The sequence below is a fragment of the Vidua macroura genome, chromosome 1 (assembly GCF_024509145.1).
Source record: "Vidua macroura isolate BioBank_ID:100142 chromosome 1, ASM2450914v1, whole genome shotgun sequence".
Taxonomy (NCBI): domain Eukaryota; kingdom Metazoa; phylum Chordata; class Aves; order Passeriformes; family Viduidae; genus Vidua; species Vidua macroura.
This window is the reverse complement of record NC_071571.1, coordinates 25315624-25387712: the sequence shown is the minus strand read 5'-3', so window position 1 is coordinate 25387712 and position 72089 is coordinate 25315624. Positions and strand designations below refer to the sequence as shown.

At 39.0% G+C, this 72089-nt stretch overlaps 1 protein-coding gene across 2 annotated transcripts; it reads right to left on the bottom strand.

The window, feature by feature from the left end:
* Positions 1-17352: 17352 nt before the first annotated feature.
* SDHAF3 (succinate dehydrogenase complex assembly factor 3) lies at positions 17353-46732 on the bottom strand. 2 transcript variants are annotated; one of them, XM_053983045.1, is made up of 2 exons: positions 46471-46732; positions 17353-18142 (listed from the first exon to the last, which is right to left on the bottom strand). In XM_053983045.1, the coding sequence occupies exons 1-2, from the start codon at positions 46711-46713 to the stop codon at positions 17939-17941; spliced, it is 447 nt and encodes a 148-aa protein (XP_053839020.1). In that variant the 5' UTR covers positions 46714-46732; the 3' UTR covers positions 17353-17938. The 2 variants fall into 2 exon arrangements, with proteins under 2 accessions (XP_053839020.1, XP_053839029.1); XM_053983054.1 differs by having other exon boundaries at positions 46552-46732.
* Positions 46733-72089: the final 25357 nt, after the last annotated feature.

Below are 72089 nucleotides of genomic sequence, written 5' to 3'. Positions count from 1 at the left end.
TTCTCTGTGCAAGCTAATCTTCAAGGCTGAGTTTGCACAGGTTAATTTAATGAAGAAAGAATAGAGGAGAGGATGACAGGACAGATATTTCAGCTTTTTTTTCCAAATTCTTTGTGCATTTACAGCTGGTTTAGAGAGAACATATGCTGATGGATATTGAAGAACTATAGTAACCACAAATATGACACCTACTTAACCAACAGATTTCCAGAATTTCTGAGGCATAGGTTGAAATTCTTAGTGTTATGACAGCCAGCATCCTTCAGAGCTGCTCTTGAACCAAGCATGAGACAACACAGTGGTTTCAGCCATGAAAAACTGGAATATTTATAAGAAACTGATTAACAAAACACAACATGTACAGTCATCTGTCTGAGCAATTCATGTGAAATTTGGGGAGGAAATTAATCAATAATTCCACATTTTTATACATCTCAGTATCCTACCGACACCAGGTTCCCCATGGAGCAAGTCAGTGCATGCAAGCTGACAGATACAGGTGCACAGTGGCCTAGAGCAGAAGTGAGAACACTTCCCAAAAGAAATGAAATTGCAATGAATCACTATGATGAATAGCCTGGGGCAACAGCTCATCCTGTGAAGGACCATTTAAAAAATGTTCTTCTTTTCTGTCAATGAAATATTGTCCTACCAGAAAGCACCGATAAATGAGTTGTGCTGGACCCATCTCTGTAGCAAGATGAATCTGTCTATTCCCAGGGAATGCAACGTGAGGCTTAGCGAGCTCATCCATGAACCAGGACACTTCTGAAGCACGTCAGTGCAGACAAGGATGCAAACCAGCAGCTTCTGGTTGGCACAGCTTAAGAAGAGCTGAGCCAGCAGGTCCCTGTGCAGTGTGCTCCAAGAGCCATCAGGTGCAACAAAAACTTGCTCATATATGAAAAAACAAGGGGAGCTTGGGGCTGTAAAAGAAAGCAAAGGGCTGTAAACCTGTTTCTAAGTGAGCCAATCATTGTAAAATCAGGATCATGTTTTTCAAGAGCATAACAAGGTTTCACAATGGAAATTAGGTCAAATCTGTGTCCCTCATCTTAAACAGAGGTTACCGGGGACCTCTTCAGACCATATGTGCCATTGTCATATATTTCACAAGTAAAGCAGATTTGCAAAATGAGATTGAAATAGGGAAAACACCATGCTTTTAAAGACTGGGGAATGTTTCATAAAGATCATGTGCCATTAAATTCACATCAAGAAAATCAGGATGAAATATAACCCACTCATGCCTGCACCTATGGAGAACCTCTTCTAGCTAATTTGAGCCAGACTGGATCCTCTAAATCTATAGTAGTTTGAGACAATCATTCTTATCTCTCTGAGAAACTCAGGTTTCAAAACAAATCAGAGGAAACTGGTAAGAAATAGGAAAGGATGGGGTCTGTTTCTGTCTCAGGACAAGAATATTGGTCAAGTCCTTGCCACTAACACCTGCACCCCATCTAACTCTGCAATTAACAGTCAGACACTACTGACTTTGGGTACAATTTCACAGCACAAGGTCCTCTTCTGCTTCTATTGTGACTTAACAAAATGTCAGCACTTCATGAATTTCAACTGCATTTCCCAGCAGACTTCTAATATTCATTCACTTCTCATGACAGCCCACATTTGGGTTTTTCTGGGTGTCTTGGCCAGGATCCCCGAGCTAAGAAGTAAATAGTGTTTTCCATGTCTGGAAAGACTGATATTTGGAGAACTTATCATCCTTGTCACTGGAGCTTTGGCAGAGGAGAAGGAGGTAAGACACCTGTCCACTCTCAGTGCTCCAGCCCAGCTTCTGGGGAAGCTGTGCCAACAACAAGGAGCTTGAAAATGAGTGTTGGCAAGGGGAGAGGCATTTGCAACATCTGTGAGATTAATGCAAGCCATGCTTAAAAAATACATAGCAAACCTTGACCTGCATTAATCACATTAAGAAGGGGAATTATTTTGCCTGTCACTGTGATTAGGCTGTATTAGATAGAAACTTTTCCATATTGGCAGTTACTAATATTTACTGAAATGCTTTAAGGCATTATTTAACTCATTTCACTCTGAATAAGGCCTTCTCTCTTGCTCTTTTCACCCAGTTGCCTTCATCATGCTGGTAAGGGGGTTTTGTACCCATTTGTTGCAGGGCTTGGGGGTTTTTTGTGGGTTTTTTTTTGTTTTTTTAGTAGTTATGGATTTTTTAGTGACTTTTTGTTTAAACTGAATACTGAACCTTCTAGTTTCTGAATTGTTTCACTTTGCTGTAGAAACAGGAGGTAACAATAGTAAAAAAAGGAATTTTTCCTAAAAATAGGAATTTTTCACATTTTCTGTGTTTCTCCTGCCTACTTGGGAGGACTACAGGGCTATCCAGGATATAAGAATTCTCTTTCATTTAGACAAAAAAAAATCACATAAGATCTGATTCCATGCAGAAATGACAAGATCTTTTCTGGAAACAGAAAAGTTAAAAAAAACAAACAAAAAAAAAAAAACAAAAAAAAAAAACAAAAAAACAAAAAAACAAAAAAAAAAAACAAAACAAAACAAAAAAAACAAAAAAACCAATACCACCAACAAAAAAACCCCCACATTAGATAGTCTTTAGACAAGCCAGTTAAGATTAACATTTGCAGCATCAGCAGGAGTGTTTGAATCTGGGTCTGCTGCATTTCCATGTTCAGCCCACTCCCTCCCTCTCTCTGACTTACCACAATTACAGCAAAAGATTCCATCTCAAGGGATGTCCTTCTGTAGGGATCTTCATCTTCAGCCAATCTACATTTTGTGATGGAAAAATATTTCATACATCATACCTTCAGTTAATTGTAGTATTTCCAGGAAACAATTTTTTTTTAAATCCAAAACTACTGTGGATGATGGAGACTTTGCATCCAAAGATTCTCTTTAATTTCTTTTTTTAAATTTCAGCACTGATCCATTAACTTATCAGGGATAATGGAGAGCATGTTGCTTCTTGTGTAATAGTGCTAATGGATTGCATTTATCAGATTTGGTAATTTTCTGTTTACAGGAAGCCAACATTTACCAGTCATTAGTCTTTATTCTTTTCATCCTTTGCAGCAAGGAGTGATCTGTATTTTCTCCAGTGGAGCCACTGAGATTTGTAAGCCATATAGCCTTGAATCTGATATTATTCACAATGGGAGCACTCTCTCAAATTAACTTATTGCAGAGAAATGTAAATCAATTATGTTTACAGTTCTCAACAAACAGAATTAAAATGTTCCACCAGTCTGTTTCGAATTCCTAATCATTTTTGTGATTAACCCAGTGTATGGGATTTGCAAGAGAGTAGGAGATGAATTTGTTTCTCTTCATTATCTGACACAGTTCAGTTATTCCTGAGGTGTCCTGAAAAAACAAGCAGCCAAGCAAATTCCCCTTAAATAGTTATCCATCAAGAAATGGTTAACACCCACTGCCATTCCTCAACACCACTGTGTAACATATATGCAAGTCAGAAGGTCAAGCTCTTAAGATGGCAAATGAAGCAAATTCAATCCCAGGCACAAGAATGAGCACACAGCCATCCTGGCAAGGCCAGCCTGTTCATGAACTGTGACTGAAGGCAAGAGAATTGGGTGTATGATATACAGAAATGCAACTTTTGAAAATAATGAGCAACATCCAAAAATGTGAGGCGCAAAGCAGCACTCATCTCCCCACCACAACATTTTAACACTGCTCTCTGCAGCAGCCATCTCCCATTGGTTCCATTTCATTTGGACCAGTACGATAAGAAGGTTTTGATGATCCCTGGGATCTGTCTGCTTTTGCAATTGCATAAAAAGCTAATCCCTAAGTGTATGTTCGTTTGTCTCCTGGCTCTGGAGAGCCTTTTGAGGCAGGAGAGGTCTGCCTTACACCACCCTAAAGATCCTGCTCCTCCTGGCAGCCATCGGGGGTTGCATCCAGGCTCCCCACCCCTCTCCTGGGGAGAGCAGGGATGTCCTTGGCGACACCTTGTCACTCTCTACAACTACTTGAAAGGAGGTTGTAGCGAGGTGGAGGTCAATCTTTTCTCTCAAGTAACAAGCAACAGGATGAGAGGAAATGACCTCAGGTTCCGTCAAGGGAGGTTTAGATGAGATATTATGAAAAATTTCTTCATGGAAAGTGTTAAGCACCAGAACAGCCTGACCAGAGAAGGGGTGGAGTCACCATCCCTGTGGGTCTTTAAGGTCTTTTCCAACCTAAACTATTCTATGATTCTATGATTCCGTTTCTGAAGGATGGGTGTCTTTCAGATATGCCAAAAAAAAAAAAAAAATACCAGGGCTGGAACATTTTACCTTTTTGTACAGTAAGACACCACCATTTTTAACATTATAATTACTTTTGTCTTCCCAGCACACATGTGAAGCAGAAGCTGCCCCATCAGACAGATAGAAGACTCTGGCAGTCTCAGCATGTGATGGCTCCCTAGGTAACCTTCCATAGAAGTGCATTAATTCAGGAGAATCCAGTGTGCTCATACTGCCCAAGAGCCCAGACAACTTTTCTGAGATGCAATGACTGGGTCAGCCCTGCACAAGACACCAGCCTGAGCTGCCAGGCAGATTGTGCTCACTCCACCTTATGAAGAATTTGGCCAGCTGGCTGGGAAAGGAGCAGCCTCCACCCAGAGAAGAGACGAGCCTCCACAGCTGCAGGAGCCCAGCTCCTCCTGTGCTCCAGATGTGCAGGCACTGCAAGCCTGCACCAAAGCACAGTTGCACGCAGCAGGAACACTGCTCTTACAAAGAGCTTGCTATGCTCAGCAGGCTTCAGCCATCTCTGAATTTCAGCAGCCCAGATCCTTCACATCCTTATGTAAATCTCTGCTCAGTCTAGACTGACTTGCGCAAAAGCCTGCACCGATTTCTACAAATCCAGCATTTAGTAGCTTGACATACTGCTGAAATATCACATTTTTTATTCCAACCTTATAATCAGAAAGTCAGAACTACGGCAAATGGAATCTTTCCTATACTCTGTTTTAAAAGGTCTAATTATTTTATTATTCAGTGTATGTACACGCAGATAAGTAATAATTATTCAGAGTATTATCCTGCATAATAGACCCAGTTAATGCTCAGAGATAATAGCACAGAGACAGCTCATTATACCAATTTGTACAAAAATAACATCATTATTTTCTTCTTCTGAACAAACTTGTTCTGGTGTGATAAGTGCAAGTTTCAATCACTTCTTTATTTGCCGAAAGATTAAATGCTATGCAGCCAGTAAAGTGATTACTATTTTAATGATGGATCATCATGTGCAACGAGGAATTAGCCATCCAAAGGATTTGAAGACAAATTCATATAAGGCTACATCAAAATAAGGATGCTCCTGAAATTATTGCAAGTTTGTTTCTAAATATCCTTCTTACCAGAAATATCACTTAGGAGTTCATCCTGCTAACAGCTGAGAAAACTCAGATGAGCATGGAGAGGCAGAAATGGTGATGTTTCCCAGTCTGCAAGTTTGAGATGCAGAAAACCAGTTCAGCTACTGAGTGTTTGGTTTCACCAAGGCTGAACTTACACTCCGAAGCAGAACAATAGCAACACAGAAGGTGGCTTTCCTGCAAAAAGACAGCTTTGCTCCCTGATAACCCAATGGCCTGGAGTATCATGGTCTCTGGTGGATCTAGCAGCCTCCTGTCCTCAAAGTGGGTGTGGAAGTCCTGTGACAAAGTATGTGTTTCATTTTTCCAGTCCTTTTTTCCTTCATTGCCACTGATCCAAGCCCTCTTCATTCAGTACTTCTTTATCTAATCCATTACTCCACTTTTACCCTGAAATAGAAAATCTCAGGGAAAAAAAGCAGAAAATATAAAACAAATTTAACCAATGCTTGCCACTCTTGGCTCCTGTCTCTCTTACTCCAGTACGTCCTCCAAAGTCAGCTGTGCCCCAGAACTGTGTCCTGGGAGCAGGGCATGGCAGGGCTGAGCAGCAGGAAGGAGACTGACCTGCCACCACCTCCTTTTCTCGTGGGATGGGGCTGCCAGGGCCAGAGACTCTGGTGGGACAAGTTACTTTCAAGAAGGAAAATAAGGGAGGACAAAGGAAGAACTAGAATAAAATCTCCATGGAAAAGGAAGACTTTAATTTCAAGCTTTTCTGTCTTGGATCCCTTGGAGTCTGTCCTGCAGTGGAAAAAGAAAATCACCACTATATTGAACACAATTTCATAACTCACTTCTGCTTTTGATGAAAACTCATTCATGGTGGGTTTTATTCTGCACCAACATTTATGCATGTGTTCAGGGAATGGGAAGGTTCCCCTTAACCAAATGAGAAACTGTTCTTGCCTCTAGACAGACATAATGGATCATTGCAATTTCTATCTCCCAGCAGAGGACCTGAGACTGTGAATTCATCTGCAGCTGTGAGGGTGAGCAATGATCAATGAGCAGTGCTGTTCCTCAATCACAACCTGTGCTGCTCTGACTGGAAACTCAGGCTGGTTCTCAGGCCAAGATGCTGACAAATCTCCTTCTCTAACACAAGCAGCAGGAGCCTGGCTCCATGGACCCAGGTGAACCTTGCCACCTTCTCCCCTGTATCTGGGGCTTACTGGAGGAATGGTGCTTGTCCTTGTTCTGGAATTCCAGCTAGTCAGTGACACTGCCAGTTGTAAATCTTATTCCTACAGTGCTGATGGATTTATTTTCTGTGGATTAGAAAGGGCATTTTTATAATCTGAATTGCATGGGCCAGCAATAAAATTCACTGGAATATAGTGCCTCTATAAATAGTTCATGGAAATATGCCAAGTACTATAAATTGTTTCATACCCTGTTCCCAAGCACCATGGAAGCACAGTGCACACCAAAGGCCTAGGAAACCCTGTGGTTCAAAGCCTAGGAGGAGGAGCCTGTCCCATCTGTTGGGTAGAAAATACACTAAAAATCTTGCTTGGACAAGGTGTTCACCAGCATGTCAAGCCTCCATGACAGCTCTGGATTTTCACAGCATGCAATTTGGGCAGAATGTCAGAAAGAGTAGAAAAAACTCTTCATATTTATGACAGAGACTGACTCTAGCAACCAGCTGCATTCCTGGGACTTGAGAAGCCTTCTTCTCCATGCTGAATGAGGCTGACCAGGGACGGCACAGGGCAGGGCAGTGGTATGTGCAGCGCAAGGCTCAGAGAGCAGCTGTACCAAGAGCTTCTTCACACCCTCCAGAGCCTCTTACATCTGCTTATCCCCACCCCTCACCCTGCCCTCCAAAAGTGACCTCTGTGGCTGACCCCTCTCCCCCTGCTGAGCAGATGTGCTTTTTATGCAGCAGATGTTTGTTGCTGCATACTTGGTACTTGGCATAGGAAGTGAGAATAATTTCTAAAAAAAAAATAAAACATGCAGCCTATTTTGGGGCTTATTACAAATGTTTATTTAAAAGTTCATTTTTTATTTAAAGACATGGAATTTTAAGGCCATGCTTTTTAAAATGTTGATTTTCCAGGCGCTATGCAGTGACCTGAGGCTAAAAAACACATCTAAGCAGCCTGTCCACACCAAAGCATCTGAGTAATTTCTAGAAAGGCTCACTTGCAGTCCATAATAGACAGTACAAAGATTCCCTCCTAATTCTGTCTGTGGTATGTTAAAATTAATTCACAAAATCCACACAGGTCTTTGGAATGACAACAGAAGCCCCAGCTCATTTGCACAGAGGAGACCTCTATTGCAGAGGCCAGTGCAGTGGGTCCTGAGCTCCCCAAAGCTTCTGATGTTTCAGTAAAATAGCATCCATTTCAATAACTGTCGCAGTGCGCTGTATGGTGCTGGGCAGAGACAGCAGGGGCGCAACCTTCCCCCCGTGAGCTCTGCTATTCCCAGTTATCGCTTGGTTCGGCGCAGGAACAGAGAACGACAACACGGGACTTGGGGTAAAACTGGATGGATTTATTATGTCCACGACCTGGGACCCCAAGACAAAGCCCAGGGCGTCTGCAGAGGTTTTTACAGGGGGAGTGGTATAGGGCAACCAACCAATGAGGGCATGGCAGGGGAGGAATCTAGGGCAGGACTAACATTCTATAAACCTATCAGAGAGAGCAGGGGAGGGGGATAATACAAAGCAACAAATGGGGTATCGAATACTACAAGATAGACAAGGAACACTCTGGAAAAAGGGGTAGGGATAGGGAGGAGTGACAACTTGGGAGGGAGGAAGTTAGGGAAGGGCTTGGAGAGATTGGCAACTCGGGAGGGGAGGAGATTAAGGAGGAGAATAGTGGGCAAACACAAATTTAAAACAAAAACCACACTACAGCAAATAATCTTAGCCAAGTTTGCAAACCTCGAGCAGATTTTTTTACCTGCAAAAGGGAAGAGATAATAAATCTTTTTTCCAAGCCAGGCTTTCCATTTCTCAGCTGAAAAGTTCTGGTCAAGAAATGCCTCCTCAGGACTGGAAAAAACACAGTAAGAACAAACACAGCTGGGACCAGATTTCATTTGATGCAATTTTTGGTTTCTTCCATTATGTTTCCCCACAAGGGAAGAAGTGTGGACTTTGCAGTCCAAAACTCAGCCTGCTGAGAGCAATGGGCAACATAATGTCAGGATTTCCCTCAGGGGCTTGCTGAGCTGTGTCAGAAGAGCCCATCCTCACCATGCAGAGGATGGAGGTGGCAGCCCTGAGTCCCCTGAAGCTGGTCACAGTGCCTGGGGAGGAGGCAGGGACCATGGGGAATGGGTCCCCCTTTCCGTAGGAGGACATTCCCTGGCTCCCACTAGCACAAATACTCCTTTGCATCCCAGAGGATGTGGCACCCAGTGTTTACCTGATTAGAGGGTAGCCAAATGAAAGACAGAGAGTGGTTTGACTTAATCATTGCTGTATATCATGCCTCACATTTCTGAAACATCCATGCTACAGCAACAAGTTGTTAAGGACTGCTGCTATTGGAAAACAGCAATTTAATCCCACATTGATATTTCATGTTTATTGCTTTTCCCCAGCTACCTTTGTGCAGGGAACAAACTTTTGCTCTTATAAATGACTATCCTATCACTAATTACACAGTGATCAGTTATTTGTAATAGAAGGGGGTTTGTGATAAAGATGAGACCCAGAAGTAATTATAAATCATACATAAGGTTTATGTAATATGAAGAGCTTCACAAGTATCTCATTATATATATTTTGTTCAAGAGTAATTAATAACATTATTAATTTCTAAGCCTTTTTCATTGTTTTGTGGAGTATAGCCCAGGCATTTTCAAATTTCTCAAGTCTTAGTTACTTATAGGAACTTTTTATACAGCTGTTAAGAACCCTTGCTATCAGTTTTTGCATTTATTCCTGAACTTGAAAAGAAATAGCTCCAAATTTTAACTCATAAAGTAGTTCTTATGGTAATAAGAATCATACTTTGGCCTGTAAACTTGCTGAAAATTTGTTTCAAAATAACTATACACGTTGTAGGATGTCAGTATCATTGGAATAGCTTTTACAGGGTTGCCTCTAGCTCCAAGTACCCCTGATGCCTTAAGTTTTAGTTTTCATATTATCCAGATTCTGTACTCCATTAGTATATAACTCTGAACTTCATATAATATGTTAGCAAGTTCTCTTCACAGTTTAGAAAAAACAATCCTTTTCCAGCCTGAGAACCAAGGACATTGTTGCAGCTTCAGGCCCAAAAAGTATAAACAACAGCAAATTGAGGAGAGCAATCCAGGAGGATGGGACTTCATAACCTGAAGCTGTAATTGGACAACCCCAATATGCAAATGGACCAAAACTTATAAAAGTGTGAAAACGTGTGATCCATCATCCATCCTGGGTGTAGCCTCACTTGGGCTCTTGTCATGCCCAAGGTGTATTCTTTAAAGACCTTTTTAATAAATACCTACTTTAACACTACCTAGCCTCTGTTCTAGGTAGCCTCTCAAGGCATTATCCCCTTGTCATTCAGGTCAATATTCCTTGCTCTTTTAGACTTATCTAGATTTTGGTGAGCTTTTGGTTTGATATCCCATAAAATTCCTACAACAGTTCAACATAAGGGATCAAACTAGTAAATTCCTGCAACATGTCCCCTGTCATCTCATTTCTGGGAGTTTTCTTAACACTGAAAGCCATTATCCAGTCTTTCAATGACTGTCAGTCAGCACAGACATCTGTACACCCTCTGCCTGGCTGCTCTTAATTAGAGATGTTTAGGAACAGCTAGGACAAACATTTCTTGCTCTGGGAGCCAGATGCAGCTTTGCAGAGCTGAACAGTGAAAAAGAAGAGAAAATGGAGAAGCTAATTCCACCTAATTTACTTGTCCTACAGCATTCCCACTTGTTGGGCTGCTGTTTCAGGACTGACACATGCATCACTGTGGAAAAGCACAAGGATTCAGTTATGTCCCCAGTCATGACAACCAGAAGAGGCTGCTGATGGATCTGAGTGGCCAGGGATGGGGCCATATGGACACCTTCTTTGCTCCTTCAGCACAGGAGTTCAATGCTCATAAACCAAAAAGGGTATTTCTCCACAATGCTCTGAAACCTGTTTGATCACAATGTCGGGGATGAGTTTTGTCTCCACTCCAGGGCTTAAATCCTACAACATCAAAATACCTTTAGTCTGGCAGAGTCCTACTTTTTTGTTCGGATATGTTGGGGGTTTTTTAAGGGCAATCTATTATGCTTAGGATGTGTCATTTTTTGAAACTTCAGAGCTGTTTTAAAATACTGGAAATAATTTATTTACTGCAGCAATGTGATCAGACACACTTCATGCTTTGATCTGCAATAGAGCCTGGTACAGACTTCATGTACTGTCATCATACCCTTTCTGATCATGTGCTCATAAGGAACAGGTATATGTTTGTTTCTTGCTATGCTGCCATACAGTTCCTACAGCAGATATTCCTTCAGGTGATGGATTAGTAAGGGAAGAACACATCCATAGCCATTTAGGAGGAGGTAAAGTCCCAGATCCCTGTTGTAGAAAGATGCATATTACAGATAAAATGTGGGTAGGTCTTACTGTTAAAAGTGTTATGTTGTCCTCTTATCATCTCACCATGACCAGGCTGCATGACCTGCAGGGCTGGAGCAGTGGCTCTGGATAGGGAACACTGGATCCTCCAAAGAATCTGCAAACAGTGGTTGCTTTTATGTTCACTGTGGTCCTGGCTGTCTTGACACCCAAAGACCTTTTTCTTCTTATTCCTGTCATCTTTGTTTTTCTTTGCAATACTGCTGAGAGGTCATTCAAATTGTAATCTCATGTCCCAGAGGTTTGTCTGTGATATTTTCATATTCCTTTTCTCTCTCTCTCTCTCTTTTTTTTTTTTTTTTTTTTTTTTTTTTTTTTTTTTTTTTTTCCTAAGATAAAGGAGAGAGAAAACAGAACAAGTCATTGCTGCATAAACTCCAGTCTCCATAGCAACAATGAAAAATGTTTCCCTTCCTCAGTTTTACAATTCCAATTCCATAGTCTCACCTGAGGCTTGGGAGAGTGGCAAGAGAATATTTTCCAACTTACTTGTTCATTGCAGTTTTGAAAGCAGGCTACTGGGGTGAGTAGCATAGGCCAAATTAGACCCAAAAGCTTTCCTGAGATCTGGGGTGTGAGGCAGAGGCTTGGGAAGGGCAGGTAGGAAGTACTGGATTTACCTCTGTAGGACTTGTATGCAGTAAATCACACTGCTGTAACACAAACTGCCTATGGCAAAGAAAGCAATGGAGAAAGGAAAATGTTAACACTGAGCAGTCTGACTATTCCACCACTGTGGGATCAGGAAGGCAACACTGTACTAAATCCCTAGAAAATATGGGGTTGCATTGCTATATTTGCACCAAAATCAAAGTCGTTGTCCCAGCCAGGTTACTGCCATGAACCTGCCACAGCTATGCAGAGTGAACAAGGCACACAGGCAATGCTGCACTCCTGAGCACAGGGCAGCTGACAGACATCCGTGACCGCTCTCTCCTGCCATGCACAAACTGAATTTTATGGGACAAACTGGGGAATTTTGAGCCTGAGGAAGACTGGACTCCACAGTCTGAGTCAGTGTCTGGCACCAAGACCTTGGCTGTGGCTTTGGAGTTCTGTGTGAGGGATCAGCGCTCAGCAGTGGCTCTCCAGAGGAAAGTACCTTAAAGTAACAAGAGATGCTTGGAAGACTTAGGTTTTAGTAAAGCCAGTTCTTCCTAAACCCTTTCTTCCCTGGCTGCCAGTGTCCCGGGCAAGGGCTGCCAGTGAGCAGCAGACAGGGGCTGCAGATGTGCAGCTGTGTGTGTGCCACACTCCTGTCCACACCACAGCAACGTGTCTGTCACACATCATTAGGCATCCGAGTTGTTTGTGGAAAAGGTGTTGATTTCCCCTCTCAGAGTCTGAGCTAAGTTCCCCCATGTGAAATCAGCAACTAACAGCATGACTGGTGCTGTGCTGGCCAGTCTCTCTGGTGACCAGTGAGAGAACCTAAAGGATTGGCATGAAACTGTGCCAGGGAGATTTAGTTTGGGTATTAGAAAAAGGTTCTTCACCCAGAGAGTGGCTGGGCACTGGAACAGGGTCCCCAGGGCAGTGATCACAGCACCAACCTGACAGAGTTCAAGAAGCATTTGGACACCACTCTTGGACACATGGTGTAATTTTTGGGGATGTCCTGTAAGGAGCCAGGAGCTGGACTTGATAATCCTTGTGAGTCACTTCCAGCTGAGGTGATTCTGTGACTAGAAGGACAAAAGCAGGCTGAAATACAGATGCATCTAAACAAACCTTATAGCACATAAAAATGCCCTTAATTTCTTCTCCAAGGTCATCTTTTAATTTGGAATAGCTGAACTGAACAGTAATGGTGTAATTTAACACAGAAGGAAAAACAAAGAGTAGTTCAGTTTCATCATTTGTAAAGAAAAGTCCCAAATGAGTTTTCCTTCTTACTGTATGTGAGGGTACATTCTGGGAGCACTGTACAATACTATCTTAAGCTGATACTTAGGACAGGTCCATTTTCCCACTACCCAGTAGTATGTGCTCACATTATAAATTGAATAGGATGGAGTTCTCAAATCAGGTTTAACTCAGTATTTGATTAACTAGAGATTTTTTTCAGCTTTGAGAAGTTCTTTTAATTTACTGGATTATAATCAAAGGTGACTTCACTGATAACAGCATGATATCTTTAATATGTACTCAAGTAGTCTGCTCTGGCCGACTTTCCGTGCTACAGATTCTGTACATTATTCTACCACAGTAAAGCTAAGTGAAATCCTGCCTTTGATACAACAGGGAACTTCCATCTTAGATTCCTCTGTATGTTTTATTGATTTTGCTGTTTATCTCACAGGAGAAACATGTATCAGTGTTTCAGATTCGGTACGTATGTTTTCTCCAGTTAAAACCAGAAATAGGAACCTTTGGGGGAAAAACTGGTAAATGTGTTCATTTGTTTAACACAAATTTCATTTCAACCCTCAAGGAACACAACTGGCATAAACCAGAAGGCTCATCAGTGACAGAAGTTCTGTTGCAAGTAGTGGTGCTTCAACAAAGTACTTATTAGGGGCTTTACAGCGTAATAAGCACTTATAACAAGTTGATAAATACTCAATAACTAAACTTCATTTTATTAAAAAAAGAGGATTCTTCCTTGTTTATACTTCAAATACTAGCTTTGAAATGGTTACAGAGATTAAACACTGAACTCCCCAGACACACATATCAGTTGTGCAGCATCACATATCCTGTAAATGAGGTTGTTGAAACACCTGATATTTCTTCAAAACACACTAATCCAAGTAGCAAAACGATGCACTGAGTTTATGCACTCATAGCTCTCATCTTCAATGAACAAAGAATACTTTGTATATACATATGTAAAGGTTGTATCTAAATAAAATTTGGTTCTGTGATTTACATGTACCCTATCTGGTAAACAGAGTGCTGGAAATGCTGGAAGGACTCAGCATTGTCAAGGCTGTTCCCAGAGCAGAGCAGTGGCCACTGAAACTGCTGAAAATGTTCCTACCAAAGCCAGTAGTTTTGCAGCAGATGCATAACCCCTGTGAACAAGAACAGATCATTTACAAGTACAAATGTTATCACTTCTAACACCTTTTAATTTGCATCAGTCTTTGCAGCCAACTTCCTGATGTGGCTCCACAGGGAAGACTCCTCCATACCCCATTGTCTTAGACTACAATGTAAGATGCAACCAAAAGTATGCATTCTACTATCATCTTCATAAGCTGTTAAAATAGGTGGGGCAGTGGTTTTTTATCTTTCCCATGACTCATCCCTGGTAACTCCCTCTGGGGGGCTATCTCTGCTAATGGGACATCAAGGTCTCCCAGCATGACTCATAAAATTACATCATCCCACTGTGAGATGCCCCACCCAGAGGGAGGAACCAAGCATTCCTACCTGGATACAATCTGAGTCTGGGAACACCACAGGGGCACTACCACTGGATTCCCAGAGAACAAAAGCTCAATACCCACTACTGGATCTTGAAAGACCAGATTGTTCTGCAGGATCACTGTTTTGACAGAACCACATACATCACTCCAACAGGACTGTAGCTACGGTTTAACCAGACTGTTACCACCACCCTGACCGACAGGGTGTCAGGTTGTATTTTGACTGTCAGTTTAAGCCAGTGTTTCTGTACTATTGCCTTTATTTTTCCTATTAAATTGTAGTTCTGCCTTGGAATCTCCCACTGGTTTGTTTTCAAACTTGTACAACCACTGCTCCCTGTGAGGCAGGCACACCAAGCCTGGTCCAGCACCAGGACAGCAGTAGGAGAGGGGTCAGGCACTCCTGTTTATCAAACAAGCCCAGCAACACCTGTGCTGCTGCACCTATACCCTCCTGCAGCTACACTATCTAACAGGAGGGATTTAATCTGAAACTCTTTCCAAGAGGTCTGAAAATCAACAGTTAAGCAGGATAGCACATAGAGACTTATTTTGCCCTAGAATGTGAGTTGTGTTTCACAGTGATTCAGCTTTCACACTACATCAAAGGTACATATATCCTCCATGGTCCCACTTGGGTAAATCAGTCTGCTGGAAAATTCAGCCTTCCCTCTGCTACTAGATTAGCTATAGAAAGTAGAAGATAAAATAGATTATGACAGGCAGGGAAAGGCATGTTTCCTTCATTAATTGCCCAATATTTTTACCTAGAAGCCAATGAATATTTGGCCACTGACTCATCCATGCATTGTCAGTGCCTCACAGATATGTACTCAAGAAGAAGAAGTAGAATGTCCACTAATAATTCAAAAATAGCTAAGGAATAAAAATTCTTCATAAATCCTACCTTCAAGATGTTAAATTATTAATTTACTTTTAAGGAATAAATATGTCCTAATAGCTCTTGCCAGGCAGTCAGTTAAAAACAGCATAAACCCACATCATAGGCACAACAAAACATGAAAGAAGGACATTTCATTTGTTCTTTTTAAGATGCATAACTTTGCATATCAAAACTCGTCATTTTTAATGATAGAGATTTCTGAGAATTCTTTACTTGTTGATAAGACTTCAGCTTGTGCCTTTTCCAGCTTCTTAAAAATTCAGCATCCTCCAGCTCATTGTTTACCTCAATTTAACTGTCATTAACCACACTTGTAAATCAAAGAATTTTATTAATGCATGGCAGTGTTGGCATCACGAAGCTTCTGTGGGGCCCCACCACTCGTATAAGCCCTGCTCAGACCAGGGCACACCCTGCTATTAGCACTGCCTGTCTTAAAGCCAAAAATCTTGAAAGATGCTTCATTACTGTAATGGAATTTTGGCTTTTGTGAGAGTTGTTTAAAACAAGAACATAAATATTGTACCAAATACAAACTACTGTTGGGAATGAAAGAAGAAAATTGTTGGATTTACTAGACAAGGGGTTGTGGATGTAAAGATGTTTGCCCTCACCTCCAACTCCCTTTAGGTCTCATTACAAGCTGAAGTTTTTCATACCATATAGCAATTTTTCATTATTAATTAATTTAGCCTCTAAAAATACAGGTGAACACGTGAGTAGACAGATGCAAAACAAGTATTTTAACTAGTTTCATTGAACTAACGAGTTCCATTGCTAAAAGTAACGGTGCTTTAAATTGCAGTATTTGAAATAAATTGGAAGTAACTTGGATATTGACTGGAAAGCAGGCACAGGTCTACTACCAATCAAGGACTGGAAACAAACTCTGTTGTCAACACCCAAAACCTACTTTTAGTATGAAAACCAAATAGATTTAGTGATGGAATTACTGATTACTCTACATCTGATGGAAGTGCAACAGAATAAATCTTTACGCCCTAAACTCCAGAGTTGGATTAGATTTTTACAGCCTTTAAACTGTAAAAAGAACAAGACTTTAGGAATGTGCGAACGGCAGTATCAGAGACAGTTTTCAAGCTCCCTATGTGCACACGCCATTTGCTTCCCACTTTGATGCTGGGGCATCCAAGGTATGGAGCAGGCCAGGAAAGAGCTGCCATTGTCTTCAACCATGCCCCTGAAGCACCAGAATCAGGACCTGTGAACAGCCCTGCAGCCTGGATGTCATCTCTGCCCTTCCACCCTGTTTGAACTGGGTGCCTGAGGCTACACCACGTTCCTACTGCACACACAAAAAAGGCAGTGGGTGCCAGAGGAAGATGCAGCAAAGCAACCACACCACGTTCCTCACACAGCAATCCTGCAAGTGAACTTTTAATAGAAGTGAGCAACCTGCAGCCTACAATCCCATCAAAGAACAGGGATAAGAAAGAGTCTGCTCCCCAGATTGCTCCCCACTCCGTTAGGATCCTGGAGCACAGCTTTGGCAAACAGTATGTTGTTACAAACTGAGACAGATGGAAATGTGCTTCCTTGTCAAAGCTGTTATACCCCAAGAGCAAAGAAATTTTGTTGTCTTAAACATACTCTGAGTAACAGACAGAGAAAGCTCCAGAAATATAACAAAACTAATAACATAAAACTAGGTTTGGAAGATGAAATTAAAACTGTCTTTTGCACAGAAAGGCAAAAGGTTTTATCTGTTTTTCTTAATAGATAAAACCCTCTTTTTTTTTTACTTCCAACAGTATGTGTTACAACAAGCACACACTGCCTTACTGAAGACTTAACCTGTTAGAAATAAATTACTAATGTTCGTCATACAGTATTATCAACAGGATCATTTCTGTGATCGAGTCATTTACAAATTCTGGTCTGTACAAAATATTGCATAATATGGGATCCCAAGTTTTTAAAGAACCTTTGAATTCAAACTACAACACAACCCACTCATGAGAAGTTTTTTTAAAATTTTAGATACTAACAATAATCTGAATTTAGCTTTGAAAAAACCACAGAATTTTCTGCATAAGAGTGGTTCAAGGTTAATTTAATAATCAGCTACATCTTTTATTTTAAAGTCCATTTCACAATAAAGCTCAAGAAGAAAACAAACTTCCAATTTCACCACCAGTATGATCTTCTAATACTGCTCATTTCTTTCCATGCAAACAAACCCACCCTAGTACCATTCCTTTTCCTACTGAATCCTCACCAGAAAATAAATGCTAATAGCATATTTTCCATTAAGGAAGAGGATGATACACAAACAGAAAAATGTTCTGCCCTATAGGTGCCAAGATTACAAAACAACCCCAAAACTAACAACTCCATATTTTAAAAATGTCAATTTACTTTTCCCAAATTCTTTCAGTCTTCAACATCCATTAGGAGGCAAAAAAAAAAGAGAAAAAAAATGCAATTAACATAAAAGTGTTGTGATTATTCCTATTCCATTTTTCCATTTATTATTGCACAGAAAGCCAAACATATCCATTTCAGAGAAATTATAGCATCAGCAGCGTCCATTATCTCACAGAAACCAAATTCAAGTACAACTGGAAAAAGCAGTTTCAAAATGCTTCCATGTGCATTAAAATAAAAATTTTACTCTTTTAGGTTTTGTATTCTGAGTCTTTAGAAATGGTGATTTTTTTATTAGGTTTGGTAGCCTCATCCATCAGTTCCTTCAGCTGCCCAATCTGTTCATCACGGAAGTCATTAAGTTTTTCTTCTGTGAGTTGAAGTCCATATACAGCCTTTTCTCTCAAGTTTTGTTTGTCCTCATTAATTTGTTGATGGATCAGTGCTGCATAGTTCTAATGAGAATGAGAAAGAAATACAAAGGTCACAAAACTGACAAAAGCAAGATTCAGGTCAACTTTTTTTACTAGCATTATATTGTAATAACATACTCTTACACAATCTCGTATAACAGTCTATTAATTGACAACAAATGACTAAAAGAATTTACACTTTTTATAAAAAAGAAAACCTATTCAAGCATTTCTAGTATCTACAGTCATTTTATGTAGCTAGTTTAAAATGCGTATATGTATAGATTAATGCCCTGTCATATACTACTACTGAAAACAAAACAAAATTTAATTACAGATCTAATATATGTATTAAAATAATCTTTCCTATATAGTAGGATATCAATAGGATACACTTCGTAAACTGATACATCCAGAAAAGCATTCTTCCCCATTTTCAGCTAAAAGAAACCTCAGCATTGCTTACTGAATTGTTAATCCAATTACCAGCAAAGTAACTAAAGCCACTACTTCAACTGTATGTCTAATAATTCCAGAGAAGTGGGCAAGAAGAAAGAGATATTCAGAAGCCTGTGATAAATTTCAAAATGACACAATTTACTAACATAAATACATTAGATTGTTACTGGACAATGTCAAGCCTCACTGAAGTCAGGAGGATCTTACCAGCCCTGTTGCAAAGCTTAATTCATGGCTATTTAAAGAAAACAGACAGCTAAAACAAACTGAGGCAAACAAAAGTAAATTTTTATTTGTACAGACTCTGATTCTTCAAGGTTCTTCCCAACATCACCTCTCCTGCTTTTAAATTAAATAGGCATTCAGAAACAGTTAATTCCTGTGGTAAACCTATACCTCAGTGGTATTACCTCACAGTAGAGCTGCTGTAGGGTTTAAAATAAAGGAAATAGGCTTTTTCCCAATGATTGAACAATCACATGGTAATAATACGATAAACAATTGTAATGGGTTAACTCTTCAACTTTGCAATTTACAGAATTTCTTATCAAGGCAGATGGACAAATGTGATCTCTGAAGCTACCCAGCAGACCAGTAACACACTGACAGTTACACACCAACCATTCCACCTCATTCTACTTTATCTTCACATTTCTGCACAGAACAATCCAGTCAGTAATGACTCTGGACTACTTAAAAAAAAAAAAACAAACCCCACACCAAGAAAAACTGACAAACCCGCATTAAAAAATACCAAAACAACAACCAAAAAACCCACACAAAAAACCAAACAAACCCCACACTACTTTCATTACACCAAACAACAACATTCACAGCGTATAATTCAGAAACAATACTGAAAGGAAGCAATGGAAAATTCTTCACATCTTATCAAGAGATCTGATTGAACATACAAACCTCAAGAACCCCTCCATGCAGTGTGCCACCAGTGCAGGTTCCACAGCAGGAGGAAAGTCCTCCCCACTGCTAATAAACAACCACCTGCAAGCAGCCTGCAGCTATTGCTGCAGACATGAGCTCTGGTACCTAGAAATAACTCAAGTCCAAATAAGAAACAGTTAAAATTTTACGAACTGTTGACTGTTTTCCAAAAATATCAAATCAATTACTGGCAAATAGTCTGCAATTGTTTTTAATCTAACACCAGAGCATCTCATCTCACAGTGCATCAGCATTACAGAATCCAGATCTCGGAAGTGGTGGTCCTCAACAAAGATGCAATGCCCACTCTCACAGGTGCCCTGCACCCAGACACATGGTCATGGACTGTACATGCCCTATTCCTTACACCAGGTGTTCTGCTTCACAGCACTACAGTGGGCTCCCATCTGGACATCACTGCTGGCTCTTTTCCCCCACTCATTTTCTAGCTGAACAAATGTTTTGTACATGCCAGAAAGCCTCAGTGGTTGCAGTTTCACATCGATCTACAATGTGAACAAAAATTCAATACTGGACAGTGGAAACATGCTGGGCTCTGGTTGGCTCCTGACAGAAAATGGAGCTTTCTCACCTCATTTTACCAAAAGTCAGTGATGCATCAAAGAAAATATGCTTCAGCCTTTAGAAGTGCTGAAAATTAGATGAACTATATGGCATATCTCATTTTTTTCTGCCTGTGTTATCAGATGAGGAACAAACAAAGCCTGGGATATTTAACTGTTTAATACATTACTGTTCCCTCAGAAATAAATACTATTACTATGTGATTAGTGATTTGTGGAGAGGTACTGCATGATTTGATGGTACATAGTAATTTAAGATTCAGTTTCTGTCTAGAAAATGTGCCATTTTCCTAACAGCACATGAACTTAATGTGCTAAACTCCAAAGTTTTGTAACAGGTTTAAAAGCAAAATGAAAAAATAAAAAGGGGAGAAGCTAACATTTGCTCTTTCAATAATATAACTTTCATCATAAAATAAAATTATCACAGTCCCTTTCAGGTAATAAGGAGCAGTATGGTCATGTAAGGTCTAAGTTTTCATTAGAACTTAATAAATACAGAATTTAACTATTTTCCAGTGTCAACTTCCTTACCAGCAGAACTGGAACCAACTCATGTTTAGCTTCCTCAAACAAGGAAAATTACTTCACTTCTGCCTTTCATTTTACGTTATATTTAACTGCATCTTCCAAATATAACAAAACTCCTTTGTCGTCAATCATGACACAAATCCTTAGCAGATTTTTCAAGGGCATCTTATTTCAATTATGGATCACACTGTGCTCACAAAAACAGAGACAGAAGACACAAAATGGAACACAAGTAATTCTGCACCCTCACAGAGCCAGGCTCAACATACACAAGGATGGCAGAAGGACACAGGAGATCTCCTCCCTGGTGGTTTTTTAGGTTGGTTGGCTGTTTCTTTGGAAGTAGCTCTTACTGCAATGATCCTCTGCCTGCACCAGCTGTAAACTTTCTGGGCTTTTACATGAGAAAAGCAAGCAAAACCCAAACCACTTGCTGAATGGCAAAAGCCCTTCCCCCTTTTATATGACTGCAACCAGAAACACAGAGGATCAGAACCAAGTTCAAGTTACAACCGCCTCTCCTGACCATTTACCATCAGAAGATGGCTGATTTATTCCATATCAAACCCAGCCTGCTGCCCATCCATATCACAGACACCCTCCTCACCTTAAAGGAGGCCCAAGGTAACAGCCCAAGGTGCAGACTGGCCATGTCACTGCAGTGCCATCAGTGTGTGCAAGCACAGAGACACCCCAAAGTCCTCTGCATCGCCTGTGTGGAGGCAGATCCCTCCCCAGAAAGGTCTGATGCACTCCTCACACACAGGTCACGGTTCTGCCTCAGATCACTGGCCTATACAGCATGTATGCTGAACCCAAGCATCAGGCTCTCTTAAAATCCTCTATGAGAAAATGCTTGAACTTCTATTTATACAAAAAAAACAGAAGGTGAGTGTTTGCTATAATCAATAACCTTTGGGTTTTTTGTTTAAATTCACTAACTGAAGCAAATATAGAGTTCCCCTCTGCTCTCTGACTCATAGGCATTCACAGAATGCACAAATTCATTAAAAGAGCAAGGGGATGAGTGACATTTGAGGTTTAAAATACCACACACTACAGAAAGACCATCAGCCTTCTTTTTTCCAAGTTGAGAAAGGATTAAACAGAAAAATAAAAACAAAAATCACACAACCAAAAGCCCCACTTCCCTGACTGCCAGATATACAGACTCCTACCAGATCTAGTCCACACTGACAAACATTTATCTCATATGGTAATACAAAGTGCTGATAAACATTTATAATTTAATCATAAAATTAAATTACTTAAGAGCCCATTTGTTCATTTTCACTGAAAAGAACAACAATCATAATTTTTATTTTCTCTGGCATCCTTCTAAACATGTACAATGCTGCATTTTAGACAACTGCTCCAAAAATCTCAGTAAGATATGTCTGTTCACAGTAACCACTTTCTAGTCAGATTTTCTCTTTAAAAAAGGTCTAAAAGTTTTATCTCCTTTAAGTAATTGAAGTATAAAGCTGAAGTATTCATCCATTCCAAAAAGGCTATCTCTACTTGCAGCCAAATTAATGATAGCACTGATAAAAAAACATTACTGCAGCCAGATCAAAAAATGCTACTCTGAGATGTGTTAAACAGGGCACAGTCAGGCACTAGAAAAATGCTATCAGTTTATTTTAAATTTATTTTATTCAGGGTGACATTAAAAAAAAAAAAAAAAAAGCATGGCCTGACAAGCCACTGTCATCACTCCCTGGAAGTTAATTTCAAATTGCAGCATTTCAAGTGTTTCTGATGCTACTCAGAGCAAAATCAAACACATGCTGCTAAGGGTGGCAGCATGAAGAAATAGCTGTGAATGAACAGCACAGCAAGGAGCACCCTGTTCTTACTACTGTGCAGAGATAAGTTGAATTAATTATTTCATATTCATTCAGATAGAATTCTTCAAATTATTTACTCTATTTTTTACTGCAAAACTGTTTTGATGTTAAACTGAGAATCAGAAAAATATACAGTATTACAGAAGTGATTTTTAAATGGGTGCTATACCCCATGAAAATCCAGAATATCTTCTTCATACAACACTACAGTGAACATTTTCATGCACTCACATACACATTAACCCATAGCAATCTATATTTCACTACGTAAGACCATTAAAAATAGCACTAAACATTTTTTAAATTGCATAAAATACAATTACTGCCAAATTAATTAACTGATGTGAATAAACACCTATATAAAGTCCCACATCCTCTAACAGGAGCAATGTATTATCAATTTCAAAATTTAAATTTCAAATCACTTTTGGTTTTGTAAATGTCACACCATTAACATGTAAAAAAAGAAAAATCAATATACTACAAAGAGTTCTGAGTAAGCCTTCCCCCTGCTTTTGAAAATACCTATCAAATGGTATTTGAATGATACCAAGTAATGACATATGGCAGCATTAGAAGAGTTTCTTATGTGAATAATTAAAACAGTAATTGCTGGGAAAAGGGCAACAGAATGAAGAATCAAGACTTTCACTCTGAGGTACCTAGCACAGCAGAGGACCTCTAGGGAATAAAGATGTCCAGCTCCTACTGTAAGTCTTGACAGAAAGTGAAAAAGCCACTTTTTCTTTTGGCACTTGAATCCCATCAGCATCCACCATATGTGTAACAACACACCAAGCATATACAAGAAAGAAATAGCAACAAGCTACTGAAATTCATGAGAAGCTCTAAAACAAGTTGTGTGAAGTGCAGCTTGGATGAGCTATTTTGTATTTCAGTCCATTATTAGATGGAAAGATTTTCAGCAATCATTTCAAACCAAGTCATGCACTTGCAATGGGACTGCCAAGACATAAATGAAGGTGCCTAAGTGAAGCTAGAGATGTAGCCTGTCTTTGTGCTGGGCATTGGAGAGAGAAACTTCTGCCTTCAACATGCTGTGATGACTGGATATACTGTTCTCCAGAGATGTGGTTCTCATCACTGAGAAATCTACTACATGTCTCTGTGTCTCTGGCTGTAGATGACTATCTAATCATCTTCCTTGCTTATGGTAAAAGGAAAATGTTCATTAGTTATTTTGTTTTGTACTTTTTTGATTACAAAAGGCAACAAAAATACCATTTCTCCTTGAATGACTCTGCAATCGCTCCCCTGAAGTTTGTTTTATCTTTTCATAATGTTGCTGATATCAGACCTGGCAACATCCTGAAGTGAAACATATGAAAGAAAAAAACTGTACTTCCTCTTTATCTTTAGAACTAACTTTGAATTATGCATAATTTCATTTCTGGGGATGAAAGACCATGTCTTACAATGCACAGAGGTAAAACACATTTCTCCAGGATAACATCTCTGTATCATAAAGAACAGGAACAAGAAAACATCAAAGTTTACTAAAAGTTAATCTGAAAGGAAAAGCCATGAGAACTTTAACAATATCAGATTTTCCCAGGATATTCAAGAAGTTGCTAGAATGTGACTATCAACCAATTTCAGGGAACTGATCACACTGACACATTGATGCACATACTGTAACTTTATAGAATTGTTACCACAAAGGGTTTGGTTGGGTTTTTTTTTCGGTTGGTTGCTTGCTTGTTTGCAGTTTGGGAGCAAACAATGAAAAAATGTTCAGCTAAAATGGAGCCAGGGAATATAATTATGTAATACTTAGTAATCAGCATGAAGAAATATTATTTGATCAGGAAGGTATAAAATGGACTGCTTTTTCTGAACACAGTTAACTAATATTGTTAAACTTGAAGAAATGACATTTATTTAGAGGAATATGAAAAAAGCTCAAGGACTAAATCAGCTTTGTTTGTAGCTTAAATAACATGTTATTCTAATGTCTTTTTTTAATGTAAGATTTATGAGATCATAATTTGAGGTGAAAGTGGGAAATTTATGGCCTGGCCATCAAAGTAAACATATATAAATGCTATTGCATCCAAAATGGAACATAGCACCATTTGTGGAAAAACAAGCTGCGATTATTTATTTCTTTCTGGGCGCAGCATACTTACACCACTATTGTACATTGGGGCCAAAATACAGGTCACTAAAAGCTTTTTGCATCACCTGGTAACAACCATAGTCTTTAAGTCTTTAAGATTCTCTCCACTTAGGTCAATAAGTTTCATCTCAGGCCTTACACAGAAAGCCTGATCTTATTCTAGGGAATAAGGAAGTTAAAAAATTTGGAACACACCTGAACATTTAAGCAAAAATAAATGGTCAATTAAGTTCTAGAAAAAGAACTGAAATGTGGGTACAGCACAAGAAATGAAGCAGGAGGAAGAGATGGGAGGTAGAACGAAAGAAGTGGGCACACGGTTGGGTTCCAATGGCTAAACAAGATCTTGCCATGGTTCTCTACCCTTGGACAGGTTGTATCATTCGAAGTGTGAGATTCACTGAAAAAAGCAGTTATTTTATGAGAGGCTTAAAAAAACATTCTTCTCTGATGTACATATCTGTATTTGAAAGCATTTTAAATTGGTATTGGAGACAAAAATACTTGGAAAAGAAATATATTAAAACCACCATTAGAAAACTTACTAAACTTAACAAGAACAAAATATGAATAATTATTCCATCTGGACCATCATCTGTAAAAATCAGGATGAAAATACAGTGTTACTAATACCAAACTATCAGACTGCTGACAAATAAGGACAAATAAGTTACAGACCAGAAAAATTAAATTTCAAGAACATTATTTCATATTTTCATACAAATCCTAATAAAACCCCAACAATTTGAAAGATGGTCATTTCTTAACTCAGTTTCTATTTTACTTTGACATTTTATGTCATGCATAGCCAGGCAGCTCTCTGGTTAATAAAAAAGCAATATTTTATCTGGCAAATTATGCTATAATTTCACAGAATACCCAAGGATTTATCGCATGCTGTTAATTTAAAACAAGGCAAGTGAAAAGACTGGGAGTCATAGTATCAGTTTGGTTTTAGGAATTTCATTTCTAATGCATCAGTTACACTGTAGTGTTTCTATTTAAGCATTAAGCTAGGAAATCTTGGCAAAGTGTTTCACTGCAGATAATTCCCAGACAAATATCAACACTAAGTACAGGCATAAAAAAAAAAAACAACACTAAAGACTGTTTTATCAACATAAGCACACAACTATAATTAAAGCTCACAATGCAAACATCACTTACAGACTTCTGTATGAATTCTTTAAATAGAGGACAAGTATCTTAAATCTGCAGTTATTTCTTTCAGAAGTGTTACTTATAGATTTTCAAGGAAGATGATGATTTCACATCTAAATATTCACAAAAGGAAAATAAAGCCTGTTTCCAAGACAACCACATTAGTTGCCAGACCACTAGATACTAAGAACATGAAAAAGATTATATATCATAGATGATAACATTTCAAAGACTTCCATGCATGTTGTTCTACTCAATTTATATCTAATGATTCATTTAAAGTGTGTATATATATATCCAAAAGAAATCTGGTATTCTTATTTTTCCATTGCATGCATTTCTATGTGCTCAATAGAAACAAAACATTTAACTAATACAGCAATAAAAAAAACCTCAACTATAAACAAAAAATTAATCCACTAATAGGCATCTTGTATTGATTTCCATGGCACCACAAATAACCCTTCTGCTGAGGGTGCACTGAATTTTTTACTTTAATGTATCTGTGGAAGAAATATGTGCTTGAATGAATTAAGTAAAAAGTCATGGGCAATATTTTAAAAACATACAAGAAGGTCATCAGTGTAGAAGTCAGATTCACCCCTTGGGACAAACAGACAGAAACTTCCCTGGTTTTAAATGAACATAGTCAATGTTACCTGTTCCAATACAATATGTGACATACTAATTTAGCAAAGCAAATTTGGTGTCAGAAAACACTGAATCAGAGGCTGATTTCTTTGGCCAGTATTACCATGGTCCCTCCAGTAACAGGAGACAGAGAGAAGCCCTACCTCAGTGCTTGTGGAGGCATTTAAAACAGACAAACAAGGAGTCATGGAAGTTTATCTACCAGCTTCTTCAACAAGACACAAACATTTTGAGGTGTGATCTTCACAGAGCACTACTTAGGAGACTGGTCATCAATAAAAGAAAGCCTACACACAGGCAGACTCATGATTTAAAAAATGAAAAACATACTGCCAAGGGGAAACACAGGTGAATTCTTCTAAGGGCGTTACTTATCTAGGTATGACATTTAGTCTGGAATTTCTGAAGATCCTACTCTGTAAAAATAAATTAGTGTATTTGGCCACAATCATTTGGTTGCAATTCACTCCTTCTTGCTTTTAAATAGCAGCAATAGGACATCTCTATGAAAAGAAATACAAAAGATGTAACTGACATCTTCCTTATGACAACAGACAACATACTGGGTTATAACTGTAAATTCACTCTATGGAAAGAAAGCTTCTTACTGCAATTAACATCTACTTCACAGTACTTAATAAAAGGCAAAAAAGGTTAACTTATTACACTCGGTGCTAGACCCAGTGCAAATTTTTTAAGTTCTTATTGCTGCAGCAAAATATGTTAAATGGCATTCAAGTTTTAGACCAGACAAATGCTTTGTATACACATACACCTACGTCTGTCAAATGAAATTAATAACAGACATTGTTTAAAAAGTCTTCCATATCCTCCAAGCAGTAGAATAAATCACAGCATTTCCTTCATCTTTAGTTTTATTGATCTCAAAATTACAACATAAAGTTCCTTAACACACGTAGCCAGAGTCCTCTGTAAGTGCAGACAAAGATGCCCAGAGAAATTAAATGTTCCCATTCTAAACCTGGGCTTATTTTTTCAGGAGTTTCTTAGGGTAAAAAACTCTAAAGCTTACAAATTTATGTATCTTACCAAGGGTTTTTAACTTGCAGATTCTTATAGAATTTCTGAATTACTCCAGAACTAGCCACAGAAGTTAAATGAAGGAAACAAATGTGTCATCAGTACGGTCAAGAGCTGCTAAGAGGGAGCATGAATCTTTATTGACTACATGAGAACCCTCCAATCTGAGAAACCAAAAACCTTCTGTAATCATCTGCAAGTCACTATCCATTTATCCAACAGCTCTGACATTTAAGAGGATTTTTATAGTGTCTGTCACAATACAGTGAGTGACGGCCACACCATCAAAGAAGACTGGAGGGGTTAAGCAGAAAATGAAAAAGGAAAATTCAATCATCTGGTAAACAAGTTTCAAAATTCAGTAATGTACTGTAGAGACAGTTAATCTGAAAGTACTTCTGAAAAAAATCCATCAAATATTCTGTACTGTTCTTGAGGAGATCAAATACATATCAAACTCAAGTCTCAACACATTCTCCTGTAATCTCTATACAACAAATACTTCAAAAGCATCTCACCTATATCTTGTTCTATTTTTTTTCTTTTTTCCTCCTATTGCCAGAGGTTTTCCAGCTATTAAAGGGGGCTTGCTTTCAATTAGCAAATGACAGGGAAAACAGGATAAGGGAAAAATAAAGGGATGGAAATCAAATACGTCAAATAGCTTAGAGCTATGTACTTCACTTTTAAGTGAACATTCAGTTAATAAAGCTCTAAGATTTTACAACAAAAATCCAGACTGCCTACATATTCCTAAAAATTCTCACCCACCTAGAACCTCTCCTTTTTCTCTGTGCAAAAACAGGCTGTCTGATCCCAAGCAAACAGGTATGTGGTGAACTAGCATAGAAGTTAATTTACCTCAATACTTTAATTGCATGTGAAAATACCAGAGCCATGAAAATGTCAGGGCAACCTTTCAGAAATAGGGATGCACCACATTAGGATTGGTCAGGAGAGCTCAGTTCTGTGCTCTGGCACCCTCACAGGTGCTTCCACAGCCAAGTGCCACAGTTTTCACTTAGAAGTAAAGAAAGCATTAACATTTGGAGCAGAAGAAGCCTGCCTGTGGCAGATAGCCTGAATGGGAAGTGTCACATACTAGTTGTACTTGTATGTCCAAAACTCCCATGATAAACTACCTCTGCTCTAAGTGGTACCATTTAATTATTTTGGTATGGTGCACTCATATCTGCTCAGCTGCCCTCTGTACACTAACACAGTGATACTTCGATCATTAGCATCAATGTCAAACTACTGCACTGTTTGCTTACACTGGATTAAGAACCAAGTTCTTTTCCTACAGTATATGATCAGGAAGAGTTTTAAATTAACTTATTATAAGTTTAGAAAAGTCCTGCCATCCACTGATGATGCAATAAATATGGTTCCTACCAGTGAGAGAATACTAAAGCTATCCGAGAAGTTTCATTTGTGTTTCAGGACTTTTCAACACTAAGGAATTATCTCAGCTTATATTTGCATGGCTTTAAAATTACTCTGGACTTATTTAAGATGATGCAATGCTATTTAAGCAATAAAAACTTGAATTATTTTTGAGTTGTTTATACATCTTAATGGATTTTTCTTGCTAGCCAATACAAATATGGAAAGTCTTGTGTACATCTGCCCACAAGCAGAGCAGAACCTCAAAGATCACACTGAATGGTAATTCATGGGTTCTTTGTAAGCAGGGGTTTATTTCAGTCTTAAAGGAGGGGATGAATATTAGCATAATTCGCTGTCCTGCGCAATGTTTTATGTGCCTTTGAAAAAAAGTGATTTGTGAAGGCACCAGTTGAGAGGGGAGCCTAGACCAGTCCCACTACATCTGTTTAGTGATGTAGGGGAAAGCCCTCCCCCTCACCTGTATGATGAGACGCAGCAGAGGAGCACAGCACACATTTGCTGCAGGTCACAGCTCTGAGCACTGGCCATGCACAGGAAGGCATCGGATTGCAAGGGCTCCTCTGCCATCCCAGCATGTGCACAGTTTCTATCATAGAACACACAGGTCTGGAAAACTGGAATAAACACTTCTTCCAAAAGCCACTTGTGGGCTGCTTGGGAAATATCCCTGCGGGCTAGACACTGAAAGCTCCCCATGGACCCCTGACCCACAGGCATGAGCACTACAGTAAAGTCAGCCTGAAGTCCACAAGCTGCGGTAGTGAAGGACTAGCCTTGACTAGTGACCGCTACCCTAGAAAACTGGAACAAAATGTAACATCTCTGTGTCAAAGCAGAACGTTTTAAAATGAATTTTTAATGCTTCAATAGAGGAAAACACTGAAACAAGACTGTACAGCATTGGGAAAAAGTGATGAGACCGTTTATATTGTACTATATTTACGAGACAAATAAAGCAGATTTCCTAATTTTTACTGAACTCTTCGCTATATCCACTACAGCAGTGAATTTACAAATAACAACTTTGCAAAACATCTTGCTTTACAGAACCCAGCTTGCTAATGCTTTATTTCATCAGGTAGGTAGAGAATTTCCCTGGCAAAGTTCTGCTACAGCTGCTGTCAAAATTATCATACCTATTTGAAATGTTTTTCAGAATCTATCTTCCCTCAACAATGCTCCTACAAGCTACCTAATCACAAATGAAAACAAAAAAATTCCAGTACTCAGGAAAAAAGAAACCTTTGGCAGGTAACTTGGTAAGTACTCAGTGCATCTCTGTACCATAAGTTTTAATCAACAAATGGGATAGCACAAGGGGTCATAAGAATTTCATCTCACACAATAGAATTGAACATCTGAAGATGAAGAAAAAAAAAAGACAAAGCCAAATAAAACAAATTCAAAGTGAATTTCAAATTTACAATTAAATCCACTGCACATTACTGCATCCTTTCTGTTAGACTACTAAATAAATTCAAGTGAAACTGTCAGATATCAATCTAATGCCATGAAAGACTGGAACTAAGTCTTTTAGATACCATAGCATTAATTAAAAAAAAAAATGCACAAACTCATACATTTCATTTATTCTTATACTTGTTACCATGCATTAAAAGTGTGTATTTGTGCAAATAAGTACACAAACAATCAATCAAAAACAATACAATAAAAATTAATAATGATGTAGACAGCATTCACAGCAGTATAATACAGGTTTCCAAGCTCTTGCTAATTACCATGAAAGTTGCTCCATGACAGTTACATTCCACACTGTATAGCACATTAATCCTCATTTCAACAACATATGCAATTTATATGGCTGACTTGTGTCTCTGTATAAAAACAGATAAACTAAAGCATACTAAACATATTGTGGAAGCATAAACACACTGCTAACATCACACCTACATAGGTGCATTTCTATAAAAACTTAACTAATAGGCAAAACTCAACACAGTATGATTTTAAATGCTTCAGATTATATTAATCTCGGACTGAAACCAAGCAATTAAAGTGCCACAAAGGATACCAATGTGTGTAAGTGATGATGTACCTTCAGAGTGCTGAGTCAGCACTTCAGTACCATTCAGCTGTGACTACAACTTAGGTTACAATTGACTTTTAGAATTGCAGTTAGTTTTGCTAGAACATAAATTTTGGGAGCCTTCTCAGCTAACATTTGAAAATTATACTTTAAGTCAAATCTTTTCTGCACATCCTCTACAAGCAATACCCAAAAGGGTTTGTGTAAAGGACTGGATGAAGTCACAATCAACCTGATCTAAAATGGCCCTTCCAGGCTACCTCTGCTTTATTACTCCATTCATTAAAAACCCAAGATTAGTCTAAGTTATATTTTAATCACTACTCCCAAGATAAAAATATTTAAATTGCAAATCTCAGGTTATTGTTAAGATCTGACATTATGTTTTGAGGACTATCAGATTTCAGATTTTTTTCAAATGTTTCAGTACTGAAGATATCATACTATATCAAACAGTTCTCTTCTTCCCCCAAGGCAATTGTTTCAAAATAACTAAATCAACTACAAAGTTCACTAAGACAGACAAGTTCACACACTTAAAAGATCAGTAATATAATACTGACATTATTCAATAATCAGCTGATTTATTCAAACTCTTTTAGTATATAAGCTTTTACTAATACACACAAAAGCTAGTTTCCAACCTACTCTTTCATAACCAACACAAAACTTTATTAACATCAATTTTTGAGAAAAGAAACTTTATAATTTATAATTTTAATTTTCTTCACTATATTTATAATTTTTATAATTTTCTTCACTATACTGAAGTCACTGAAGCTTTACTTCTACAATATGCAAGTAAAAAAAAGAACAAAACCTCCTTTCTACTGGAAACACAATACACACTACACAACAGCACTCCAAAAAAATCTGATCAAAATTTAGAAGCAGTACATCTTAACAGTTCACCAAATGAGGCTCAGTGACAACAAAGCAGAAATAGAAACGCTCTAATATACAAATTGGCATTACGCAAAGGTTTCTTTCCTGCCTACTTGCCCTTGAGGTATTGTGTAAGATGATAGTACCTCTAGTTTTTCCAGGGAACTCAGCAGCTCCTCTATACCCATCATCACCCAAACAAGTTTAAAAGGCTTCTTCATGCAGGTTTTCCTTCACCCATGTAACACTCTCTCAAAGGCACCACACCAAACAATCTTCCCAAACTCAGTCTCATCTTTGTGGCCCATGAGAGTGTAAATCTGGTCCATGACATTTCAGAAGCAGGCCAGTAGAAGGGAAAGATGAAAAAGTGTGTGCTTACTTGTCTTATCAACACAAAGCACAACCATGAACAGCAGCTGGACTATGTTCTCCAGAGGCCTCTTAAATAGCAGTGAACGCTCTCTTTGAATTGAATCAGAAACGAAATTTTCTTAAAATGTTAGTATTCAAATAATATTTGATTGGTACTGAATATTACAGATCTAGGATGCAGAATAATGAGACACATGTCTGGCAATCCCTCCTGGTTAGAAAGACAGCAAAGGTGGTTTTTTTTTTTACTTTCTTTTCCTTCCAGGAACATACTTTCCACCAGAGCTGAACATTCACAAATGCTACTGTGCAGACACAGTGCCCAGCTTTGACATACAATTTCATTATGGCCTAGAGAGTCCCCCCTTGTTTCACCAGACCAGACGCAGAACAGCACCAGAGAGCTCAGAGCTTGTTTCTTAGACAGCTCAACTCCACATGGATTTCAGATATAAAAACCAAACCCTTGATTTGGAGATTTGGAGAAAGGTAGATAAATCCAACAGCTATTGAGAATCTGCTGATGTGTGACAGAGAGAATTCAGAACAAAAGCAGCACCTGCACTTGACAGCAGAGGAGTCAGTGCTCAGTCTGCAGTAACAACTTATAGCAGTGCCAGGGAATGCTTTGAGAAGGTACCAGAACTCAACCACCCACCCTGGGAGCTTGGTGCCACAGTCCCTGGCACAGGTTTTGATCAAGGATAACCATCTTTATGTGAAACAACTCCCAGGTTCAGCCAGTGAGCTGGCACAGATCACAGACTGCTCCCAGCAGGCTGATTGGATATGGCCACCCTGCTTTGGGGCGTTAAAAGCGCAACAGCTTGGAAATGGGCTGTTCCACTGCCAGGTGCAAAGCAGCCCACGCACATCAGCTCAGCAGTACAGACCCACCTTTAGCTCTTCAACACTGTGGCCAAATAAACAGTCCCCAGCACACTCTGCCAGAGAGGTATTTCTATTCGCAAGCCAAAAGCTTATTTCATACACTGTTTGCTTTTGTCTTGTCCTCTGTGCTGTGTAGTTTTTGTACTGGGATAACTTCTTCCAAAACCCCATCAGCAGGAAGGCTCCAAAGGCTCTGCATGGCAGAGTACAACATTTGGAATGTTGTCAAGTAGAATTAATAGAAAGGTTCTCTTGCATGCAAATTGGAAATGTTTATGTTCTCTTAACTGCAAAATTCCAACTATTTCTCTCAACCAAACACTCTGATACATGAATGGCTTTACCTTCATACTTCAGTAAAAGAACTGAAAGGAACTTCAACTTCACCCACAGCTACTATCCACTGAGGAGACTGTCCAGCACACTTGCAGTTTCAGAAGAACTCACTGAAATCACCCTGTCAAAGCCATTAAACACTCAATGAAGTAGATGGTGCCAAACCCCTGAAATACACCATACATGTATACTGCACAGTTGTAGATATATGAATACAGAAAAAAAAAAATTCCAAAAGGTTGTAAATAGTTAACATCTAGAAAATTAAGTCTGGGAAACACTTAAGTCTGTTAACACTGGATAACTGATATTAATAATTTCTCCAGAAAACATCCTTAGGAGAAGCACATTTGTTGCAATGTCAAATGAAGTCAGAAACACTTTTTCCTGAAAATGATGGGAATAAAACAAAATGCAGAATACACAATTTCCAAGGAAGAGCTGATGAAACCCAAACTACAGAACACAAACTAGAAGTTAAGGGAGAACTTTGCCAGGAAACATGTGAGAGTGCAATAAAACTGCCACTGATGGCTTTTTTCACAGTTTCTTCTCCAGGGCTCAAATGGCATCCCCAGATCTTCAGAGGTTTCCCACCAGCCACAAGAAAGTAGTCTGCATTATTTTTCAAGTTGAGGAGGCATTTTACATATATATATATATATGTGTATGTATGTATGTATGTATGTATGTATAATGTATCTTCTCTCACCAGGAATATAAATCAAAACCTTTTGGAATGAAACAACACACACAAGTGATTCTGTGTGAAAAGCCAAAATTTGTCAGTTATATCAGGAGTATTTCCATTACGGGCAGACAGATGGAAGGGGTCAAGGCTAGAAAGGTGATGCCCATCACCTCAATCCAGGGTCTGGTGGTCCAACCATATTTACCAATTATCAAAGTAGCCTTCTACTGCAGATGTCTACAGAGGCCAAGACAGGCCTTGCTGACTTCAACCAGCTGTTGAAGTTTAGAGATAGCAGTATGTCATTATTCATGTCCTAGGACACATAATCACAGGACAATGTCTTTCAAAATCTAGAAATGACAAACCGAATATTCTTACCAGGATCTCATTTTCTATTTTCACTGCACAGCTTCTTAGTTCCTTCTTACACTTAAAACTGGGCCATCTGTTTTTCCATATGCTTAAAGGTTTTACAAGGACTTGGCCTATTGCAAGCCATGGATACTTCAGCTTCCAAGTCTTTCTCATTACATCTTTTCAGTAATTCCAACACAGACACCTTTACACTTTCTGTAATGAAGCTCCCTGAGTCCTAAAGGATTTCTGGGTCATCCTCTGTTCAACTAAAATACTTTGAAGAACAAAGGCATCTTACCCCACATACTGCCATTTTTGCAGCCTTGGGGTTTAATGCATCAACAGGAAATAAACCCTTAAACAGCTCCATTGTAAAATATAAATATTTAATTGTTTATAGCATATTTATAGCAATATAACTATTTAATTGTTTTATATCTTAAAACAAGGGTCTACCACAATTATTTTTTTCTATTTGGTGAAGTCTGGGAAACACTCTGTTGCTGAGGAGTGGCATCTGCTGGCAGACAAGGACTCTAGAAAAATCAGATTCACCAGTAAAACAAATAATAAAATTTTTTAAAAGATAAATCAGAGTTGACATTATTCACAAAACAACTCTCACTTCCTTCTGGATTGATAGGATGATGGTATTTTTCTCAGAAGTGTAACACCTTTCAGTTACACTGATGGTACTGAACTGCCCATGAACCACAACAACATTGCTAGTGCTACCAATGAGATTTCTTTTCACCTCTCAATCAGCAGCTGAACTGAAGAACAAAAGACATGTTTGCTATTTAATTAAAACCCTTTACATCATGGATCTCTTAAATAAATTCTTAAACTGATTCACTGTAATGGATATTAAATAGCTCACCAGGGTACTTCACTGTGAACAATAAACTGAATTTAAAAGTTCAAATATCATGATTTGCAGAACACCTTAAAATTAATTCTAAGCATAAAATCAAGTTTAAACTACTGCAAATAAAGTACATACACAGAAAAATTAATTGAACATGAACCAAAATATCCTTAATTTTAGAGCAGCTTGCTTGAACCACAGCCAAAAGCTGACCTACACCTTCCATAAGGTTTTACTATTGGAACTGTGGCAACCCATAACTTTTTGGCTTAAAATCTCATAGTGGACGACTGACACATGCCATATTCATTTTGAAAGGGGCAGAAAAAAAGATAAAGAGATCCAGTTTAAATGTTTCACTGGCATCCAGGAATAAAAGCAGGAATAAATAGTATTTTATACTATATTTTCATTTTTAAAGAAAACTTCCTACTCTAAACAGTACTATGCAATACCAACATACTTTGTAACAGCATCTAAAATGTGACATTAGTAACAATAAAACTTTTTATTTGGTGAAAAAAACATTTGCCTTTGGGCTATTACTGTACACTTCCAAAAATACAATCGCTTTAAAACTCAATAGATCCATTATAAAAATAAAAAAATAAAATAAATTTTAAAAGAGTTTTGTATCTACATACTGAGGCTCTATCTGCTCTGGGCATACTCTCCTGGGGACTATCACGGCTGATCTGAATTTTATAATCAAAGAATATGCCAAGTTGGAAGGGACCCACAAGGACAAGTCCAACTGCTGGCCCTGCCCAGCACTATCCACAAGAGTCACACCCTGTGCCTAAGAGTGTTGTTTACCAATGCAAATCCAAACTAGAAAGCACATTATGACAATATTATGACTAAACCAGGTGGAAAGCCCAGTAAAGTTTTCTAATTGAAAAGCCTTCTCAAAATTTGCAGCCGTAAGTTAACAATTCTCAATATATATTTCAATAAATAAATTAACAATAATTGAATCTGTAGGAATTCTAGTTTGTATTAGGAAATTCAGCAGCCTCTTTTTTCTAGCATAGGAAAAAGCCTTCTCTAGCTAAGTATTTGCTGCCATCATGTGTATATTTTAAAAACTGCAAGCTTATGAACAACACTTTGCCTTCATCAGGTCAAAAACCAGCCATGAGACTACATATAAGGGCATTACAGACTTCAGTCAGAAGGTGATGATGTCTCAAGGATTGCAAATGTAATATGAACCTCAATACAGACTGCCTATTATAATCCAGATTCTACTACAAAGACCACATGCTTTCACTATGCAATCATAAGAAGCAAGAAACTGATTATAAATAAATGGTATTTGATGGCCCACAAAAAAAAAATAAACCAGTTTCTCTGGCTTATTCCATGCAAATATCAATACTTCCAAAACCACCCAACACCTTCAGCCATGACATCTCCAAAGAAGCAATGGTGCTGGGGACTTAAACCCTTCCACCACATTTCTTCCAGTTCAGGAAGAAAAAAAAAAAAGAAAAAAAAATTTAAGTGACCTAATGTTTGTTTCCTCTAAATTACTGAATAGAATAGTTCAGCAAGAAGGAAAAAATACTATAAAGTTGCATAAAACTAGTTTATCAAGTTTACACCATTCAGTAATTCCCACAGAGAAATGGAAGATGCATCTACTTTGTCTCCCTTGTTAGCTAGTCTTGAAACATGAGTACAAGATCAATTTAGAAGGTATTTTACAGATTTACCTAGTTACTGCAGTGAGGAATAAAGTGCATCATGCTCTCTTTCATCTTAGACTGCTCTGTCTCTCACTAATATCCCTGAAACAATTAAAAACAGGCATTAACAGGACTCAACCCCCTCACCTATCAATAAGCCTAAAATCCAATATTCAGTAACTATACTTCTAGTAGGACTTCTAACTTGTTCATGAGAAATACCTCATTACTATACATTACTTCGGGAAATGACCTTTAAAAGCTAGAAGTTGAAGCATTTTAACAGATACTATGGTTAAATATATTTTTTAAATTATATCCTTCAAAAATACAGTTTGAAATTAGCAGCTTTGAGGCACAGAAACAAAATATATTTCAGAAATATATTTTCTGCTCAATTGATTCCCAGGAGTGAGCTGCACAAAAAGCAGAATATTGCTAAGAAGATACATGGTTGTAAGTACAGTCAGCTTCAACCTCAAAACAGCCAAAGCTCTCAGTATTATAAAAGACACCTAAAGCAACATGAATGGTGATAAAGATGCCACTAAATAGAAGATTATGAGGTAAAAATATGAGGTTCAACTTCTTGCAAAAAACAATATTCCATTAAATTACTTTAATATCAGTGAACTGTGTAAAAAAACCCTTTCATTCTTCAATGGATACACATCAGTATATCCTAAGTATAGCACTATATATAAAAAATCTGGGGCTTTAAAATACTTCAGTAAGAATAACTCTATTTGTGCAACCTCACATTATGCTGAAAGAAGAAAAAAAAAAAAAAACAGTATTCTGATGTGCTCCAGATGCCATTTTAACTTGCAGAAAACATGAATTTTCTGTCTACACAGGACAGAAAGGCACATCTATACAGTATATGCAATTACAGCACTCATAATATTATTGCAGTAATTACAAAATATGGTACTTGACAGCACTTGTAGAAAGTTGGCAGTGTTTACAGTGTTGATAGTGGAAATGCACTGACAAGGTGGTAAAAAAACCTACCATGCTTACAAAACACTACATGCTGACAATATTCACACAAGTACCAAACAAATGCTAGAAGGAAATAAAATACAAACAAGCAGAAATCCTCATAATTTAGCAACTGAAATTCATACTCTGTTTGTTTGACCCATGTAGTGTTTAAGACACTACATTGTCTAAAAACGCAACAAAGTTCAGACCTCGATACCTTGTGTTGCAGAGCAGAATGAGTTAAAGGACATGAACAATATTCTTGAGTTGCTGAAGATTGTACAGTAAGAGCTGTGAGAAAAAGCTGTGAGAAAGAACAGCAGAAACTGAGAAAGATACATAAAGAAGGACCAGCAGAAACTGTGTCCCCCTCCCAAAGAACAGAACAGCCTGCTGTGATAAGTAGTTTGCAAAAGAAAAAATATACATTATGACCTGCTACATACTAAATCGCACGTAGACTGAAAAATTGGAAATTTTTATGCAGAAGCTAAAACAATATAAATATCTGTGCCTTCTGTCAATAAACATCCCTGCAGCATCACACTGCTTGGCCCGTCTTTCAATCACTGCTAATCTTCATCTGAAAACCTAATCTGGTAGGTTTTCTAAATTCTACTGCAAAATTTTTTAAATACAAAAAATAGGGCTATAACACTGGGGCAAAAGAATCAGAATACCCATCTGTTCCTGTTTCCTTCTTTTTCTGTTTTGTTTACATATAAGAGAAAACAAGACATCTAACAACCCATACCTGTACACATACAACTTGAAGAAAACTTTTTAAGACATGCATTTGCTTTCAGTAACCTGTGTCAAGTTAAACTTTTTGAAATGGCTGTCATGGAATAATGAAAAGGAGGAATCAGCCTAATTCACAGCAAGTAAGATAAATGTACATTTAAAGGGTATTTGGATATCTGAATGCACAAAATAACAGACTGCTGGTCATTGCAGCTCTGGCTTAAAAAAATCTGGAGGTCCTGAGAATTATGTGCTATTACGTATCTAATTTATACATAATAAAGGCTTTTGATTCCCTAAGTTTCACACATATACACAAGTACAATAGTATGTTAGGAACGTGGCTATGCACATGCTGTCTCATATGGCTTGGACAGAATTTTATACCACCACTAGATGGAAACCCGAATTACCTTTTAAATAGAGAATTCTGTAAATGCTCCATTACTGGTTCTACTTCTACTTTGTCTGGCTGTTTTCTTATTTAGAGACCTATTCTCACACTGGCTGTCACTAACCTGTACTCATTAGGAAGGTGCAGATCTCTGCTCATACAGCAGACATTCACAAATCTTCTACAGTATCTTCAACCCTGAGAAATATGCCCGGCCAGTGCTATTCAATGTAAGGAATAAACTGTTAACACTCATTAGAGATGCATCCCACTTCTACAGCAATTGAAACTTCTTAATCTGAGTTATAACTAATAAAATTGCTGTACTCTGCCAAGAAATTTCAGTTCAGGGATTCAATTCATGACACATTTTAAATATCCAAGGCATGCTGCGAAACTATCTGAAATTTGTAAGCCTATTTGCACATCATGTATTTATACTTGCAATGTACCTGAGGTGACTGGCACAAGCAAGTGACTGACACTACTGTTGGATATCACCCCTATGACTTCGATATGATTTCCTGCTGTGTCAGAACAGTTGTAAATAAAAACTTCAACTAGCAGATAAGCAGTTATCAAAACAGCCTTCTGACTAGCTACATGCAATCATAGATACGATAGCATACTGATTGGCAGAAACTGATTGGCACAGAAACATGACAGAAGCATTGAGATTACTGATGGTACTATTTAAATACAGTAAAGGTCTAAAACCAGTATGTACACAGGGAAAAAAAAGAAAAAAAGGGGAAAAAAAGAAAAAAAAAAAAAAGAAAAGAAAAAAAAAACTAACCAACCCAGCAAGAAATCACTGGCCTCCACAGCGGCCAGGTGAACCTGAAAGAGAATGATACTGCTTTCCAGATGAGAAGTAACAAATTCCCCTTGCTGCAATGGGTGTGCATCATGCACAAGGCAGTGGGTATCCACCAGGCTAGCCCAAGTCTCACCACTTCAGAAAGCTTCCAGACTGCCTGGATTCTCTATGGAAGAGAAGCAGACACAAGCTCCTGCTTCTGAACTCAAATCTGAAAGAGTACTGAAAGGATGGAAGTGATGGCATAATATGGAAGAGTTTCATTTGCATGAAACTTCACAAAAGGGATTCACAACAAAGGTCAACCTTTGCAATTGCACATAAATACTAATTCAGGACACTCACCAAATCATGGGTGCACCCAGGCAAAATTTCATCAGAGGTAGATTTCAAATCCTACAACCAAGCAGGCTACCAGGAACACACCAGGTCAAAGCAGCAGCGTGATTTCCTGTGGCCATTCATGCCCAAATCCCACATGCTCTTCAGTTTATCAGCCACAACTCCCTGGTTCTCAGCAAAGTGCAAAACTTTTTTTACCTTTTTTACCTTTTGAGAAATATAAAAGAAAATAGAGGAAATTGACTCCAATTTAGTTCTTACAAATTAATAACTAGTGAAGACCCTAAGTGGGGGATAAAAACATAGGACTCACTAGGAATTTACTCTTTATAAGAAGGTTTTCATCCAGATAGCCATAAAAAATCACTAAAAGCAAATTCCAATGTATCCAGTAATGTTAAAATGAAATACTACTCTGAAATCCTATTTCACAACTTTAATAAAAGTAATAAAATGGAAAAAAACCTAAAACCATATTTTACTTTAAAAAAAATTATTTCTTTGTCAGGTAAAGAAAACATCTCATATATAATGTATTTCACTGAAACTGAGAGCAGAATTCAGAATGCCAGCAGCTGTTTTATACTTATACTACCTACATTATTTGCTGAAAGACAGCACAAAGGGCAACTCACACATCCCATACCCACTTCAGTTTGACTCCAGTACTGGCCACAATTTCCTCTTCCACACTCTTTGACTATTGGCTCTTCAAATTCTCCATTCAACATTTCAACATATTGAGTGCTAGTAGCTTAAAAATAAATCAAGAAGGGGAGGGAAGACTATACTCGCCCAGAAAAATAAGAAGCAAAAAGTTCTGTAAGTGTATCCGCTCATGAGCAGAAAAAGACATATCAGAACTACTATATTCTCTGAGATATGACAGCATCCCACAATCATCCCAGCAAAGTAAATACTGCAAGTGACACAGGCAACTGAAAATAAATATGATGAATGGCAATTACTTGTATTGCATCAAATACACTGATTCAAAAATTTAGTCATTCCTGAGAGGCTACGTGACTTCATTTGAAAGCTTGTAAAAAGATTTTCAGGGTCAAGAGTGGCCACAGAATTTCAAAGGCAATTTATTCAATATATTAAATTGAGAAAATGTTGTGTAATTCTGCAGAATGATTCTGCTTGTCTTAGAGACTGTCCAGGCTCTCTCATCTACAGGGTCAAGCTTTTTAAAAAAGCCAAGTACAAAATGGTCATTTTCAAAATTGATGCTTAAATGCAAAACAAATTGTTACTGAAATTATTTAGCTGAATATTGCACCTATTGCAATCTGAAATGAAGTAATCAATACTATCTTAATATTACTTATCTTATGTAAGCATTCTCATCAGCTACCATGATTTAGAAGACTGTTGAACTAATTGACTTATCATACCTGTCAACATTAATTCAATACCATTCCAAGGTAATAATCAGTATCAATCTAATTATATCAGCAGTCTCCTGTAAATGAGTACCAATTATTTTAATTAAAATATTAAATATTTAGAAAATAGATAGGAACATATATTAATAATTTATATGCTTAATTTGAATCTACCTGAACAAGCATAATTCCTGAACAACAAAGCTTACTTTCTTTGTATCCTCCCCCTTTAATATTTTCTAGCAGGTTTCCAGACACAAACTAGCAATCTAATGCCAATGATAGGAAAACCACAATATTTTTCTTCTTCTACTTTTACATAAGCACATATGGACTTGGTCCTACTATTGGTTGTACCCACTTAAAAACTCTTCCAAGAATATTCAATGGATAGTTTCCCTATTTTATAAATGCAAATAGGTCAGCTTAGGTTTCCTACAAAACCTCATTAGTCATATACATGGTTGGCTCTAACATTAAATCCCTCAATTCCTGTGCATTCTAAACAAGATGAGGTCCCTTCTCATCTCCTTTACAGGAAAACAGCACAAACCACTGACATACTACAGCAATACAATTTCAGAGCATTTTACCTCTTTTTTCCCCCCCTTTATTTTTAAAGCTGATCTTAGAAATCTCCCTACAGGTTTTCCACCATGTTTCACAAGAAATAAAGGAAATTTGTTCCATTTGTGAGGCACAACACAGACTGCAAAAGACCTTTAAGGTCATAGAGTCCAACCTTTGATTAAACACAACTTTTCAACTAAAATATGGCACTAAGTGCCACGTCCAGTCATCTCCTGAACACTTCCAGGGATAGTGACTCCACCACCTCCCTGGGCAGTCTGTTCTTAACAACCATTCTTGTGAAGAAATTCCTTCTGATGTCTAACCTGAACTTCCCCATGGAAGTTACATAGTTACAACCTGTAACTATGTTCTCTCACCATGTCACTAGCTGCCTGGCACAAAAGACTGACTCCCACCTGGCTACAACCTCAAATTAATATGCCCAGCTCCCTTGAATCAACATAATTTAAATAGCAAGGAGGGCAGGGGCATCATTTGAGGCAACCACAATGTGATTGAAATGCCAGGCCTGCTTTCTAAACATTTAGCTACAATGAATCAAATTGGAGGACAAGAAAACACACCACAGGCTATGAACTAGTATATCCAGGCACACCCAGAAAGTCTGACTACCCAAAGAGAGCCTGAAGAGTTTTAGCAACAGTCAAGTAGTTTCATGTTAAAATAAGACATCCTTGGAAATTTTCATTCAAAAAGCATTTCAGATGACTTATTAAGATTACACTTCATATTGAAATCCTCATTCAAAGTCAAGAAACATCACTGCAATTATCATATCCATAATCTTTACCCTCTGATGAATATACATCAAGATATATTACTTTAACATAAAATTAAGAATACTAATTTTCTGTAACATGAGACATCATGCCAATCTGTACCCGATGCCCTGCTCTGCATGCAACAGAAGGTATGAGGAAAGAACATTTCCAGATGGAAGCTGAATATTGACAACACCAAAGTGCATTCAGCAAAGTATATGCTTAGCCTAATGAACAAGCAAATTGGGAAGAAAAAAGCTGGAAACGCAACATGCCAAGATCGGAGCTGTAAGTATGCATTTTTCCAAAAAAAAAGAAACTTAACAGGAGATTTAAACAACCAGTTTGTATTAATGTTGTAGTGACTCGTTTCAGTGGATTTTTTTTTTTTTTGTTTGGATTGGATTTTGTTTCATTTAATAAAATTAGAGGCAAGAAGTAGTTATGGTCCATGAACATGAAGCAGCAGCATTATCTCAGCTTCACTCATGGCCAACTGGGTGACTCTTAGGCAAGAATCTAAGCACTTCACAGCTATGCTGGTGTGTCCTGCAAGAACTCTCCTGGAGCTCCCAGCCTATTTCAAAAGGGTGTTCTGCTGCCCACGAAGGGTGCAAAGAATAAAACACAAGAGAAATAAGTGGTGCACAGTACAACTGCTCACCACCTGCTGACTGATGCCCTGCCCACGCCTGAGAAGTGATCAGTCTCTCATGGCCAACTTCCCCCAGTTTATGTATTGAACATACTACAGGTTGTATGGTATGGAATATCTGTTTGGCCAGTTTGGGTCAGCTGTCCTGGCCATTCTCCCTCCCAGCTTCTTGTGCATCTCCTCACTGGTAGAGAATGGGCATCTGAAAAACACTTGATTTAGAGTAAGCACACTTAAGAACAGCTACAACAGTGCACTACTGTTGGGGAAGATGAAACAGGAAAGCCTTATAAATATGATTGATTGCCTGGCAAAAGATTTTGAGAATATAGAAACTATAAGCGAGATTGAAATGAAAGCAAGCTTTGAGATACCAAGCCTTAGTTACTGAACAACTGGAAAACAATGGTATGGCTGGCTGAAGGTAATCCCCTTTTGATGAAACAATACCCTCTGCTTGCAGACAGGTCCAAGGGTCAAAGCAGACCCTACTAGCTTGGCAGACGGGGTCCAAAGAGTAGTTTTTAGGGTTTAAAATGTAACACAGTATGGTAATGTCATGATTCTTATAGGCTGTACGTAAATGCTATAGGATTTGTATCTTGTACTAGATTGGTTAGTGAAAATTAGAATATTCAGCACAGAAGATTTATTGTATTGTAACGGGAACTTCACTCTCTTACTCTTACTCTTGCCCTCTCTTGCTCTTGCCTCTCTCTCTCTTGCTCTTTCGGGCCTGCTCCGAGCTGTGGCTAGCAGCTCTAAGCAGGGCCCCTGCACCCACGCCCTTTGTAATAAACTGCATGTTCCAAGACCTGACTTCAAAGATCTCTCGTCTCCATCCATCCCAACCGTCCTACCAACCAATGCTCCGACACACTACCAACATTATTCTCATACTAAATCCAAAACTCAGCACTAAACAAGCTACTACAAAGAAAATTAACTCTATCTTAGCCAAAGCCAGGACAGAGGACTGACTCCAACACGAATTAATTAGCATGTAATTAGAGCCCAGAGTTACCTAATCCCAGTTTGTCCAAAGTCCACTTTTCTCAATTACCTCATTCAAGTCTTCATGGGGCTGGGAACCACAGCATAACATAACATGAAAAGCAAGTCTCACAGAGCAAAAATGTGAAAGTCTGATTTAAATTTCACACTTGAAATAAATTATTATTTGGGTGAGAAAAAGACCCCAGAACAAAACAAAAATTAAAGATGAGAAGAGACATGTTAACTACATGCTAATATCTCCCAGCTTCTTGTTAGAAGACAGACATATTTGCAAAGTTCTTTATATTCACACACTCAAAACAGTTATTAAATTAGTTTCTTTTCCTTGAACATATCATAGCTAATAGCACTAAATGTCAGGTTTCAAAATTCAACTTGTTACTTGTAGTCTAATTTTTGTCACCATTTTCCCTATAATCTACCTTTAAAACATTTCAGAACTGAGAAACATTTTCACTATTTGTATACTTCACTTTAAAAATGGCTAAAGATATTTCAATGTAAACATTTCCTTCCTTTTCTAAAACTATTTTAAGGAAGATTTTAGCACTGAAAATAGTAACCTGTAACTTGTCTCTTTAGCTCATGTTAAAATTGAAAGCAGTGATGCAGAAACATTTCAGCAGTATTAAGTAAACGGCAATTGAAAATTACAATAGCATCAGGCATTTGAGAGGTTGATACAAATTTTTCTGATTTGAGGATCTAACAGTTGGCAAGAGGCAATTAAAATACACTTATCCCTTTCCTATGTAGAGAATACCAGGCAGTCTTCTCCCTGCTTATTCCTGATGCCCCAGCCTGTTACTTTAATCCTCAAGATTTCAGCTACTGCAGGCAGAAGGGATGGGGCAGTTCTCCCGGTAAACTGGGAGAAAATGGATGCTACCTTTGCTAACCACCTTCCACTGCAAAGCAGAACAGAATTCCCTTCCATAGAAAGGAAAACAGTTTTGAGATTCAAAAGTACTACCCAGCCAGTAGTTCAAGGAGCATGAAAATTAATGGGAAGCTTGTCTATACATCTGTCTCTTGCAGCTGTGTTCATACTTTAACTGAAGCTCCTCCTCTGTCTATACATCTGCCTGCCATGTGGACTTCTTGGGGACCTATTAATATGTTGATATCTACCGGGATCCAGGCATGTGGGGAAAGCATCTTATGGGTCTCCTTCTTCTGCTGCTTGTGAAACTTGTTACAACCTCATCACTTGGGAGCGATCTGCTTTTCTCTCCTTAGTTCAGGGGAAGGAGTGTTAAGCAGAGAAGTAATGTTCACAGAAGACTTGTTTCCTTAGGAAACACTGAAAAAACACTGAAAAAATGTTACTCTGAAATGAAATGCAAGTTCACAGGGAAGCTATTTACACTTATATTTAGCTAATTATAATTATACAATTAGTTATGTATGTAGTCATAAATATTTATATCGACTTATATAATGCACTATTATAGATCTTACAGATAATTGTGCGTATACTTTTATTTATATATTTATACATAGCTAATTATATGACGGATGCCACTCTGTTACATATACCTGTCTGTGCATTAGTATGATCACACACATTCGAGGCAAGGCACCGAGAACCATAAAAAGATAACCTGCCTAAAGACATGGAGTTACAAGCCATTCTGCAGCTCTGTAAGGAGGTCGCCCTTCACGGGATCATGCCCGAGAAGAGAGAATCAGCTGGGCTGGAAAAGACCTCTGAGATCACCGAGTCCAACATCTGAACAGCTGCGACCTGACCTTGCCGGGGCCTTCCCTGCGCCCCGCCGAGCCCCGCCGCTCCCGGCCGCGTCCCTGCCCCGCGGGGCGGCGGGCACTTGCCTCCCATTCCCGCAGGAAGCGCTGGGCCTCGGCGGGCCCGGCCGCCTTGTGCCTCCGGAACTCCTCCTTGACGTAGCGGTCGCCCAGGTCGCGCAGGGCGGGTGGCAGAGCGCGGTGCAGCTGCAGGATGCGGCGGTACAGGCGCCGCGCTCCGCCCGCCATGGCGGCGCCGTGGGGCGGCCCGAGGGGCCGGGCCGGGCCGGGCCGCGCCTCCCCCGCGGCCGGACCAGCGCTCAGCGCTCCGTGTGGGGCGGCGCTGCCCGCAGACTTGGAGCCTGCGCCTGGCGGGTGGCGCTTACGATACCAAGCAATGGGGTTACAAGTAGTACTGGTAAGAGTGCATGGAGGATGTTGTTTAACATCATGGGTGCTGGTGGCAGAGATCACGATATATAGATAAAGAAAACAGTTCATTTTTGGCTCCAGGTTCACCACGAGATGAATGAAATGTGCCCTTTATACCAGAGTAGAATGTGGCACAAATTAATTAGGCCACTAAGCCCAAGCATCATACGCTTAAATTTGATTTACTTGCATTTTCCCTATGAGACAAGAGGAGTCATAGCAAGAAGCCTTACTGCCCCCGTGGGACTTTCTGCCACCACATCGTCACTACCGAGCTCCTGCTTTCTTCTACCTCCCACTTACAGCTCAAACTCCAACTTCCTAGCTCTCCATAAAGTTTTTCCAGCAGCTTAACATCACATCCAACTCACCCATGTGGAAAAACCTCCAAATGTCAACAGTTATAGATATAATGGAAAAAGCAGTGTCAGGCAGTGGCAGCAGTGGCAAAAGTCCTGCCTCCTTGTGGGTGAGCTTTAAGCTCCTTCCAGCCAGTGAAATTACTCATGATTCAAAATAAAAAGGAAACCTTTCCATAGGCCCAGGGAGCACTGGGCTTTACTAAAATACTAGGAAATTACAAAAATGTACTTCCTCATCGAAAGCCCAAGTCATTATATGAGAGCAAAAGAGTAAAGAGCAAAGTACAGGCTATTTTACTGACTACTATTCTTTATGTTTATTTATTATCCTAAGCACTTCATTGATGGAAAATTGAAGTTCCCACTAACACAAAGTTACTGAAATAAAAGCAAATGCTTATAGGTTCACTATTCTTAATGACAGTCTCCTGCCCTTTTCATGCTGATGGTGCTGTCAGAGTGAGCAGTCAGGCCCTGGCAGAAGTGGCCTGATCCTCAAATTGATTGGTTTTGCTATATCTTCAAACTGTATTTTCTGCAGACGTTTCTTTGAGGGAGGATTTCTGGACCTAAAGCATTTTGTCTACCATATGCCCTTCAATATTTTCACAGTTTAAAAAGACTGAGGTTAGAAAACTGATTTGCTGTATCACTTATTTGCAGTGATGCAATTCCTCTGAATCCTCAGGGTGCATTCACTTAGAGAATTTATTTAAATATTTTATTATATCTTGACCACCATACTCATGTTGCACACTGAGAGCTTTTTCCTTGCTACATCCACCCTGTGTGGGTATTAGGAGTCCTCCTCTTCCATGACCTGCGTAAGCCCTCTGCTGGGCACTCATTTTGCCTCTCAGATACTCACCAGGCTCAAATACCAACTCAGGCAGATCCGTGGCTTTCAACATTTCTTACATCTTGTCTTTCTGTCCACAGAGACCAAGAGCTATTTTTGCCTGTCCTGTGGGGCAGGTGGTTCCTGCCCAGGAGGATTCCCGCAGCATCTCTGCACCTCCAGGCTGCTTCAGCTGCAGCTCTTGAGCCTTGTCCTTGCACCTTCCCTAGGTGCTGCGAGTGGAGTGAGGATTTGCCAGTGAATTCCCCATGGAGCAGATGATAGAGCTGTAAGTTCATTAAGCTACTGATAACAGTCTAAGTTGTCAGTCTTTGTCTATTAACAATTTTTATATGCTTAAGTCCTCAAAGGTCTCTGCACTATCAGGCAATGTGGAAAGGCAGCAAAGACAACTGAGTGCCATATTCTTTGTGTACAGGCACAAAAGGACTCACAATCAGAACTCATAAAGATGTGATGCAATATCAGAGGTGTTGTTTCCATATAATGACTTCTCAGTCATCAGTACTCAAAATATCTGTGCCACACTTTGAATCCAGATACGATTTTAGTTAACACACGAGCACAACTCCTTTGCTTGCTCTTGTTGGTGCCTGCCTCTGCTTCCAGGCAGCACTGCTTCTGTGCAGGGCACTGGGGCATCTATCCTGCTGCTCCTGGTGCTCCACAGCCTGTGAGCACTTCTTAGCTTGCATCAAAGAAAGAGGCACCTCAGGAGAGTGTTCATCCCACTCCTTTTTGGGCAGGTGGAGGCAATTAAGCACTACTTCCTTTCAAGTGTCAATAGAAGGATGTACTGTGGTACATATGATTTAAACAACATATAATGGATTATTCTGTATCTGACTGGGCTTTAGAGCACTGGGTCAGTGTTTGTTGTGCTAGAATTGGTGTGGATCCGACAAAGATACCAAAGTGTCTTTGTGCCATACTCCATCATAGTGCCTTTGGATCTGGGCGGCCAGTGTCAGCCCTGCAATTGGTCAGCACAAAGGCAGGTGGAGTGGCTTACCCAATATATTAAATCTCTATTTGCATGCCTAGACTGTGTGAATAGCATCTCAGCCTTTTCCCAAGGATATACAAGAAATCTGTGGTAAAGCATGGATGCAAAGTGGTTTCTTAGCCATCCTTCTGAGCTTTTGACCCTGTGAATCTGCCAGAGTGGCCATGTTGTTTGCTACAGTCCTAATTCCAAATGTAGAAAGACTGGAGGAACACTTCCATGTTTATTTTTTCCTTTTATCAGAAATATGTTGACTAAAGAAGATGAAGCTGAAGTATTTATTGAGCTGGTATGATTGCTGTAATTTTTTAAATTATCAAGAGCATCCTGAGAGAAGTTCTTTTTGTGAATCAAAATAAATGATTAAGTATAGAATGCAATGATGTGGTATTTCTTTCCAGAGCTGTTGGTAGTCCTGATGAAGGTAAATCGTATTGTCATATTTAAAATATTACCCACAGAATAATATGTATTTTTTCTCTAAATTGTGGATAAATGTTAAAGTACAGTCTAATTTCCTGCTATTAAAATAAAAAAAAATATGTATATAGCCCTGTTCCATGTTTCCTTTTTTTGCATTGTGCAGATCACAATAAAATTGCATCTCTCACTTCAGAATTATGATGTTTTTAATAAACTCTCTAAGTATTTGAATATATTCAAGACAGTTCCTTTTCACATGCTATTCCAGACCAAAGCAGATTCAAAAACCAAGCCAAAGATCTGTTATGACAGCACAAGTTGTCTACTAAACATTCTGTGGCATCTTCCAATATGCCTCATAAACTAAAAAGACACTGAATTACCCCTGCTCTGTAGGAAACATAAACAGAAAATTAATACTTTCATAAATTACTTAGAAAAAGCCGTGGGTACTTAGAGATTATGAGGATGCTTCTGCCTCTGTCAAAGTGGAGTAGAGTTTTGTCCTTGATTCAACAGAAGCAAAATCAGTCCTACCAAGTACTGCTTCAAAACCCACCCAAAAGTTGGACGTGCAACCTACTATACATGGATGCAGCTGAAAATGGACCAGCTCTTTCCCCAGGGGTTGGGGAAATACAGCTGATGAAGATGCCAGTCATGTTTGCTGTCGGCTGCAGAGGCAACTGCCTGACCATGTCTGGCCCAGTGTTCTTCACACAGCCTTGGTATGCTCCAGCCTGCTCAGAGAGCATGGTTGTGAGAAGAGGACAGATGATTTTCTTCCAAAAGTTCCATTTCAGTGAGGAAAAAAGATGGCATAATGAATGTAATTTGGTGCAGCACATTAGGATGGCTTCAGGTACTCCTGCATGCATCTGATAGTAGGATGAAAACAAATAGACCACATTTCTGATTAAATAAATACAGCACATGACGATTTTGAAAGGGAGAGGCAGTCAGCTGGTTTTGGACTACAGTCAATTACATGCTTGGCTAGTAGATTTTGAACATTAAAAGGAAGTTCTGCTTTGGTTCAGCTTATGCTAGAGATATTCATTCATTGCAGGATTTCTTGTACTTTCATCTGAAGCACATGATCCATATTATCCAAAACAAATTTTTGACAGTTCCTGAGGAAAGCTCTGCTTGCCTCCTCCAGACATGAAAGATGCCAAGTGTGTTAAAATATTAAAAGTATTTAGCTACCAAACTCTATCAAGTTTCTACTTGAATACCTGAGAGGAGAGCTTTGCAGCAAGCCAAGTGTAGGCAACATCAGCCCAGAGGAGTGCCAGGCTTGCATGTGGACCCTCCTGCTCACCATCTCCCCACCTTCATCTCCTCTCCCTAGTCCAGCACTGGATTTCAAAGCACACATGCAGCAGCATGTCTCAGGGAAGTGTTGTGAAAGAAAAAGAGAATATTGCAATTAACCTTGTGAGGGTTTTCTTTAATCTCATTTCAGAAACATCTAGTATTCAGTGGAAATTTTCTAAAAGAGTTCTACTCAGTGAACTGATTCAAAATTAAAATTTTGGGTAGAATAATTAAAGAGCATCAAAACTCAATGTAATGGCAGGCAAAATGGTTTTAGGGGGAAAATCCTACACCGTCTTTTATAGATGGTGCCAAGTCAGACTGTGAACTGGAAATCTTTTTCATCCTTAAGCTATTGTTGTTTTCAGCAAAGAAAGCATCCAAAAGATTGCCTATATTACAAAACATTTCTTCTACTTTTGAAAATTCAAACAGAATTTGAAAATGTCATTTATTTGGAATTGCTGTATGTCTTCTTCTCTTGTGAACAATCTTTTTGGTAAATACAGTACTAGTTCACTTGGTTAATCTGCCACATGTGCTGTTCTGTTTAACTGCATTCAAATTCTGTAAGAGATGCAATATTCTGCTATTAATTCACATAATAAATGAATTAAAAGCAAAATGTTGATGTTGAAATAAGTACAATTTGAAAGCACACATTTTGTTACTTCAAATATAGTATGAAGTGTGCTCCATTCATAGGTAAGGCTTTGTTTTCCTGTTCTACATAGTAAGTCTTTGTAAAACTTAAGGCCATGCAAAGATGCTTCCACAAATCCATTAAAATTTCTCCCAGAATAACACAAAAAGAGCATAGAAATTTTTATGTTGATGCTTTTAACAGAGGGGAGAATCAGAAGAAGAGAGTAGATTATCAAATTTAAAAAATTAATATCCTGAAAAGCTGCAGAAAAGACCACATATATGTGACTGCAAAAGCATAGCCCAGCCTCAAGGCATCAGGAGGGGAGCAAAAGCGAGCCCCTTCTGAGCAGTGGCGTCCACGGGTCCTGGGAGCTCCAGATGATATGCTGTCAGGCCCTGAAGCCTAAACTCAGGGAATAAAGCTAGCCAGGCTGCATCACTTCCAAACTTTTAGCCCAGCTTCACATTAACCCAGGAGGAATTTAAAGTGCAATGTAAACATGTTTAAATGAAGTTAGAAGAAAGCTTGTTGTCCCGTCTCCTGTTTTCATTAAATATGTTTTATATGAAAACCATAGCTTACAAATGCAAGCTGTGAGGTTTCTCTGGCAGCATTGCAGCTCTGAGTAAACAGACCAGAGTATTATTTAGTTTGCTTTCTTCCCTAATTAAGTTTTTTAAGTTTCCTCTGCTCTCTGTGTGGCTGCTTCAGTTTTGGCATTAGTACTGAGCCAAAAGGGACTGGGAAGAAGACTGTGCTTTCTCTTTCTGCCTCCCTTCCTCCACCAAGTAACCACAGATCAATTGGAAATCCCTTCTTGCTTTTTTAAGATATATAGATAGCAGATTACATGTCACACATAAAGCATGAGCCCTGTGGCTCTTACTGGTCTGGGAGCCTATACCTTCCCACTGGGAGAGAAACAAAGCCATTGACTGCACTGAACATGGGAGGTGCAGCTGCAAGTGTCCAGGTAGTGCTGGACACTTCAGAGCCGAAAGCAGGGCAAACCCACAAAATTCAAAGCCAAACATAAATTTTGACAGCCTTTGAGAGTGTTTGGATTTCTCCTTTTAGCATGCTCAGTGGTTATATGTTTTCAGGTTCAAGGCTTTGCTATAACATTGTTATTGTTTTACAAAACCAGATCATTGTCTGCTGTTTAAAATGAAGCATGCATAATCCAACATCATTCATTATTTTGGCATAAACAATATGCTATCAGCAAAGCACATGTTCCATCTCAGGTCTCTAGTGCTTTAAAGCCTTCTGAATGCATCCAGTCTGTCCAGAACAATTTATTGTGCAGGCCAAGTTATGGAATACTTAACTAGCCTCACGTTAAAACACTTGGCATCACCTTTGATGTGCAGCCTTGGATAGGCATCTCTTGTCTCTATCCAGTTTCTGATGTTGTAATCAATCAGGAAAACAAATCCAACATGAAACTGTGTAGCTCTGAAACTGTTTGTGCTCTTTTGTTGTGTTCCCTGCCCTGAAACTCAGCACCACACTGCAAACTGGAGGTGTATCTGGATGGCTACTCATCCAAGATTTATTATTCACTGGATCTGGTAATATTTGTAATTACATTTCTTGATAGTCAGGATTTTCCTATGTGGTTTCTTGATATAACATCTTGTGTTAATGGTTGGGATTCAGAATAGAACACCACATGAAAAAAAAAAAAAAAAAGTATTTAAATAAATACTCAATGTTCCTTAAACCCTTTTTATCCAACATCACTATCCCTGTTAATCAGTTCCTCCCTCTGCCCCCTCCCCAAACCACCTGAAGGCAGGATCAGTGGTGATCAAAAGACATGTAGCATTTCTTAGTATTGAAATGATCACCTCTGTGAGATATGGTTTTTAATGGTGAGTTTAATGCTGTTGCTTTGTGAATTATGGCTTTTCACTTCTCCTAAAACAAAACAAAAGTTATTTGCAAGGTGCCACAGGAATAATTTTTAGACTGAAAAACGAGTGAGTTAGTGATCACAAACTGCTTGCTGCTTTGTGTAAGTGGCATTTGGTTTTTTACTTCTTTGAGATTTGCTTGTAAACTGAGATGTTGAAAGATAACTTGTTCTATAGAGCAGTAGCAGCTCCAGGTGCTATAGAAAGCACAGACCAAAATATAGGGGAAAAAAATTTAAACTGTTTCGGTCTAATGTGTTAGATAGTAGGATGGTCACAATCTCTTGAAAGGAAAAAAGTTGGAGACTTTTTACTGATGGGATATAGCAATTACAAAGTGTCCTAGCATTGTTTATTCTCCAATTTTATTTTCCCACCATATAGAAGTTATGAATTTTTTATATTCATTAGTAGGGTATAAAGATAATGTACATTTAAAAATCCTTGACAATGAATCTTGAAAGCAAACTGTTTAATGGTGCAGGGATGTATTCCTGGAGCTTATGGTGAAAACAACATTCTGAAGGACAGATGATTTTTCTGTGAGCTCTAAAATTCATATGACTGCTGTGTCATCTTGAAAAACTGGAGAATCCCATCCAGGTCTAGGGTACAGTGTCTATTTAAAATATCAGGCTGTGATATCAAAATATGTACTTGAGGAGATCAGCACTGCAGAAATTCTTCAAAAGGCCATGAATTGTACCCCTTCTGTTGTTCAGCTTCATATATCAAAACTGTACTTTTCACGGCTTCCAGAGGGCTTTGCTGGGACTCATTTACTGTCTTCCTGCACTCTGCTTTCAAAGTTATGCCCTGGGAGCAAAACTTCTCATTTAAGAACTGGATTTCAAAGTGCTCTGAAATCCACAGGCATCTCCAACATGTTTTGAAAATTGTTACACCTCACCAGAGCCAGAGGCATCATTATCCATTCAGGTCTGAAGTCAGTTGGTCTAACAGGTCTTCAGATAATACCCCTTCTTTTCTACCTTCCCAGGAGAACTGCATTTTATGTGCTTGGAAATCCACTGGGATATGATGATGGTCTTGAAAACTTAGTCGTGACAATAATTGGAACATTTTACAGTGTAAATTTGGAGTAATTCCTCCCTCCTTATGGAACTGCTAAGCAATTTTTGATTCTTGATTTTTTTAAATCTTTTTTTTTTTTGTAAACAAGTCAAAGAAATCTGACAGTATGAAACCCATTAAATATGTGTATATCGCAGACTGATCCTTCAGATCCTTCAGATAACCAGACTGACTACTGAAATTTGGTAAACAGCTGGTTGAGAAATATTTACCACTAGTGATAGTTTAGAAAAAGTAAAACAAAATCAAAAATTATTTTTCTGATACTAGAACATGAATCATTTCTCTTGCTATCAGTAAATACTTTAAATTCCTTATCAAGTATTGTCTGTTTGATACATGTGCTGCTGTACAAGCAAGGAATAGATATGCCACACAAGTAGTACGCTCTATATGTGCATATACCTGTTTTTATGTAAATGTATATACATATACTTGCACCCACATGCCCCTCCAAACTCACATACATATGTCCATGGACACAAATATACACACACATACACACAAGGGCACACAAAACTTTGTTACTGTAACTTTCTGAAATAACAAAACCATTTTTCCTGGCTTACTTTGTAATCGGATTTCTAAGACTTTTAATATGGTGCCTTTTTTTTTTTTTCTTTCTGGTAACTTTCCCCAGTACTTTCCACAATATAAACTGTGTCTTGTGCATTTGTACTTGACACTCACCAATTGCTTTGCACACTTGCCTATCAAAATGTGCCTCCAGGTACACTGAGATCGTCTGAGAGTACCACATTGCCATTCAACATATGGGAAACTTGAGAAACTGAGTCATCATGCCAACCTAGCCTTCAGTAAGACAATGTCAGAGATGGCACAACTTAAGGCTTTCCTGTATCTCAATTCAGCACTTCAGCCAGTAGTTGATATTGTCTCTGAGGTTTGGGCAACTTTGTATTATTTCATACTCTATCAATTTGTCAGTTTTTATTTAAAACTTTTTGGACAATACATCGTTGTCATCGTCATCAGATATATCACCCATACAAATCAGTCTAAGTCTATGAGGATTTTGGTAAATGCTTTCTATACAACCTGTAGAGGCTTTCTCAACAGGAACATGCAGCTACGGAGATCTGAAACCTTAACCCTAAAATGAACTGAAAGCTGCTCCCACAGCAAAGGTGGAAATGCCCTGGCAGCAAAAGACTAGAAAGATACTGATTGTCTCTAGCTGACATTCAGTAACAAAAATATATCTTAAGGCAAGATTAAAACATTGATTAAACAGTGAAAATAAAACATCATTACAAAAAAATGAGGTTTCCCTCTTATTCTTTAGTAGTTACAAAACATTCTTCTGGTTCTTTAATTGCTGATTGCAAAGGCTCTGTACTGAGTCATTTCATTTCTGAAAGTAACAACACTGTCCTAGCCTTCTTGTTGGCATTTACTCCTATGCCACCCACATTGAGCTCCAAATCTGCATCCAAGGATTGCTGAGCTGTGAAGACTGTATTTGTGTAATTCTGCCAGCAACCACCCATATAACCTCAGAAGAATCAAAGAGAACTAAAGATATGCTGAAACATTCAAAAGTCAAATGAACACCAACTACAAGGAGATGCTTACAAGCTTAGGGATATTTCACATACATCCTTTTCCATTTTCTGGTTGGTCTTTTCAGGGTGGAGAAGGATGGGAAGTGGTCAAAGATAATTCTTTGTATTTGGTCATATAGCAAAGTGAACATTTTTTATTCTATCCATCTCATTTCCAGATGGTGGTAAGCCAAATCTCAGCTTTGTGCCACACTGCAGGACTAGAGAAAGGCAGTTGAGTGTTGCCACAGGATGAAAAAAATGTATTTTAAAGGAGATGAGGACTAAAAACTGCTAAGAATTATTAGCATGGTTATATTGTTTAGCCATTCCACAGTTGACTTATTCACTGTCTAGTAATTGTCCCTTCCTCACTGTGTGTCTCCTTGCTGAAGAAAATGAAGAGATTTACCCAGGACCAACAAGGGATCAAGGCAAGATGGGAGTAGCTTCAACATCAGCATCTTCACCTGCCTCTCTTGGCTTCACCCCTCATCCAGGGTGTTCCTGTGTCCAGTTTTGCATGTCCTAGAGAAGTTTTGTCTTTAGGTTTGACAGATGAGGCTCTAAGGCTGGAAACAGTGTTCTTCATGTTTAGAGTCTGGATTAAGTGTCCTAAGGATGGTATAGGCTCTGTATTCCCAAAAAGCAGGATCTTCCAGGATGTCTCAAAGTGAGCACACAAAATGAATAATGCGGTTCACTCCTGAAGTGCATCCTGCAGATGGAGACTGCAGTTCTGTGCATGCAAAGTTCTCTGGTTCATCTCTACATATGTATATGGAGAAGGTACATATTTATGCAAACAGATCTCTGTATTGAAGACAGGAATGAAGAAAATTATGTAAAAGACTCCTCCTAACTTTGTTTAACTGGAAATAGCAGTGATCTGGCACACCTGAGGACAAATATTCTTCCAACAGTGTTTTTAACCAGAGTGCTTAACCCTCCTACCTTTACTTTCTGAGATTTCATAAATACTTTTCGAGTATTTAGCTGCCCCTCTGTATTTTCTCACTCTTCCAAATTAAACAAAATTAGTTTATTCCATTCAAGTTTAAGTAATGAATTTCTCATAATTTTTACTCCCTAACTCCCATGCACGAGCATAAGGCTGCATTGTCTGGGATGATTGGCTGAGTGGAAGATGTTTATTTGTAATAAGGATTCAAGAAAATCCCCTGTATCCACCGGAAATTATAAACATATAAATGTCTCCACAAGTCTTTGGTTTGTTAAAATAATTGTGTTTAAAATTGCTACTTTTAGGTTCCAGTTTGACATCACAGTATCTCTTTAAACAAATAACCCAGGCAGTGCAATGCTTCTTGGAGGGGGAGTGAAGGTTACCAGTGAACATCTTCTTTGCTGGTCAAGACAGTCAGCATATTTTTGGGGTTTGGAAAGAAGAAAAAAACCAAAGTTCACCTTTATTATCTAAACAAAAATTTTTTTTAATATTTCTATGTAAGTAAGTTCATAGGAAATGTAAATTAAAGTAAAATGTGGGAAGACAATAACTAGGGAGACTCCACAAAGTGATTATTACGCAGAATTATTGTGGAATACACCCATGGACACATGGTGCACCCACCTGCCAGCATAAAAGACAGAGGGTTTACATCAGCACTGAACAGAGACATGGGTATCATACTGACTGTTTTCAGGCTGCATCCCAGTTACTGCTGCAGTGTGAAAACCACTAACATACATGACCACTTGCAAAAGTCATGGATGGTGTGGTGACATAGGACAGCAGCCCAGAAATCTGCATCTGATTTATTTTTTACTCATTGTTAGGTGTCACTATGTTTAACATGACAATTCACATCCCAAGAGCTCTGTTTATAAAAGTTACACATATCAGAAAAAATATGGAAGACATTTCCTTGTTCTTGCTTATGTTTTTGGGGTTTTTTTTGTTGGTGGTTTTTTTTGTTTTTTTTTTTTTTGGTGGGGTTTTTATTTTTTTTGGGTTTTTTTGGTTTTTTTTTTTTTTTTTGGTCTCAATAGAATGTAACCTTTCAGAACCAAAATCCAGGATGACATATGCAAGCAAGCAGCTTCACAGATATACACACTCCTGTTTTGTCCTACATCCTGAATGCTGCCAGTCAGGAATCAAATGCCAGTTCTAATGCTCTGAAATTATTTGAGGAGGGAAATCCAGCCCACAGTTGTCCCATTGCTATGCAATGTACAGAAGGAATCATCTGCTGCATATGGTCTGGTAAGAATTTCCTGAAATATTTTGATGGTCAGACCACTTTTATCACAGATTTCTCTTTTATTGCTATGAGGAGGACCCTTTTAGACCTTTATAATCACAGACCGAACTAGTTTTTATTTGTTTGTGTTATGCCATCTCCCTTCTCCCCTTTTCTTCCTTGCAACAGCACTGTGAAAGGCCCATTGTTGAGCAGTAGGGTTGTGACATTAGGGCCAAATCCCTTTGCTCACACTCCTTCATCTCCTCTGTAAGGGATGAAATCTAAGTGAGGGAGTAACATGCAAAATTGTACAGAGCTTTGGAGCACTCACATTATACAAGATGCTGCTCCAGTTCAAGCACATTCTTGACTCCTGCTAAATCCAACGTGAAATGGTACTAAAGTCTACATGGATTGCAGTGACTGCATTTAATGCATTGCTGCCCTTACTTCCATGTACAAGATTCCTTAATTTTGGACAGCCTCGATTTTCTTGTCACCACCTAGAAGCCTGTATAGCCATGGACAGGATCTAGTCTATGCTGTATTCCTTAGTTCTGGATTGATTTGCTTCCATGAATGGAAGCCAAAGCCTTCTTTCCCATGCAGTTCCTCTTCTGGATGTTGCACTGATATCCTGGCTGTATAACATTTCCAACCCAGTGCCACTTACTGAGTAAATTGCACAGCCTATCCATTTTAGAAAGCAAGCATGATGATTTTCAGAGGTGCTGGTTCTGTTGAACTGCATCATCTTGCAACACAACTAAAAATTATAGGAGCAGAGTTGATGGAAGACAAGGGATTTCAAAATTATACACATTTTGAACATAAGAAGTGTGAGCTGGTAGAAAATTCATTCTCATTGCTATTGTTAGCATTCACAGTTTCAGAAACAGACAAGTTTTGATTGCCTCCTTTATTCATTTTTAATAGCACTCTTTGCAAGAGAAATACCATACTGCTGGAGCACCATGCCTTTGGGGTTGATTAAGTATAGTCTTCTGCACAAGACTTACAGAGATTGAATCATGTTAAGAGAAAAAATGCACTAATATCAGTGTCGTGCAGAACTGTGTCATTTTAAGGTATCAGAAAGTCCTACTTACATGTATCCCTTTTTTTAAGAGGAGAGGAGGCACTTGTGCATTCTGGATCTTGTTTGTTCATTTTTGCTGGCTACACCCAGTGTAAGTTGGTTTAACTTTTTAAACTCTGACAGCCACTACTGAGGGCAACAGAAAAAAATTGCACCATAAGAGGATTTGTGTTGTTTGTTTGTTTATTTTTCAATAAACAAGTGGTACATAAATGAAATACTTTATATTTTCTGTTTTTCAATCTCTATTGTATTTCTTGAGATATCTATGGGTGTTGTTCTGATTTGTCATCCTGCCTCTCAGAAGAATGTCATCCCCTTTCCTTGCAGAGTCGACTCTGGGCTGTTTTGCTCCAGCAGACATTCTGACAGCCATCTTCATCGGCCAGTAGGTGTCATTGTGTTTCTACCACAAAAGCACATCAAACATATTCATCTGGCTGCAAATGCCTGTCTGGTCCTGCAAACAATACTGTTGAGTATTTAGGATTTTCTCTACCCTGCAGCAAAATATTTGTTAAAAATGCTTAGCTAGAAAAGAGTGAAAATTAAGTTCCAAGCATTTGATAGCTGTGACTAACTAGCCAGAATACCCTTGGCTTCAGCTAATGTAGTGCCAATGGTGTTATACAAACACAGCTTACTCAATAGGACACAAATCATTGTTAATAAACTATTACAAAAGATGCCAACAGAAGAAGATAGAAATAGTGTCTCATGGATTAGCCAGCTTCTTTAGGCAACCAGCTCATTCTGCTGTGAGGTCATCTTTCTTCAATGCTCAGATAGAGTTGAGAATTTATACTTCAAAACTTTTTAGACCTTCAGAGTGTAATGAAAAGAGGCTGTTGTCTGTTATTTTTCAGCTATTTTATTCTGGACTATGTTAACAGGTTCCAAATTTGCATGATATAATATTTGTGATGTAATTAGAAAGTTCCATTTGAAGTCAAAACTTGGTAGCAATGGAGAAGGAAACACTTGGCAGTAGTACAAGAGCTAGGGTTTTCCAAAAGGTCTGACATATTTTTTATCAGTAAAAACTCAAGAGAAATAATTTAACCATCATCTTGCAACATCTATGCTGGAAATGGCATGGAGGGCCAAATTCCCTGCTGGCAGCAACCAGTGAGGCCCTGCTGGCTCGAACAACACAGGAGACCCTTGACAGATTCAGCAGAGAACTGGCATTTTGCAGTGTGTTTTGAGTCCCAGGGGCCAGTGTGAAACCAAGTGAAGTCAATGGAAATCTTTTGCTTTTTGGCAATGGGCTATGGATGAAGCCATGAATCAGGTTTTCTGCAGGCTGGCGCAGCACATCTGTCTTGGGGTGAGGCAGCTGAAAGGCACAGGCTTGGATTTGAAAGAACAAGCTTCATTTCACAAGTCTCTACTCAGGCTTCACTAGCTCAGGAATAACCTGCGATGGCAGAAGAGAATCTCTGTTTCTCCTTTAGAGTGGCTCATCCTCTTGCATGATCATGGAAACACCTAAAACTCTTCCTGGACTGGGAGACTTCTGCACAGGTAGGTGGCTGGTTTGGGTTGAGAGGGTCCTTTAAAGATCATCACATCCAACCCCCTGCCATAGGCAGGGACATCTTTCACTAAATCAAGTTGCTCAAAGCCCCATCCAGCTTGATCTTGAATACTTCCAATGGTGGACAGAATGGCTGGACAGTGGCCAGGCAGAAAGGGACCTGGTCTTTCTGGGTGCTGGTCGACAACCGACTGAACGTGAGCCAGCAGTGTGCCCCGGTGGCCAAGAAGGCCCCGGCCTGTATCAGGCATAGTGTGGCCAGCAGAAACAGGGAGGTCATTCTCTCCCTGTACTTGGCACTGGTGAGGTTGCACCTTGAGTGCTGTGTCCAGTTCTGACCCCTCAGTTTAGGAAGAACATTGAGACACTTGAATGTGTCCAGAGGAGCGCAACAAGGCTGTTGAGGGGCTTGGAACACAAGCCCTGTGAAGAACAGCTGAGGGAGCTGGAAAAAAGGAGGCTCAGGGTGACTTTCTTACTCTCTACAACTCCCTGAAAGGTGGCTGTAGTCAGCTGGGGTTGGTCTCTTCTCCCAGGTAACCACTGACAGAATGAGAAGACACAGTCTTAAGCTGCACTAGGGGAAGTTTAGGTTAGACATCAGGAAAAAAAGTCTTCACTGAAAAAGTCATTGGGCACTGGAATCATCTGCCAAGGGAGGTGGTCGAATCACTATCCCTGGACGTGTTTATAAAAAGAGTGGACGAGGCACTCAGTGCCATGGTTTAGTTGATGAGTTGGTGTTGGTCATAGGTTGGACCTGATGATCTCAAAGGTCTTTTCCAACCTAGTTCATTCTGTGATTCTGTGGGTCACCCACAATTATGGATGGGAACTGTGGCTGTTTCCAAGCTTGGATACGGGGTGTATGGTATACATACAGAGGTCCTGTAAATGAGGACTATCTAGACCACCAAACTCTTGCTCTTGGATGAACAGCCAGAAGTCCATAGGTGCTACAGCAGTGTCTTCTGGGCTGTACAGTGTTCCTGGTTCCCTGAGTCGAGAAACACCTCTCATCCAGGTAGCTGGGCTTGCAAGATGCAGAACAGACAGTGTTTAAGGATCACAGCAGCCTCACTTGCTGTCTTACAGATAAATTCATCTGCAATTAGAGCTATCCGTGGTGCAGAACTAGTCTTTATTTATATTCCAAAGTAGTCTCTTGCAAAAAAAAAAAGTGTTGTGGCAAAACATCAGCTTAATAATTCATGGGTCAGGCTACAGGTGGCATACCCATTTCCTACACACCACTCCACATTCATGACATACATGCCATGGCTTCTCGCTTTCCAAAGCACATGGAGGAAACTTTGTACTTCTCAACTGGGAGCAGTGTCAGGCTGCTGAGCTCCCAGTGCTGTGCCTCCAGACTTTCACATTTACCTGGGATTTCTCATTCGGATAAGATCATTTAGAACTGCCTCCTGGTAATTTTTTTGATCTACATCAGCTGATCCATAAATATAAAATTAAAAATATGCAGCACTGTCTTAAATAGTTGTATTCCCAGCTCACTACTTCCTCATCTGATTCCTCTCAGTTCTGTTCCCTAGCCCATGCAGCCAGGGTTTGCTGGAACATTTATCTGAGGATTTAGCTGACTAAAAACACACCATAAATTTTTCTTCTTTCAGGTGCACATTTTTTTCCATGCAACCAACTATGTCATTGCAGTGTGAAGGTGTAAAGGAGAAGAAAAATGTAAAGGATAAAATGTAAAGGAGAGGAAAATAGATCTCTGTTTTTCTATCTGCCTGAGGATATCCTCACAGAGGTGGAGACAGTGGCAAGATGGATGTGGGAGTCCAAATTGCTGACTTTAATCTGGACTGCAGTAAGTGTCCTCCGTCTCATATTTCCATCTAAAACAGTGGAGGTAATGCTATTCACTGTCTCATCTCACCTTAGGAAAAATATTAACAAGGTTGTTAAGGCATTTACATACTACAGAATCTAGAAAATTCCCACTCCTGCAAAAGACCATGAAGAAATTACTGATTCTTGTTGACTGATTTGGTACTTGTTGTACCAAATGCACTAGTGAAGAAGATCACTAATTTTAAAATTACAGTAAAAATACTGACCTATCTCACTTCCTAAGTATGCCTTGGATATCCTTGCCAACACAAATGTTCCAATTTATTATTAAAAAAAAATAGTAGTTGATGATGTTATTAGAGCCTATGTTAGAACACACTTCCAGAAGGGACATGAATGAAGACTTTCTGAATATCGTACATTTTGATAAATCTAAGTTTTTCTGTATTTGATTCTGCTGCTATTTAAATATTCTATAACTCTCAGTGTAATTGTGCATGATTTTGCATATCTTTTCTTGCTTAGAGCAAATCCAAGTCTAGGAATGTTCAGGTGCAGGTGGAGGCTTTGCAGCGGGGTTCAGGTGTTAAGGAAACTCCCCAGTCTGACCATCCATTCTGAGACCCTCCGCCAGTCACATTCCCGAGACCAGACACTGGGACTGCTGGGTCCAAAGGTCCTTCAGAGAAGGCAGATCCAGTGTGCCTTCAGAAGCCCCGCTTGACTTGCCCCACACTGCACTCACACAGTCAGCAGTTTGGCTCTAGTTTTCCCATGGCAGAGTCTCAGATGTCTAGTTCCATTTTTTCACAGCACAGTAACACAGAAACTGCCAGAGCTGGTGTGTTGGAGGAGGACCCTCAACAAAGGAGCCTTCACCTGTCTTCATCTCCTTTGTTATCCAAAAGGTCAGCAGTTCCCGGCTCCTGAATTGTCTCTCAGTGGCCTTTGTTATCCCAAAGGTTTGCAGTCCTTTTGTCTCAGGTTCCCACTCAAAGCTCCATCTGCATCTCAATCTTCATCTTGCAAGCCTAGCTACCTGAATGAGAGGTGTTTCTCGACTCAGGGAACCAGGAACAGACACCAGCCATGGCACCCAGGGAGATGCCTGATCCTGGGGTGTCGGCACTGCCGGCCTACATGAATGTCACTTCAAGAGCACATCTACCACCGTGGATTCCCTCTAATCACAGAGGGCTCAGAAAGGCATCTGTCTTAGGCTTGTCACTTGGGATTCCTTTGCACACCCTAGCTTGTGCAGCCATGAATCTCTAAGACAGCACTGAGAGACATAGGAGATGTGTTGGAGATTAGGGATTCTTCCTTTTTTGTTTGTTTTCTGTCGTGGTGTTTTTCTCCAGTTTCCTTTTTTTTTTCACCTCTTTGGATAGAACTAGACTCTCCTAAGTTTAATTTTTTTAAATTAAAGCAGTGATGCTAATTCACAGAATCATAGAATCATAGAATGGTTTAGGTTGGAAGGGACCTTGAAGATCACCTAGTTCCAACTGCCCTGCCATGGACAGAGACACCTTTCACTTCTCCAGCCTCCCTCTGCAGTTGGTACCACTGTGGTCCCAAAAAAATCCCATCACATCTTAAGAAGCTGGTCTAACACTGACAGGTCAAATCCCCTCTGGTTCCTCCTGCAGTCTGTGGTGGGAATTGAGACACCTGGGCACCTTGCCGCCCAGCTCAGGCACCTGACTTCCAAGGAGCCAAAGATGATGAACTGGCTCCTGACTCCTGGGGAGTTCAGTGCCCACTTTTGCTAGCCATAACAGCAGTCTGTGAACCCACCAGGCTCTGCATCCTTCAGTTGCAAGGTAGCTTTACCTATAACTTGAATTTCTTGACCAGTTGTAAAAGATAGAAAATATGAAATTTTGCAGCAGCTGAAAATTTAAGCAAGAAAACCTGTTCATGCTCATGCATAATAATTAATCTTTAGTGAGGTTATTTGTAATCATGTTAATAACCTATTTATTCTAACTCTTCTTAGTATAGCATCATCACAAAAGCCTCTTGGTGTGCTCAGTGTGGAAAGTTGAGATGCTATAACGATGTCGAAATTAAATGCTGTCAGTGCAAATCCATAAAATGACATAACGGTGTCAGAAATGAAAGGGAATCATATCAGAGTGTATTCCAGCACCACACAAAAATTTGTGAGAGGAAAGGGTGCCACAATTGGGGGACAATGTTTGTTATGACAGAAATGCTCAAGAAGCTAAAAAGTGAAACCATGTTTGCCAGCCACATCACTTTTTAATCCAGTAGATTTAAGAAGTTGTGCTAATTTCCTCTATAAATATCTCAGAGCAGAACAGTGCTTTGTGTTGCAGAAAGTGGTTTTTAATAATTCCAGGTTTCTTCTGAAAGGGAATAGAAAGGTTCATTGCATTGTTTGTGTAAATAAACAGTCATTTTTAATTTGAAAGAAAAAGAAAAACAAAATGCTTCTTATCTGGTTATCCTCCTTAAGGAAACTCACATCCTATGACTCAAATAGCATCCTAAAGAAAGGACTCTCTAGGCATCGCAGGTAGGACAAATCTATCCCTGTATCTATTTTTTAATGGTTACAAATGCTTAGAAATTCACACATCCTTGAGGAAAGATCGGTGTTTTGCAGCTGTTCACCTCCTTACCCTGTAACATCACACTCAGCAATAAAATGTGAGGCAGAAGAAGGAGGGATGCAGAGCCAGTTTCCAAGCTGGTCAAGTTCAGCAATTGCATGGGCATTGGTCTGCCCATGGGAGGTGGTGAGTGGTTGCCTTTGCTTTGCTTGCTGTTTTTTCCTCTTTTCTTCGCCAATGAAACTGCCTTTATATCACATTGGGAGATCTCTTGCTCTTTTTCTCTTCCTATTTCTTCTGGGTGGGGGAAGTGAGTGAGCAGTAGTATGGGTACTGAGATGCTGGAGAAGGCCGGCCCACCAGGGATGTGAACTGACTGAGCTAAACACATATCTCCCAAGTTTAAGGAATAGCTTGCATTTACCTTATTAAGTTTGTGACACAGACTTTGAGAGCTAAGCTCTCTCATAACCAAAACTATTTCTAAATATATCTCAAAGTCCTATTTAAAGCCAAGTGCTGTGGAGAATGTAGTAAAGGGTGAAAAAACATGCTGCAAGAGCAAGCAGCCAGCTTCATCTACTGCAGCACAGATACAAAATTTCATCTGGTTGCTGTCATCCATGCCTTATTCAATGACTAAACTAGAGCCATGACAATAAGCTGGGAATTTGCAGAAGCTGGGTGCTTACCTGACTTGGCTCCTGGGGAAGGCCATGGTTAAGCTCCCCTGGCACCTGTGGGAGCAGCCTGGCTCCAAAACACTTTTGACATGATTTGCTGATGGTAATGAATTTTCCATGATATTTGCTTAGACTATGGTATCTGAGGTTTAATTATCTTCATTATTAAGAGTTGTGTCATTGCTGTTGGGAGTGTTCTGACTTCAGATTCTCCTGAGACCACACTACACTTGTCCCTGTGATTGACTACCTATCCATAGTGCCTGGAGTGGCACTCATGCCAGAGGATGGGTTTAACTAAGAGTTTGAAGAGTCAAACATTAAACTCATGGAATATGTGCACACAGAACAAAACCACCTTTATTTGCTGGTTCTTGGTGATTGTCCTGTATTATATGCCCATACAGTGCTAAATATTCAGACTGTATTATAGGTGATCTGGAAAGTATTCCTGACAGGTTATATTTGCTTACATTAGCATCCACTTGTATCCTAAAAAAAAAAAAACTTGAGTGTGACCATATTCTTGGTAGAAGTTCAGGGTTTCATCCCCACTGCTGTCCCATAATCACTCCTAGGAGAGAGTGATCCCACCTTGAAACACATCCAATCCTTCTTCATGTCAGCAATAGAAGCTGAAGGCACTGGCCTCGACTTGAAACCTAGATTTTATGTGGCTAAAATAAGGCAAGCTGCAAATATCGTGTTAATGAAGATTACTGACCAGGTTATTCCCAAAGTTCATGGGCAGAACCTTCAAACAAGACAAAGGAGATTACCTAAAATTTCAGCTGCTGAGAAGAACTTTTAGAATCACAGACTCATAGAATCATAGGATGGTTTGGGTTGGAAGTACCTTAAAGACCATTTAGTTCCAATTCCCCTGCCATGGGCAGGGACACTTTTCACTAGACCAGGTTGCTCAAAGCTGCCTCCAACTTGGCCTTGAGCACTTCCATGGATGGGGCAGCCACAGCTTCTCTGGGCAACCTGTTCCAGTGTCTCACCACCCTCACAGTAAAGAATTCCTTCCACATATCTAACCTAAATGTCCCTTCTTTCAGTTTGAACCATTACTCCTTGTCCTGTCACTAGAGTTCCTGACAGAGTCCCTCTCTGGCTTCCCTGTCGGGCCCCTTCAGATGCTGGAAGGTTGCTATGAGGTTTCTGCACAACCTTCTCATTTCCAGGCTGAACAGCCCCAACTTTCTCAGCCTGTCTTCATGGGGAGGTGCTCCAGTCCCCTTATCAACATCATGACCCTCCTTTTCTAAGTGCCTGTCTGCTCTCAGGGCTTGTGCTTCATTGCCCAGTGCTTGATTTAAACAACAAAGTAGGTTCTGATCACTTTTTTTCAGCCAAGGTTGTTTTTTAACAAAACATGTAAGTTTGATTAGTCAGAAATATTCCATCACTAGATTTTTGAGGTTTTTATCTTCAGCTGTCCATACTGAGGGAAAAAAAAAAAAAACCAAAATGCTATGGAAGCCTGAAAAGCCCATGTTGATGTTTTACAACACATTTTCATTCTGTGATTACAAAATTTCTTTCATTTCATTTATATTAAACAAAAGAACTGAAAGAAACACTTGAAGTTGAAATAAAATATTTCATTTGAGTCAGGAAAAATGTATGTTTCACATGACCCAAAAATTTTGCCAGAATTTCTGATTCCTACAGCATTTGGGATAATTATTGAGTGATGATTCAAAGTTTTTAAAAGATCCATAAAACTTTCCAGTGAAATAAAATCCTACCTAAAAAATGTCTGAACTTTTTGAAAAGTAGTTACATCACATCAGCACATAAAATTGTCTGAACTTTTTTAAAAATTACATCGTGGTTACATCATACTAGCAATAGCTGAAAATCAGAAAGCAATATTGATCATTTCAAGGGAAAGATACTTTTCTGCAGTGAATTTGCAACTTATTTCTCCTACAGAAATGCTGGTAAAAAAAATTCATTTTCATTTCTCAGCAGATATTCAAGCAGATTAAAACTCTCCAGGAAATCTCTGAAGGTACTGCTGATTTCAACTAAAAACCAGATATTTTCAATTTTGACAAAATATTTTCATTTTACTAGGAATGGCTCATTAGGCTATCATTTATGTAAAATATGCTCCCCAAAGTAGTAAAGAAAGTGGAAAATCATGATTCACATTGTGGTAAAATGGGGATTTGTTTTAAAATTTTTCTATTAAAATTTTGATTTCTTCAAGAATGTTTGAATATTCTTTTTTTTTTTTTTTTCCCTGTAGGAGCAGAATTTTCACTCAAAGAAATTCTCCAACATCTTTTTTACATTCATATATTTTAAAAGTATGTCCATTGCTGTGTCAAATGTGTCTCACAGGAAAAAGCTATTGACTTTTCCATTCTATTTCTTTAATTTTTCACTACTTTTGTCTGTTGGAATACTCCAGGTAGGTGCTGTGTATGCTTCTGATTATGCTGTGTTACACAGCAGGGAAACTTCTTATCTCAGACTGGTTGCCTGGTTGAGGAAAAAAAAACACATTTAAGGTTGTAAACACAGCTGTGGAAGAAATATTTTCTATTTCCTTGCTGTTTGTTTTAATGTACTAAAAAGACATAATTACAGAAGTTTGAAAAAATGCCAAAGTGTAAAACACAATAGTAGGTTGGTCTATGTGTTTCTATTATATGTCTATATGTCTTCAGATGTCGCTTTAAACAGTCCAAGAAAATCTTTAGAAATGTCTTCTCTACTTTACACTCTGGTTTGCCCTCATATAAAGTACAGAATTTTCAGGAAAAAGAAATTTAAAAGTAATCTCATAGCTACACTGATATTAAGAAGTGTTCAAATCTTGTTCTTGCCATTTTTCATGCCAGCTTGAAGATTTGTGTTTCTATTGTTTCCTTTTTGACTCTTTGCAAACATTTTAAAGATAGGAAATTTGCAGATCTGTGAAAAAAAAAAAAAAAAAGAACAGAGGTTTTGTAAATCTAACCACTGCAACTTCATTTGAAGAAAATGAAATCTGAACTCTGAAAGAGTACAATGCCTTTTTTTTTTCAGCTTGCAAAGAAATAGAGTAATGCAATCCCTTTTATTTCCTATTTAAATAAAGGCAGAAGCGTTTTCATCTGTGGCGTGTAAAGTCTGCTTTGCAAAGAATAAATTCAGAGCACACACATTGTAAGTATTTGCCAAGAGCACTGGGTTTATATTGGTTGAGTAAACAGCACTATAATATTGCAATTATAAAAACAAAATGTGCAGAAAAATGTGATTCTCACTCTTTTGTTAACACTCTATTAGTTCCTGAAGTCCTAGTGAGAAAAGATTAAATGTGAAGCCCTCAGTAAAGAGCTCTGCTCCATTCAAGCTGCAACACCACCAATTACTTCACCAAAAAAAGAACTAGATTTGATAGAGAACCTTAGTCCAAATCCTGTGCATGAACACCTGAAGCCATCTCCCCTGAAATCCTATGTAAAATAACACTAATGGCATCCTGGTCACTTCAGTTTTTGGAAGATTTCATCTTTTATATCACAGTGTAAAAGCAAACAAATGGCTGCACACAGTTCTTTTGACTGTGGTTGGAAAGACTCGCACTGGCACCAGTGCACATTTGGATGACACCATACCATCCTTTCACTCCACCCACAACTATTATTTTGTTGCCCAGAATTGTTGTAATATGACTGCTTCCCTTCATAATCTCTGCATTTTATCTAGCTTCTTTTCCCAAGCCAGAGAGGATAATTGTCATCTTTTGTATAACACAGCAGAAAGGCTGAGGACAAACTTAAGGGCAATGGCTTTCTCAGTCTATCCCTACCTTCTCTAGACTGCAAGTTCACTGAGACAGAAGCGACAGCAAGCATGACATGGTTTTCTCAGCTGCCTAAATTCAGTAACAAGTGCCAGAGGAAGAAAAGATTTTATGTCCAACCCATCACAGTGTAGTCCCCCCAGCAAAAATGGGATGGAGAGAGGACTGCTGAGAGCCAAGCATGAATAGGGTAAGGCAGAATCTACAGCTCTGTGGCTCCAGGTATTGAACCAGGAGAGGGAACGTGGGCACACAAAACTTCCATCTACTCCCACTGAAGCCAATGGAGGCCCTTTCTACTGGTTTAGCAGGACATGGATCATGGTGGTGGTTTGTGTCACGTGTGTTCCTTGTGGAGATCAGGGGAAAACGAAGATGTGGCCATGCACACCGTGCTGTAAAGACCTGTAGAGTTAACTGCTGTTCTTTCATGTGATAAAAAGTCCCAAAGCCAGGCATCATCATCACACACACACATTTCTAACACAGAATAATTCTGAAATCAGGGTGATACTATGTTGTTTGGCAGCATCATGGGAGGAAAAAGTGGAACTTTTTATGAAACTGACAAAAAGATCTGAAGGCCAAAAGGGAACACAGCAATCATTTGCTCTGGTGTCCTGTACAGCATAAGCCATACAACCTTGTTTGGTCATGTCTCCATCATTCTTTCTTCTTCTTCTGTTTGATACAAAGTACTCACTTAGAAAAGGAAGCAGCTTCATGAAAAAGTGTGATGCATCATGCAGAAGCAACCATAACCTTTTGGACTTCTTTTCAAAAATTAATTTACACTTTTTGAAAGAAAGGAAAACTGTAAAACATGTCTTATTTCTAATCCAGATGTATTTTCACTTAAATATCTTTAATGAAAATTCTTTTCCTTCTGTAGGTATCCACCCAGGGGATACTTTTCCTGAAAATATGTGCCTGCATATTCAAAATCTGTCTCTGAGGAAAACCACCTTATTTCTCATTCCCAAACCAAGGCATTTTCTTAAAAACACAAGAACTAGCAGGCTTGCAGAAGCCCAAATTATCCAGCCCCAAGAGCTATTTTTCAGTCACTGACTAGAGAACATTGTGATAAAGAAATCTTAGCCGAAGAAGAAAATAACCTCCATTTTTCCAATAAATTAAGATCTTCACAGGAATGTAAAATGAATCTTAAAGCAGAGCATCTTGATGTTTCTTGCAGCAGGCCCTCTTTCAAGGACAAAGATGTAATTCAAAGATGAAAAAATGAATACCAGAAAAAGAAAAGTCTTTTCCTCTATGCTTATAAATATGGTGGTGACCTTACAGAGCCCCTTGAAGAGACAGCACTGACAACGCAGCCAGTGACATCCAACTTCCCTGCAGGGCTGCTGGCAGCTGCAGACTGGATTGTGAAAGATGAAAGAAAAGAAGGTCCCCCTGTATGGCATAGGGAACTTTTAGGAGACCAAGTTTGAATTATGGTAGTGCACATTTCAGTGAAAAACGTAAAACCTAAGGCAGGAGATGGGATGAAATGAAATAAAATAATGTAGCCCTGGAATTACTTGGGGAAAGCCAAGCATATACTTACTTTAGAAGTATTATTAAAAAGGCAAAGCTATAACTGAAGAACTGAACACGAGTTTTATGACAGATGCATGTTATTAAGTCATTTTCTAGATAAATTCTACTGCTAGCTAGAGTATGTACTATTAGAGAGTACATATTGATAAACTTAACAGGTAAGGCCAGGCAGACCATGTAAGGAACAAGGGACAGAACCATATGACAAGACATGTGCATTTGCCATTTTAATCTTTAATCTGCAAGTGTCCTTGTCCCTTGTTCAGTGTCCCTTCTCATATTCACTGCTCCTGCTGTTTAATTGCTGTTGTTAATTTCTTCATGGATTTGTGTATGGTCTAACACTGCCTGACTTAGCTGATTGCACAGACGTTAGCTAAGCAGGAGTTTTCGAGATTTTTTCCTAAGGCTGCCATCATCTGCAAATCCTTCAAGGTCTACATTATAAAAATTTGGCTGACCTCTGTAGGAAAACAACATATTAGATCATTATAAAGAGAGCAAAAGGAAAATTGCAAGCTTGATTCCTGAGATTTGTAGGTTAAAATCCAAATGGGCCCTGAGGCAGGCTTCCCTGAACCCATCAGCCAGCAGCCCTACCCTGCCCTGCCCCACTGAAAGCACACCAAAGGGCCTGAAGAGCTGTGCCTCGAATTCTTTGAGTGGTCATCTTTTAACAGGGATGT

What these genes read in the sequence shown, in the direction of transcription:
- SDHAF3 (XM_053983045.1), bottom strand. Translation starts at nt 46,713, where the DNA reads ATGGCGGGCGGAGCGCGGCGCCTGTACCGCCGCATCCTGCAGCTGCAC. An exon ending in GCAGGGAAGGCCCCGGCAAG is followed by an intron (nt 18,143 to 46,470) that starts GTCAGGTCGCAG and finishes CATTCTCATTAG; the next exon opens with AACTATGCAGCACTGATCCA.